The sequence below is a fragment of the Morone saxatilis genome, unplaced genomic scaffold (assembly GCF_004916995.1).
Source record: "Morone saxatilis isolate NCDOM2014 unplaced genomic scaffold, NCSU_SB_2.0 Contig15, whole genome shotgun sequence".
Classification (NCBI taxonomy): Eukaryota; Metazoa; Chordata; class Actinopteri; family Moronidae; genus Morone; species Morone saxatilis.
The window spans coordinates 10,523,874-10,595,962 of record NW_023339707.1 but is presented as its reverse complement, the minus strand read 5'-3'; the positions used below and the strand labels follow the sequence as shown (position 1 = coordinate 10,595,962).

The 72,089-nt window shown below is 39.7% G+C and overlaps 5 protein-coding genes across 5 annotated transcripts in view; all 5 read right to left on the bottom strand.

Moving 5' to 3' along the window:
* masp2 (mannan-binding lectin serine peptidase 2) overlaps positions 1-2,673 on the bottom strand; it is a 10,078-nt gene extending 7,405 nt beyond the window's left edge. The window contains exon 1 of the mRNA XM_035655830.1: positions 2,576-2,673. Coding sequence (XP_035511723.1) covers positions 2,576-2,673 — 98 coding nt within the window. The remainder of the gene's footprint in view (positions 1-2,575) is intronic.
* Positions 2,674-13,511: 10,838 nt separating this feature from the next.
* cort (cortistatin) lies at positions 13,512-14,637 on the bottom strand. Its single transcript, XM_035657211.1, has 2 exons — positions 14,334-14,637; positions 13,512-13,959 (listed from the first exon to the last, which is right to left on the bottom strand). The coding sequence occupies exons 1-2, from the start codon at positions 14,436-14,438 to the stop codon at positions 13,732-13,734; spliced, it is 333 nt and encodes a 110-aa protein (XP_035513104.1). The 5' UTR covers positions 14,439-14,637; the 3' UTR covers positions 13,512-13,731.
* Positions 14,638-17,582: 2,945 nt separating this feature from the next.
* srm (spermidine synthase) lies at positions 17,583-20,885 on the bottom strand. The gene is made up of 8 exons (XM_035657398.1): positions 20,684-20,885; positions 20,104-20,224; positions 19,915-20,007; positions 19,660-19,813; positions 19,477-19,560; positions 19,095-19,240; positions 18,788-18,910; positions 17,583-18,677 (listed from the first exon to the last, which is right to left on the bottom strand). The coding sequence occupies exons 1-8, from the start codon at positions 20,812-20,814 to the stop codon at positions 18,660-18,662; spliced, it is 870 nt and encodes a 289-aa protein (XP_035513291.1). The 5' UTR covers positions 20,815-20,885; the 3' UTR covers positions 17,583-18,659.
* A 4,708-nt stretch (positions 20,886-25,593) lies between these two features.
* On the bottom strand, positions 25,594-35,428 carry exosc10 (exosome component 10). The gene is made up of 25 exons (XM_035657317.1): positions 35,239-35,428; positions 34,317-34,453; positions 33,715-33,838; positions 33,526-33,630; positions 33,159-33,318; positions 32,938-33,046; positions 32,775-32,850; positions 32,582-32,692; positions 32,245-32,388; positions 30,925-31,115; positions 30,594-30,750; positions 30,254-30,402; positions 30,031-30,081; positions 29,794-29,905; positions 29,629-29,676; positions 29,448-29,523; positions 29,180-29,289; positions 28,995-29,087; positions 28,838-28,906; positions 28,628-28,733; positions 28,475-28,548; positions 26,264-26,444; positions 26,072-26,136; positions 25,852-25,931; positions 25,594-25,761 (listed from the first exon to the last, which is right to left on the bottom strand). Exons 1-25 carry the CDS (start codon positions 35,362-35,364, stop codon positions 25,731-25,733), a joined length of 2,685 nt encoding a protein of 894 aa, XP_035513210.1. The 5' UTR covers positions 35,365-35,428; the 3' UTR covers positions 25,594-25,730.
* Positions 35,429-41,246: 5,818 nt separating this feature from the next.
* cntn3a.2 (contactin 3a, tandem duplicate 2) lies at positions 41,247-69,492 on the bottom strand. The gene is made up of 22 exons (XM_035656874.1): positions 69,438-69,492; positions 68,659-68,794; positions 65,266-65,441; positions 63,925-64,020; positions 63,562-63,765; positions 62,595-62,697; positions 62,089-62,273; positions 60,436-60,572; positions 59,107-59,236; positions 58,501-58,651; positions 58,018-58,145; positions 56,572-56,741; positions 55,080-55,197; positions 50,019-50,177; positions 47,768-47,917; positions 47,562-47,632; positions 46,686-46,920; positions 46,087-46,196; positions 43,676-43,862; positions 43,326-43,438; positions 42,989-43,157; positions 41,247-41,376 (listed from the first exon to the last, which is right to left on the bottom strand). The coding sequence occupies exons 1-22, from the start codon at positions 69,490-69,492 to the stop codon at positions 41,279-41,281; spliced, it is 3,081 nt and encodes a 1,026-aa protein (XP_035512767.1). The 3' UTR covers positions 41,247-41,278.
* Positions 69,493-72,089: the final 2,597 nt, after the last annotated feature.

Below are 72,089 nucleotides of genomic sequence, written 5' to 3'. Positions count from 1 at the left end.
CATAAGTGGGCCATAAATCCTATTTTCTAATCACAACATTATTTATTTTAGACAATTTGGTGATCACTATTACCCAAAAAATAGTTTGTCACAGAAAAACTGTTAATGAAAAATGCATTGAAAGAACTCACAGTAAATGTTTTAAAGTAGAATTTCTGAAAACAGTGTTATAGGTTTGCCTTTACCGACGGTAACTCTGCTTTCTAAATGTCACTGCAGTGATTGGCACTGAAACGCCATAGCTAGTAATTAGAAATTGTAAGACAGCCGATCCTTCATAATGTACTGCTTCTTTGCTTTATTGACTGGATACAAAACATTTGTTTGGTTGCTAAAGGACTGTTACTGCACTCCCTGCTCTAAAATAGAAAAACCATATCCTCCTAAAATGCCTACAGCTACTCACAACAGCACCTTTTTTATTGCATGCTCTTTGTCGCCGCTCAGTTTTCTAACCTTTTCACACCCTAAGGTCATATCTTTCACACCATTAGGTCATTACCTTAAGGCGCAAAAAACCTTTCCTTTGATTGCTGCTTGCTGTTGACTGGAGGCAGTATTCATATAGTATCAGATTTGTGTCAATATGATCAAACAAAGCTTCTTAAATGTCAAACAAAAATAAGAATTTGACAGAGAATAAAACTCACTGTAGCAAAAAAAAGATGCCATCTCAACAGTAAAACCTATAACTTGCGGACAAATTATTTGTGTAATCGTGAAACTATTGGTCTTTTACTTTTATAATATGTCTTTTTGTTTGCAGCTCCTGCAGCTTCTTTCTCACGGATCAGACTTTTGCCCTTATTGTCGGCTCTGTGGTACTACACAACAGCTCTCTCAATAATTTACACAATTACACAAATAATTTGTTTGCGAGCTATGTTTTACTTTTGAAATGACTTTGCTTCAGTAAGTTTTATTCTCTCTCAAATTCTTATTTTCCTTTGATATTCAATAGGTTTTGTTTGATTATACTGACACATACTTCGATATACTTCCATTATACAGATGAAACAACAGGGACAAAAGCATAATTAACACAAAAAGCACAATTAGGTCTAAATGCTGAGTAGCAGTGAAATGTTTGAGGTGCTTGAAGCAAAACTACAAGCAAGGAATAAAACTACACACTATATCTAAGTAAAATAAAAGGAATCAAATATAAGAATAGAATAATAATATTCCTGTAATATTGTGCAGTTCAGTTCTACCTTCTGAATTTGAACAAGCCTCTCTTTAGGCCGAACAGCAGAGAGAAGTGATGATGTCATCTGTAGACAAAACCTAGAGCTGCTCTTTAGACTGTGAATAATGGAACATTGACAGCATGGTGATTTAAATGGGATGTGAAGACGTTTTCTGATTTGCAGCTGAAAGGCCTTCATTCAAATAAAACTAACAGACCTGTTCACTGTGAAAAAACGGACTACAAAAATCATCACCTGATAATCAAGTAAGAGGGTGTTTTGTAGATATCTGCTTTTCTATCCGAAATCAATGGATTAATGGAAAGTGATTTTTTGCAGAACTGGAATGCATTAAGAGAGCCTTTGTTTGTTAGTTTTAACCTCATCAGATAAAACTGATGCAACATCGAGGAGTTTGCATTTGCACCTGCAATAGAAAGAATCTGAATATGAAAAGCTTCATGTAGATGTAGATTATGGGATTTAAAGGACCAGCGGGTAGGATTTAGTGATATCAAGTATTGAAATTACAGATTGCGACCAAGTAAATACTGCTCGCCTTGTATGAGAAGCTACACTGGCAGCCAAACATAAAACAGGCCCTATCTGGGCTACTGCAGAAACATGGCAGGTTTAACATGGTGGAGAAGAGGACCCTTCTAAGGTAACAACAGTTCTTATTTTTAGATGATAATACACTAATGAAAACATACTTTAGAATATTATATTCAATTCCTGCAAGTAGATCCTCTTAAATGTTACACACTGGCCCTTTCAATTAATTAACTCTGAATCATCAAAGCACAAACACAATATAAATTCATTATTCATTATACATATGAATTTAAGTATTGAACATGTGCGTCACCAATAAAGCATATTTGCAAGACGTTAACTAAACTCAGTGGTATGTTTGTGCATGTACCATAGATAATGTGGACACACACGCGGAGCTAAGCATGCACACAAAACGTGCAGCAAAAAAAAAAGCACAGGCCGCATGATCAAATCCTGAATGTCCATGTGCGCAAGACAGGCGCTGTGCTCGCAGAAGTGTTTCACCCGCTTGCTGTACCATGCGGTAATGAAGTGCTTCCTTATAGGAAGTCAGCCAGTCATTAAATAAAGAATAGGCCACCTGAGATCAATCGAAAAGTCGAAAGGAGAGTGGCTGTTTGTATCCGTAGAGTCAACAAAAGGCAGTGATGGAGATGCAGGGAGGGAGAGCATCAAATCAGTGTCATATCAGATTTCTGGAAGGAGGCAAAAAGGAGAATTTAATTTTTTCCCCCTCATTTTGCACATCTCTGCTGTATCTCTCCAAACAGCTTGTACTAACAAATTATACTCCCAGACATGCTCGCACACATTGTGAGTGCATTTACCCTAACTGTGACATCCCTCTGCCATCTTCATCCTCACTCTCATCCTCTTTCTCCTTTCCATTTTCCGCTGCAATCACAGTAGTCTCAACCACCCACATGCTGTAAACTGCAATTAAGGACTTGAATAGGTGGGGATGTGTCACTTGAGCTGAACACAGACGAACAATGTAGAGTTAATCCACTGTAATTTGCTCGTCCACTGTAGTTTTGCAGAAACGTTAGAGTTTAGGCTTCCACAGCACGCTACCTGCTGCACGGTTTAAAAGCACCACTCATTCACTCATTTGTCAGTGTCTGGTATCATGCCAGTTAGATCCACAACTGCAAGTGCAGAAATGTAAAATGTTATAGCAGGAACATCAACATTTAATTCACAAAACAGTTTCGAATATTGTTGCCTCTGGCCCTTCTGAGGACTCACTCTGTTGTTGCATCGACTTGAGGCTGGAGGCCAGATGTTCATGAGCCAAAAGGAACAGAATTGATTGAATGCCGTCAATATATATTAACATTTTTCTTTGTTCTGTGGGGAGCAGCAGGTTTCATTCCATTAACATCGCCATTGTTCTTGCTCATTGTGCGTGGGCGCAGAGAATACATTACATTGCATAAAACAAAAATACACCTGGAAATGTCTCGGTGATTTCTTGCTAAAGACTCACTTCAATTTACTGCATGTTTATTTCTTTCTTGGCAATAAAGAGCTTTCTTTAGGTATGGTTTAAGAGATTTTTATAAAAAAGCTTTTTATTCTCTTAAAGCAGCAGCTTGGTGCGTTTGTATCTGTATGTAATCTTTGTACAATTACAGTTCTTCTCTGCATCGTGCTTGTTTAAAATTGCGACTTTAAGAATGTGAACATGCAAATGAATGCAAAGAATAAATGCTATCGGTGCTGTGCTGTCATTGAGGTGGACAGACATAATCAATGTTTAAAGGAATACAGAGGAAGAGGAAGAGGAAAATCTAACAAAATAATATTCAATTTGAGGGTTTTAAATAAATGAAAATGTTCAACTCTTACAAATATATTTTCATAAAGCAAGTTAGAGGTTGTATCGCATGTTTCAGAAGAGTGAAAACCACAACGAATCATTTTCCTGCTGATTTAAATTTATGTTTTTAATCTGACTGCCATATTAAACAGTTACATTAAATTTAAATTTGGGGTAGCTCACCTGCACGAGTCCTTACCGTAGTGGCCCTCTGCTGCATGTCATCCCCTCTCTCTCTCCTCTTTCCTGACTCTCTTCAGCTGCTCTAATGAGGGAAAAAAAAAAAAAACAAGTTAAATTTATTGTTCTAAAAATAGTTCCCCTTGGCTTTCAAAAGGTATCCTGACAAAATTAATAGATTGATGTGTTTACTAATGGTGGTGCATGCTGTTCATTTTTTGCCAAAAAAAATACATTTTTAGTAAATGCCGTTGATTTTGTTTATGTCATTGTATGGAATGAAATATCTTTGCTCTAAAAAACAAGTTGATCAGTGTCCCCATTTCACAAGCATTACACAAAATAAATATTGAGGAGGGAAATATGTTTGAGGTTGAAAAGGTTGCTTTAAAAATAATCAATTATCTTAAAAATGTTATCAAAGGGTTACATTGTTTCAGCATTGCAATGACTGCATATCGTTGTAACCGAGTCTTGGAGCATTTACAACAAAGTGTCCCAACACCAAACCCATGTTCCAATGTTCAGTGTATAATTTATTGCTCATCCTGGTTCCCAGCATCCCCTGATGCTAATAATCAAGAATGACTGCTGATGAATTGATGTTGAGCCTTTTTGTGCTGGATTTCATTCTTGACGTCAGGCCCATTACTCTTCCAATTTGGCCTGGCATGGCTCTTTTTCACAGATAACAAATATGGTCATTTCCTTGCTAATTCAACCAGGCCCCAGATTTAGCAATTCAGTGGACTGCCATAAGGCAGTAAAGCATTCAGTGACGTTGGTGCGAACAAGCAATGATGAGAAATGGCACACAGGTGCTGCTCTCACCCCTGAATCTTTTCCTTCATTATAGTGCCTCACCACGACCACGCTTTCTCCTTCATTATGTTTCAAACAGCTCTCTTTTACAAAACTAATGAATTACAAAAAACTTGCTTGCTCACTTAACATGACTTTGATGAGAAAGAAAATGCCTCAAAGAAAGAATTACTCACCTGTATTAAGTTCTTGGTAAACCTGCAAGTGATCAGCAGTGAATATTTCTCTCAACAAAATAACCCATCGACTCATTGTGAACATACCCATATCACTGATATGAAATTATATAATAGTGCTGACAGGCCATGACTCAATAACTCCAGAAGGGATATTAATGAGGGGGGTTATTTCTTGTATAATTGATTAAACATTTTCAGGTCTGTTAGGCTTGAGAAAAATGATGGTCACCCTGAACATTAACCATGGATTTCCAATATGAGTAATGGCACGACTCTCTCGTCTGCAGCAGCGAGGACTTCACATGCCATTAATAAACGAAAACCATCACTGTCACACGTAATGCTGTGGTAACATTTAGATCTCAGTGGCTCACATCATGTTTTCTTTTTTTTTGTCTCTGCATCACAGCAAGACCATTTGACATAAGGGGATTTGGTGTCATTAGAGCAACTGCAATCAGGTGTATTGCCATCCCACAAGGGCCCAATTGTCCTGAAAATAGTCATAAGCAGCACTACATACTGGGAGAAAATAACATTACTTGAGATCCTCATCTGCTGCTGTAGCAACAAATCTATTACAGGTGTAGTACTGAGCCAAACAAGGCCAGTTGTGGTAGATAATGACAGGAAGGGTCGCCCTTGTGATTAGAGCCCTATATTGTACACATCATACAGGACACTGCAGTGCTTAAACAAGACAGTCAGTATCATCTTAGGTGTTTTTTTCCCTCCCTGCAGTCCTTCTCTTTTAATGACATCATCATCATGAGTAGCTCCTGGTCATGAGTCTGACTCTCAGTGTAAAATCCAAACTAATAAACTGTGACGGTAACTCTCACCACTTTATCATGATGGATGATATTACTCTGATAGAAGTGACTATAATACAGCAGAATTCAGCGATACAATATAGATAAAGGCTATATGACTGACTAATTAGTAGTATTTTTCTAACTTTAACAGATTTTTTCAGCCATTATAACCACAGGGTAAATCGTTCTTTGAGGATTTGAAATTTGGTTATCTTGAGGCACATAGACACCAGTAATTTGCTTGGACAACATATTCTCACAAAAGGAGTCAGAAGAGATAAAGTGACAAGATTAGTTGTCAGTGTAGAGAGTCATTCAGTTGGTCACCAAAGCACAAAACAATTAATCTTATGTCATCTTATCTCATGTTTTGCGTTGTCATCAAAAGTGCAACCACCTCCACAAAGTAATGCCTCCGCTCCACCACTTATACAATACTTTGCATGATTCACAGTGCAATCCTTATGTATCTTATACTGGCCCTTTACAGAGTGCTGCAGGGATGATGTATTTTTGTTGGCCAGCTTGAAGTAAAGTTAGCATGGCCATGGTTTCTTTGGATTATTGCAGAAAAAAATAAGGTTGATGACACTTAGACTTTTTGTTTAGCAAGATATTCTTCACAAATGAACACCACTTTTATGATTTTTGAAGCTGAAATGTGATTGCCAGAAGCAAAAAGCTAACGTTAGGCTATAAACGAACTACACCACAGTTGCACAACTTCATTATCACCACCACTAAAATTCCAACTACTTTGAGATATAGGCTACTGAACAACCTCCACAAACAAAGCAGTCAAATGACTAGACATACTTAGCAGGTGGATGGACACTTCATTGTACCTTGTGGCCGTGCTGTGCCGATGACCATATAAATAATAATCTGCGACGAGCCAATGTCTGCTTGTCGCAAAAATAGAAAAAAACTATTGGAAGACTATTATTCAGAGCAGTCTGAAGCCTGAGCTTTTTGCTCACTGGGATTCATTTTATATGCTTACCTCATTATTTGCAACTTTGGCCACGTTTAATATGAACATACATTGTAAAGTATATGACAGAGAATAAGGGAAAGCATAATAGGTCTCCCCTTTAACTAAAATTCAATGGTTTGTGGGCAAAATATTTAGAGGAATATACTGTACAAATAAGTTTGTGTTGCCTTTGTGTCTGACACTTTAGAAACTGGTTGTTATCTAATCAAGCCAAGGATATAAACTGATCCAATTGTTCTTGTAGCTTTTGCAAATGTAAAATTGCCCATACCAGCAAAATTTGAATATTACAATTTCACGTTGATTTGCCATCAAAATGGTAATAGCCCTTTAGGCTAAATTTAAACTGGAAAGGTTTAAAAGTGAAGGAGGTCATAAACTGCAGATTTGTCTTATGAAATTTTCTTTACTTGCTTTTTTGACACTGTTTTAAATTGGTATATTGTACTTTATGGGTTGTTTGGGGAAAAAAACAGATTTTTCAAATTTGAGGCACACTGAACAGATATACAGTATAGTATGTGTTTTTACAAATTAGTTTTTTAATATTTTAAATCAGGGTGGTGACATGTAACTGCTATATTCCGGCTTCAAATCCAGCCAGGGGACCTCTGTTGCATTTAATTTCCCTCTGTCTATTCCGACATTTCCTGCTGCCACTCAAATGTCCGAAGTCCGTTTTAATAGAGTTGTCATAATGCTCTAACCTATTCAACTACATTTACTGTTTTTAGCCACGTTAGCGACTATGGATTGTCATTAAATGTTATACAGACATTCATGGTCCCCAGATGATGTCTCCTGCTAACTCTCCCCTGGCTTTTTATCTAATGAGAAAAAATATCACTGGTTGGGCAGCCATGTACTTTGGTACACACATTAGTTAGGATAAATTGTAATAGCTTTGTTTACCTTTTCATTTAGCATCATCAGGTCAGATATTTAATTTATTCAGTATTTTATGGTTTATGACCTCATACATGCAAAACTAATTTCATTCCCATCAGCCCCAGCTGTATTTGGTGTTTAGTGCTAATTAACAAATGTTAGCATGCTGAAATGATGAAACTAATATGCTGACAATGATAAACATTGTACCTGCTTAACATTGGCTTGTTAGCATTACCAGAGTGAGTATGTTAGCATGCTGATGTAGCATTTAGCTCGAAGCATCACTGTGCCTGCATATGTACAGCCTCAGAAAGCATAGACTTTTTTCAACATAGTCATTGGGGATAATTTACTGTTGTCAAAACTTTTTCAGTCCTTATTTTTCTTTATTTTTCTAGTAGTCCTAATTACACTGTGAAAGCACATAAATCTCAAGAGGTAGTTATCATCGTCAGAGCACATTAATGAGCCCTAGTTTAAGACGTCTCATATTCAACTGATAAGATTGCTACTTTTTGTTGCAGTAAATGTAACCTGCGGTTTCCATCCTGCAGCACTTAAAGGTCATTGTTCACTGAATCCTTAAAACCCCGTGGTTTGCTTTCACACCACAGACCTGCCCAGCCTCCCAAAGTAGTGGCATCCAGAATGAACAGGGTCACTATAGTGACCGGTGTGCAGCATCCCTTTCTCATGCTGGTGACAGCTCATTTTCTGAGCCACGGCTTTAGCACTGAAAGAGCAGAGGGCCCTATAATGATCAGCTTTTAGTGCTGGCACTGGGCGGCTGAATAAGCCATCAGGCATCATTAGACCCTGCTGGGGAAAACAATCCCCCATTCCCATCGGTGCTCCCAAATAGGAGAACTCTTTGAGAGAAATACATCAGAGACACTTTAGCCTTGTGTTGTGTGTACAAGAATGCTTTGCTCATTTGCAATTGGCATCATTCCGCGGTCAAAGACTCTCTATGCCTGGTGATGTAGCTCTTTATGATGCCTTTGAAAACCCCCGAAACGCATAATTCATTTCACTTGAAGCATCTAGTTATCAGTTTACCTTTTAATACCTACAAATCTTTACTTATGCTAAAATCTTGAATCAAAGAAACAGGAGGCAGTGACTGGTCAACAACAGGAGGACATGGTATCATTATATTTTTAACTGAAGAGAGGAGAGTCAATTCTGAAAAGGCACTAATGATCTCCCAACCGAGTGATACAAACCTACTGCATACTCAGAGAGACAGGTCCATTATTCCTACAGGGTATGTACTTTCCCTAGAACATTTTTAAAAATGGTTATTTTTATATTTATTTTACTTCAAAATGCCTCAGCTAGTCAAGCATACTGCATTTGTTCAGTGCTCTGGATACAACCTCTAAAATGTCACCACTAAACAAATTGAGCCCGACTGACAGAGATGAATAAGGCTGCTGCAGGCGCCGTGTCCAGAGTCGCTGGGTTAATAAAGTACAAGTACACGTTGACGGACTGCAAAGAACTTCCATCTCAGCTTTTCAAACAAAACATGCACCCCACTGTATAATATATCAAGTAAAAATTCAGGAAGGGTATGATGAGTATTTTTCCTTTCTTAGCTAATTTGTAAAAAGAATGTGGTTATGTTGTTTCATATTTCCAATTTACTCTGCTACACATTAAATCGGTACATGCTTTGAGAACACAACACATTCTAATAACAATATGTCAGCTGCAGTAACCCGAATCTGTGTAACATTTAATTTAAAAAGATAATTCCCGTCCCTTTTATGTAAATCAATTTTGTTCAGCATAATATAACTCTTTGTTGATAGTGTTTGTTGTATACGGAAGAGGACACAGCCTTTTCTTTCAGCGGGGAATTGCCACACAACCTGCCTGTTCACACCTTTCCTCAGAAGCATTATCCGAGTGCTGGGTGTTAATTTGGCCTGTCTTGACCGATCGAGGCCAGGTTAGGGAACCGTTTGATGTTAACCGATTTAAATCTTCGCTAGCGTGGGATGAAAATTACTTATGACACATCTGTGAAACACAGAGACAAACACAATGATCATGTAGTGCTCAGTGAGGCTGACACAGCTTACAGTGAAGGTAAAATTATCAAGTATAATATGTATTTGTAAGTAACAGTAAGTAACTTTCTATAAATTAGGACATCGAGTAAATGTACAGGGTAATACAGTAAATCATTTTTAGATACAGTATGTGTAGTGTCAATCAAGATTCAATATTGCTCTCAAAAATAATCAACTTGGTGTTTGCCAAGACACTGAAAACATCACAGACAGAGGAAATCTCTTCACTCCTTTCTAGTCTGGTGGGTTTCTGCCAACTCCTTAAATATCATTCTAGGTGACGAGCCTCCAGACAAATCACAGAAACTGTTCCCAAACACGCCTGTAACATCTGAAATGCATTCATTGTTTTTTTACCACTAGGGGTCATAAAAACAAAAACAAACTACACATGGTCCAGACCTGTCTTATAAAATTGTTATGGCGAACATGTAAGCAAATGCTTGCCTATTAAACATCAAGTACAAACAGCAACTTCATTTGGATTTTCTGGCCACCTGACAAATATACTCCTACTACTAGCTCTGTTTTGGTCTCCATTAACTCCAGAGGAAAATGTATGGATATTTAGCTTCCTAGATATTTCCCTTTCTTCATTAGCTAGTTGCTAAATCTGATTGCTGTTTGGTGCTGAGCAGGTAGTTCACAGTGTGTTAAGAGCTTGTTTTCTAAAAACAGTTGCCTGCTGCTTCTGCTGCCGGAGAGTGGGTCAATGAAATGGTGAGAAAAAATCATACAGAAAAATTGTGGGCCACTAAAACAATGACCTTAAAAAGGCTAAAAAAGTTATGTATAAATGATTTGTGAGTTTGTCTCTACAAACACCTCCACACCAAATATGTAAATAAAGATAAGAGAACAGAAATGCCAATAGGAAGTATAGATGCAAGTGTATTTTATGAGACAACAGAACAATGTAACCTTTGAAAAGAACTGGTGTATTTTAAAATTGCAATCCTACTAAATAATCCCCATTTTTACTGAATGCAACTGTAATCTGATTACATCATTCTTTTCTGTAATTGTTATGGATCACAGTTCCCTTGTTTTGTATTCTGATTACGTAACTCAGTTACATGTAATCCATTACTCCCTAGCCTGTCTACAAATGACCCATGTCATATATTGTGATTTGACTAAATATGAATGTAAATTTTCACCATTCCTTTTCATACAGTGTGTTAATATAATAGTTATATTATATTTGTGGTTGATTATATTTACAAATATAATTTCAATCATAAGGAGTCATTCCCCAAATGACTTGTGGTCACCATATTTGATCTGATAAAATCAGCCGACGTTAAATAGCCATAAATCCTGATGCACCAGCAGCCAAAATGTATAATGACATCCGACTAAACTTTACAACTATTCTCTGCATTTATGGAACCGTGGTGGGTTCACTTTGAAGTTGTTTTTTTATTCGTATGAGGAGCCCCAACAAAACCTAAGTCTTTGTTATTTTTATACACTGGCACATATGAAGTCACATTTAAATTTGAATTACACAGTTCGGCCCGAGCACTCCTTTCCCTCCTCCTTCAGATCAAAAGGAAAGCCAATAAAATGCTTTGCTTGCAGGCATCAGCTTTGATGTTGCTGCTCTCTGCATGCTCATTTGAGCCCAGGGGCATAAAGTCAGGAGTGGACAGCACCTCTGCAGACATGAAATTGTTTTGTGTTTATAATCTTAAACCAAGATACTGACTGGCATCAGATGGTGCTTTTTTTATGAGTAGAAATCTTTCTGAAAAAAAAAAAAAAATTCTTCATTTTTCAAAAGGATTGTTTCTTTTTTTTTTCTAGCATAACACAGTCTAGTTATTCTCCCACAGGTTGTAAACCTGCAAATGTGTCATTTTGATACGGTGCTTTTTACTGCACGGAAGAAAATGAAAGATGCTGCATGATGAACTGTAATCAAGTAAGCCCACAGGAGCCTTTGTCTATTCAGCATCGTTAAAGGGAGCGACAGAGCAGAGTTCCCAGCGGTTGCTAGAACCATGTAATTACATTGCTTTGAAATTTGTGGAACTGTAACTCACCATCAAGTGGTATTTTCAGGGGGATCTTGTTGTCAGGATGGATCATTTAGGAGCTTTTCTCTCCAACTGTCTTGAACAAGTATACAATGACCATCAAGGGAAAAAAAGGATATCACTATTCCGTCTAATGTTCCACCTGTAATTGAATCAGCGCTGTGAACTCATGTTAACTCTTGTCTTTGCACCTGTGAAACAAGCACATTTATGAGCCATTATCTCCTATTCATCCTGTTCAGGAAGATAATGAGACAGTGGAGAAGAGTGTATGGAAACTACTCTGAGCTTTGCCTTTCCTCTGCCTGTGTAGGATTTTCTGTGGACTCTGGTGGTACATTAATGTAGGTTATTTAACAATTCACACATGTTGCTGTCTTTCATTAGGTTAGTGCCAAACCTCTGCCAAGCAATGGGGTTTAATTACTGCCGGCAGGAAACTTTAAACAAAACATTCCCCTGGGGATAGTTGTATTTTGTTTTTACGGATCTACAGTGAGATATTTTCTAACAAGAACACCCGTTTTAATATAGAGCTCCATAAAATAAAATAAAATCTTTGTGCTGTTTATCTAAGCAGTCTTTGCTGTGCAATTGTGATCTATAAGCTAACTCCTCAGCCCAATATTAGCACAAGATTTAATCATGGATTCAATTCGGCATTGCCAGTTTCCCCATTTACACCACACATAGCTTGACCTTATCAAAGTTACAGGGCTGGCTGTATATTTTTTTAATTTTTGTTATATGTATTATATTCATTAATGTACTGAAAGTGCTCTTATGATTGTGAGCCATAATCCTCTATTCAATGCAAACTGTTTGTTTGCATGTTTGTTCAGTGGTTTGATTGGCTATTTATTCACAACTATGAAAAACACTACTTATTTGAACTGGCTCAAACAGCATGATGTTTCACCTGCATATAATTTAATACATGAAATCCATCAGTTCACTAATGAGGACTGTGGGCCCGGCTTGAAAGTCGATATTTGATTGTGGCCAGCACCTTCTCCACGCTCCACCTCAGTAAGTGGTTAAAAAACACACATATCACCCTGGTCGAACATGTCAGGAGGGCTATGAGAGTGTGTGGTAATTGTAGTGTGACTGATTGAGAACCGGGTAGCCAATGCAGGGTCTCGAGAATGATAGGGTCACATGGTCTCAACATGCAGCAACAATCTCGTCTGTCCTTTCACTATTAAACACTGAGGTCAAATTGATATCAGCACTACGCACCTTTTATCTTTAGACCTGTCATTGTTTTCACTGTTTAATTGTACAACAGGGTTTCCACCTTTCAGGCTACATGTACTGCCGACAGCACTGGGTGAATATGTGGAAAGCATCTGATTTATTTACTTTTTATATCTTACTATATATATATATATATATATATATATATTTATATATATATTTGTAAGCCATTAAGGCACAACATTATTTTGAATTTATAGTTTTCATAAATAAATTAGTAGCAGGCTGTTTATTTTAAGGATCCAATTACAGCACTTCTAATTTTCGTTTCTTCATTAGAATATTAAATATTATCTTGTGAAAGGGGCTATATTTCTTATTCAATCCCTTGAGTATTTCCTTTACCCATAAACTAGAAAGACAGTTATACAGCAACAAATGCAAAGCAGAATAAGTGAGATTATGAACTGCGCTCTGTGTGTCTTTTAGGGCTGCAACTTGGTTTTTAGTAGATATAGAAAAATATTTAAGCTAATATACTGTATTTCCATAATTTAAGTTTAGTAAATGTTCCAATCCACAATGAAAATACAGGCATTATTTTTGGATGAAATGTAACTCTTTTTTTTGCATTTATATTGTGGTATTGTGCGTCTTTGAAAAAATCTCACCTTTTCTCTCTTGAACAAAAACAATTAACTGTGATTACCATCTCAAATATTATATCCATGCTTTATTATTGACCCTGAAAGAAACGGTTACATACATAAATACATACAATAGATACATAAATAATTAATATTCAAACAGACACACTGTCTCAGTGAAGTCCATCGATGCTGCATGTCTGACAGGTGTAGATGATATGTACAGCTGAGGTCTACTACAGTTCATGTGGAGCTGGGAGGGAAGGAGTACAGTAGGCAGGCAGAGCCGGGTGGTTTTGGGGCACTGTTAGCAGGAGGTGAAAGTTTTCCAGAAGAAGTTTTTACAGGGGGCTTTGCGGTCACGCTGAGGCAGCGATAGCCTGTTGTAGACAGCCCTCTCCTCCAGACGAGACTCCAGTGGCTCCTCAAGATCCACAGGTGCCGCTTCCCCCGGCAGCATATTGGTGTCAAGAGCTCCATCCAACAAGCCGGACACCAGCTTCAGGATCAACTCCTTGCGTTCTTTGCTCAACTCCTGACCAAAAATCAGAAGAGAGGAGAACATATTATTACAGTGACTAGATTGTCGAAAATGTGTAAATTTACCATCTTTCAGAAACCTTACTCTGAAGTATTTTTATTTGTACTTTTTTCATTTTAGACGCTATGAATTAACAGGAGGATTTAAAAACTGAATACATTTTCTCTTGAAAATTCTTGTAAATGTAAATTAGAAAAATACCTATTATTTTAGTTGATTTAACATGCAATTGTGATGTGAAGTTGAGTCATTCTTTTCAAATTCAAATTATTCAAGCAATTTTTGCCACAAAAAAATGGACAAATCCTTCAATAACAGTTGAAATCAAGTGCAATGAACTACATATGAACAATAAAAATCACCCTCACCCTGTTCACATGGATGGGGCTCCTATCTTCCACAGGAAGCACGGCTGCTGCTCTAACGCTGAACAGAACCCCCATGAGAGCTGCTAACACCACCAGAAGCTGCATGCTGTGACAGGAGTGCAGGTGACAGACCAGAGCTACAGTCACAGGAGAAGAAGGCTCACAGAGGTAAGAGTGTGTGAGTGAGTGTGTGTTTGAGAGAGAGAGAGTGAGTCTGAGCAGCTCAGACTATAGCCAGAGATCCAGAGGAGAGTGGTGGAAAAGTGCAGCGCAGTTGGTGGCAGCTGGTCACAAGATTTGGAAACCACTGATGATTCTTCTGCTCTACCTCCAAAGTCCCTCACTCTTTTATACGCCTCTCCCCCTGTCTGCCACTGACGTGGAGGGTGGTGGGTGTATGACGGAGGGTGTATGTGTGCGTGTGTTTGGCGGGGGGTGTGTGTACGTGAGTGTAGAAAAGGTGGGGAGATGAAGGGTTCAGGACAGAACAAATGGAACCGTTCAACAGTTAACCTTTTTGACAAATTGTGAGGTGGTTGTATTCATGTGATTCACCAGAGGAAACATCTGCAGCACACAACGACGTCACTGGGTTAAAACCAGATTCTGAAATCAACATCTAACTAATGGATTGCAAGTTATGATAACTCAAACAAGACCTCTTCAGGCAGGTGGACAGACAATTCCACAACTCATCGACTGCATGATATCAAACAAATCTAAAAGAGATATAAACGGACCTCGAGCCGACTTATCGCTGATTATTGTGTTTCACACTGCACTTCTGTCAACATCTGATTCCTGTCACAGTGCTTCTATGTGCCTTTCTGACACCTGCAGATTACAATTGAACTGTCTGACACTCACCATGACTCGAGGAAGTGTCTTCAGGAAATACACACTGCCAATCTAGTGGAGTAAACATAGTTGTTAAAAAAAAAGAAAAGCACTTTTTGCACTGATGGTTAAGTGTTACGTTAACCATCAGCTAGGCACTTAGATTCAATTGAATTGATTTTTATTTGCTAGTCTGAATTAATTAAGAACAAAACAGTGGGCTTTGGTTCAAGATTGAAACAATTTGTAAGTTTAGGGAAAAGACCCAAAATAATGCTGCTATAATGCTGCTTGTCAAATAAAAATGTATGTTGTAAAAGCTTTTTAAAACCAACTGGATTTACAAAATAAAATCAAAAATCAAATTAATGTCTGCAGAGTGAAAGTACAATATATTCCATTTATTCCAGTTAGATACAATAAAGGCCATAGCTGCAGTTCAATTAAATTCATACTATAGGCTAAGCTGTTTGAATTCAAGTATTCAAATTGTTTCCGGCTCCCAGTGTACATTCAACGTGAGTAAATTACTGTTTACAATTCCTACACAGTTTTCTTTGGAGCTTTGCCCTGGACAGTGTTTATATAACTCATATAACATTAACTGAAAATATTAAATAAGCAGAATACATATATTCTTTACACATGTTTTAGCGTAACAACAAATGATTACATTTAAGGATGCATTTGTCTGATTAAATATGAAGGTTATAAAAGAACATATGTTTCAGCTTACTGACTCATTTATATGTCATATTTCTAAGTAGTGTGGCCTTATCATGCAGCTTTAGTATCAGCAAATGTAGTTAAAGCTTAAAAAAGAAAATGTTCAACCTACTGCAACCGGTTACTGCAAAACCCAATTATACTGGTCTACAGTAAACTCCTCACTAAAATGGATTACGGAGAGCTGATTACAGCATACAACATACATTCTTGTTTCAAGTGTTTGAGGAGCTGCCCTAAAACGCCAGGATATATCGCTGAAATAGCACATATTAACAGAGTTTACTGTTGTGACGTCTTTAGACGGTGCTACTGGCAGTCAACATACAGTACTAAAGTTCCAGTAGGCCTTGGTTGATATGTTCGAATGGATTCGTTGTGCATTCTGAACAGTGTTTGAGGTATTTTCTTCATACACTGCTCTGAAGAAGGCCCGGAGCCTATCCAAAGATTAGCTGACTGCTGAAACGGCTACATTGGCAATTCAGTGCATTTGAAGAATCTACAACTGGCCTCCTTAAAAGTATCTGAAGTCCAGCCTACAAGATACTTCAAACAGTGAAAAATCGTCAGCATGACGACTGGTATAGGTGCACCCAGATCTTATTAATGTGCATGGAAGTCTCCATTTTCACCACATCTACTTCATGCATGGCCTTCAGCACCGCCTCAACAACTCTCTAAAGGGATCACAAAGGAACATTGACTCGTCTGAGGATTTTCTGTGGAGTGTTACCTATTGAGCATGTGGGTGTGTCTGTCTATTTAACTGCACTCGAAACATTTATTGACTTGCATAAGAATTTAAAAAGTCAAGTCATACATTGACTTAAAAGTTCTGTAATTGCCTGGAGTGCAGATATTATTAATAAAGGCATACACATTAAAATTAATATTTATGGCTACTTCTTCACTTAATGTAAGACAGTTGATGTATGTTTAATTTCCTGTTATACAACCTTGTAGTGCAGCCCAGAGTACAGCCACTGTAACACACAATAATGTACTGCATTGTTGCAGGTTGGTCACATTTTAACAGAAAACCAGTGAGGACTGAAATCTTACACAACAAGAACTAGAGTTGATGCAACTGAGGGCAACAGTCACACTTCACATCACAAAACACTGACTGATGTGAACAGTTTACTGGAGCCAAGGGGCTTTTCATTAAAATTCAAAGAAAACCTAAAATATATAGTTATATGCTCTGAATATGCATTTGCTGAATTTGAACAGCATAATTAAAATGCATTCCTGTATACTTGTGTGAATGTGTGAAACTGGCTTATACATAACAGGTTAAAGGATGCCATCTTGTGTGTGAATACTAACACTGCACTTGGACCTTGGTACTACAGTACTGTTCATACCAGCACCTAGACCATGTTTAAGGTTTAACTATTTGCAGTGAAAAAGCAGCTAAAACAGCTCTGGAAACAAGTCACACATAAAGCTGTATATGGTTGGAAAGTGATACTACAGTTGGTAAATATTAGCTTTATTAACTATGAGACAGGTTTTGGACTAGTATGGTGATATTTTTCCTGCAACCAAATATTGTTTTTTTTAAGTACCACATGTTTAAACCAGAACAAAAGTTCTGCGTCTAGGTGTCCTTTTGTGCAAATACAGAAGCATAGATGTTAGTAAACCCGTCAGTGGCTGAACGCACACAGATCTCATATAACCATTTTACCAATTTATTACATTCCTTATAAAAACACAAGTCCATTGCTCATGTATGACACCATTTCTCAACAAAGATTCAATGTGGATTTACAACTAAAAAGGTAGCAACTTAAGATGTCAGCATACAGGTTTATTACAGTACAAGTCTACTACTGGTAGTCGAGAGAAAATACTGCAAGTTATAATTGCATAATGAATTCACATTTTAAAAACATTTCTTGCATTGCAAAGCTCCAATGCCATACTTAATTTTATTTTATTTAACACCATAACATTAAACTCTTCCATATCAAATGGATGGTCAAAGCTGGGCATCAATTAAATTATCAACTAAACTTATTAAATCTTCAGTTGGTGATATTTTTTGAAGTGCCAATTTTATTTTAACACTTGAGCTTTCATCTAGGACACTATCTGCCTGGTACGCTATGATAGATACATAACAAGTTTTCTTTTTAAACGACAAACAACCAATTTCAGGCACTATAGGGTTCATGTGTGGAGGACACATTAGTATTCTGAATATAAAGTCATGACAAATGGCAACCGTGTATTTTCCTATGAGCACAAACTGATATTAAACATTACAAATAAAAGTACAGCAATACCTACATATACATACTCTATATGGTATGTAATATATTGCATAATGTGTAGATGCAAAGAATCCAATAAACAGTACACAGTTTCAGAGTGAGGTCAGGTTTGATGGCAATGTTCTTCCCACTCAGCCAAGCCCATTAAACTGCTCTTCCAAAAAAAAAAAAAAAAAAGCTGATAAGACAATTACAGAGTAAAAATGAAAAACCAAATACATCAGAAAAATAAATAAACACTGAGAGCATGTAAGACTGGAAGGAAAGAAAACACCAGAGTGAATACGAACACTTTATCTGTATAAAGTACCCACCCACTGATTATTAGTTGCCCACACCCACAAAATCTTTAGGAGGCCACTTTCTTCTTCAGTGGTGCTGAACTGTGTTGAGGAGGTGAAGAAGCCGCAGAACAAGGTTGTTTATCTGTGGTCTAAGGGCCAGGTAGAGGATGAACATGGTGGTCTCTTGTTGCTGGTCATGCGTCACTGAGTACCTGTCAATGGTCAAACAGACAGTGAGTGAAAAAGTAGCAAATATGTGCGCTAACAGTTTTGAATTGCACACAAATCATACATGAAAATGTATTTTAACAACAACATTCACCTTTCTTGCAAACTCAGGGAGGACGAATGATGCTTTGTGAATTTCAGGATTGTAATATTTAAGGTTCATAGTTTCCATTTCTTCTTTTGCCAGTGATTTCACTGGGTCCTTGAAATTTGTTTCCTAATTCGAAAAAAGAGAAGAGGGAACGTCAGTCATTTGATGGACGTTACCAATCACCAAAAAGAAAGCAGATAAGTCATTGTGCTACGGGATCGTTTTACAATAAGACGGTGGCATTCATAGGCAATCTGACAACAATCAGCGATGTGGTAGACGGCAAATGGAGAACGACTAGAACACGTACAGGATTTTTACTGCAGAGCATGAATCCAATTTGGCCACTGGGATAAGTTGGTATGGTGCTGTAGGCATATTCCACCACAGGGAATAGGGTCTTGCAGAAGGTTCGCATCTCCTTTATCAGCTCCAAATGGAGCCATTGACACTCTCCTGTGAAAATGACACACAAGCAGATGAAAGGGCACGTTCATTTTCTGTCTGCGTTTTTGGTATCGTTACATCCTGAAGTAGTTGGAAGACAGACAATATAAATGGGGGACAGAGGAGTTAATAAAAGTCATGAATAATAACCAGACTTTTTGACAGACTTGACATCATTTAGTAGCGCAGGTATGACTTCTACTCAAGCATCTCCTTACTAAATTGTGGTGAAATATAACATTTACCCTGGGAACAAAGAATTCCACCGTTTCTCAATGCTGCCTTCATCAGTTGATAGTAAGACTCCTTGAACAAACTCTCAGCAGGGCCTGCAACAAAAAAACAGAAGTAAAAATAGCAGTGCCTCCAACGAACCTATGACAGTTGGCACAGAAAGGAAAATGGCGCAACATAAAAGTGGCACTTACCGACAGGGTCCGAGGAATCGGTTATAATGACGTCGAAGGCATCCTGGTTCTGCTTCATGAATTCAAAGCCGTCTCCAACATGGAGGGTGAGCTTGGGGCTGAAAAACCCTTTGGCCATCCCTGGGAGGAACTTCTTCGCTACATTAATGACATCCTACACAGCAGACGACAGCAACATTGATATGAGCAGGCGTGACTCAGGCGCAGTATTAGGAACCAACAGTAATCAGTACAGCTCTCTGTTGTTGCCCCCACCTCGTCTATCTCACACAGGACCACAGACTCCACCAGTGTATTCTTCACCACTTCCCTCAGCACACCGCCATCACCACCGCCAATAATGAGCACCTGTAACAAAACAAAAGGAAACGTGCTGAGTGTTGAGACAAGAAACATAAGTCACACTGTGAGTGTAGCCATACTGCAGATACATCTCAGAAGTACCTTCTTGGGGCAGGGGTGGCTGCACAGGGGAAGGTTGGCAATCATCTCTTGATAGGCAAACTCATCTCTCTCTGTGCACTGGATCACTCCATCCAGCACCAAGACATTCCCGTAGGTTTTACTGAAAAGTGACAGCGAAGTATGAGGCACATTGGAAAGCTCTATACGCCCTCACGCTTTCCAATGACAGTTCACATAGCTCGGGTGGGATCTACACAAACTGAACAGCATGCAGCAGCAGCAGCAGAGGCCGTGCACATTCGTTTGCTACCATTCTTAAAACCAAACAAGAAAAGAGAGCTTGTGTGATTTATGTGAACCTGTCAGTGTGGGTGACGGCTCCCATCCACTGACCCACAGATATCCTCCTCCCCCCCCCACCGGTCTCTGCTCAATTCGCCCCCCAGCTACTTTTGTTTGTGAGCTAACTAAAACTTGAGGGCAAACGGAGGAACTCCCAGGCAGCCAGCCGCGGGAGAAACTTGTCGAGAAGCCACGGAGCTTCAGTTCGCTCATTCATTTCTCAGTAGTCGCTAACAGCTAGCAACATTAGCCAAGTTATGTGGCTGAAAGTACTCACCTCTTAAAAACCATAACATCTTGAAATTTGGATTTCTTGTCGTAGAGGACCTCTTCCACTTGGAGGCTCATCGCTTGCCCGGGCCATAACGTGCACATTTCTGTAAACCATCCATCTTTAATGTGGTCCATGTCAGCTGCCGACGGCCACAAGTAAAAATAACGTGTTTGTAAGTGTGGCGACAAAGATGTGACACATGACCGTTAACTGACAGCTAAACGTGATGGGTCAAGTGTTAGCCAATCGGGTGCCGCCGACGTCAATATTTGCCGTTACGCGAGCCAATGGGGTCGCAGGACGGACCGGTCCGTGTATAGTTTGTTTGACTGCACAGCCGCAGCGCCGCCCTGGAGCCGGAGCAGAGCGGGGTAGCACCACTGCGCCTGCGCGGGCCAGGGGGTCAGGGAGTGAGTGGTGGGGGGCGAGCATATGTTTGTTTGTTTTTAAGTGAGGCTTTTTTCAGAGTGATCAGTATTTTCATTGGGCCCTCCCCTTGAATTAGAAATAATAAATGAAAAATAATACTGCAGCATCCTCCTACAGCTTTTAAACTCGAAACTTTAAACTTAGACGTGGTTTTCTGGGCATGGCTTGCTATTTTTGAGTGTAGTCTGAATTAGTTGCTGAACACTAACTGTGTGCAAACATACACAAAAAAACTAGTTAAGACAGAAGACACATTTAAATAACACACCCCAAAAATAAGATCTCAGAAAAATGAAAAAAACAAACAAATCCCCAACAAATTCTGTTAAGAAACCTATTTTGTCAACATTAATATATGATTTTGATTATGCTGAATCTGCTTGGTATTGTGGTTTGACAGCTACAAGCGTGGAAAAATATAAATAAAGATAAAATGTGATGTTCATGTACATCGAAGGTTGTATGAAGTATGTTTTTTTTTTTGGGAGGAGGACTTCACATCTTCGCACACATGCATACATATTATCTACTCCACATTCATTCACTAGAGGCACCATTAACCACTACAATACTTGCCCCTCAACCTTAACCCTAAAAACCAACCTTAGAATAAATATGTTTCCTTGCAGGGGCCAAGTTGTGCCCTTATATGGGAAGTGAGTACCTTCAGTGTATTCAGTATTCAGTCTTTTGTCCTCATAATGTGATGAATAGATAGCTCAGGTCTGAATGGGAGGCGTGTGGCAGTGGCGGTTTAATAGCAGGATATAACTACACACTGACATGCTGATGCTTACTTCCTGAGCAGATTGAAGAGTGTCAAGCACAATTACTAAGTAAGTGAGACTCTGGGAAGTGTCAAGTTTATCTCTGCAACACTGTCACTAGAATTGATTGAGCTGGAAAATGCTTCAGTGTTAAAAAGAAACGTTAACAGTCAGCCAAATGATGTATTAATGAATTAATGTATATTATATTGCAGCAGACCATTTACTCATATACAGAGTAAATATCACCACACATAAATTGGAAATTTAATTTTGTAGTCACATTCCAAGTAAAACGATCTGTGAAGGGTTCATGGGTCCATGGGCTAATCAATGGAAAACTGTGTGGCATGAAAATAATTGTCCAAAAAGTGGTGCTACTGAAGCACCTTTACTACAGCGTAAAGTGGGAATGCAACAAAATGAAAGAACTAAATTAAACATGTAATATTGGGGCTCTGCATGATTATCTTCAACTACCTATATATACATATATATGTTTAAAAAAAATCTGATTCGCAACAAAAATGATCATTACAAACAAATAGGTTGACACCAACACACCAAGCTGCAAGTAATGAATGAATAAACTGAACAGGATAATACTGTGTATTTCAAGAAACAAAACAGGACTAACTATCGTGCACAGGCCATTCACACCCAGGCTGAAGTTTTGAATGGGAAGCCTGGTCTGGACAAAGACAGAGAACTGGTTTGTTTTGTTTCCTCAACCTACTCTTTTCAGTACTGAACTTGCTGCCAATATTGGCCTGGATGAAACAGTAGAGTCTGCCTCTAAAACCAACCTAGAATCAGACTCTGCTGTGGTTCCAGCTTTGTCATCTTCTGTTCCCCCCCCTACATATCCTCCTAGATATGAGTGCAAAGACCACCATAGAAGCAGACTCTGGTTGCTTCTCTGACTCCAAGTCCTGAATCTCATGCCAAGATCGTCATGAATGAAACAGAGTATTCCTCTATACCCAGCCTTAAAGCAGACTCTCTTATGGCAACAGCTCCACAACCTCCTCTGACTCCTCCTGCTGAATCCCCAGTCTCTGTATCAGTCCTGGATGGTGAGGCTATGAGCAAGGAGACCACCAGAGAACCAGACTGTTGTGGCTCCAGCACCATTACCTCCAGTGACCCCCGCTGATGTACCTCCTGACATTACTGGCGCCCAGAATGGTTCAGCCGGTCTGATGCAGCAAAGCAGGCTCCACCTACCCCAGAACCAGACTCTGCTTCCGGAGACATCGCCACCACTTCCCATGACTCCCCCTGCTGAACCCCCAGTCATTACTTCAGTTCTGAATGTTAAGGATGTTAGCAAGGATCCCAGAGAAGCAGACACTGCTGTGACTGTGGCTCCACAAGCATCACGATGAACGTCTTGTCGTAACTGCAGCACAGGATGACGTAACAACCAGATGGGGTGAGGTTGAAATGAAGATTGTCTAAAAGCTTCTTCAGTTGGTTCAGAAAAAACACTTTTGTGATGTTGCCTTGGCACAGACTATTCCTCAATTTGATTTTTCTATTTGCAGCAAAGTAATTATTGCATTTAAAAAAATCTGCATCACTCTGTAACAGTAAGTGGAAGTTGCATTAAATGTATTCATACTACAGTATAAACTCAGTACTTACAAATGTGTAACTTGTCTTATCTTATGTAATAATGAACAATTTTGAGCCAACAATATTTTGTTAGGCATCCATTCTTAGGGAAAGGTTTGCTGTGGGTCCAACAGTCCAACTGCTGAAACTTTTACATTACACTTTAACCAAGATACCAAGTTAACCCTCCACTGCAAAGATTATTATACCATCGTGGGAAAATGTGTCTTTTTTGTCACCTAAAATGAACTTAAATTAATATATTTAAATTTATTTTTTCAAATTATATTTTTATGAGCACCACTGCCCTATTAGTGAAACACAACTCTGACCTTCCTCCAGCAAATATGATATTTAACATGCTGAGATACATAAATATAAAAGTTGAGAACCCATTACCCAGGTTAAGGCAGTATTTTTTTTTTTTGTTATACACTGACACATAGTTACTGTATGCACTTTTTGTCTGAGACTGTGTTTTGTAGTTTGAACTAAACTCTTTATTTAAAGGTCCAGTGTGTAACATTTAGGACGATCTATTGGCAGAAATTAAATCTTATATTCATACCTGTTTTAATTAGTGTATAATCACCTGGAAATAAGAGTTTTTGTTACCTTAGAAGCAGGGAAGCAGGGACTCAACCATGTTTACAGTAGTCCAGATCGGACTAACAAAACAAACACTGATTCTAGATAGGGCCTTTCTTGTTTTTTGCCGCCACCATAGTTTCTCCCACACACTCGGAAGGCTGAGTTGGATTCAAATAGTTGCAATCTGCAACTTCACCACTAGATGCCACCAAATCCTACACACGGGTCCTTTAAGGCTGACCTTAATGCTACAGTATTTTAGACAAAAGTGTTCTTCCAACTTTTAGTCATTGGTTTGGAGATGACCGTTCTGGTTCAACAGGACAATGCTCCCATGCATAAGACAAGGTCTATACAGATAACATTTTTACAGTTTGGTGTTAAAGAACTTGACTGACCTGCAGAGCCCTGACCTCAAACTCATCCAACTCCTTTGGGATAAACTGAAACACCAAATGCAAACCAGGCCTCATCATCCAGCATCAGTGTCTGACTTATCTAATGCTCTTGTGGCTGAAGAGGAGAAAATCTCTGCAGACTGCTTCCAATTTCTTATGGAAAGCGTGCCTAGAAGTTGGGTGGTGGCTGTTATAGCAGCAGTGCTGGAAAAAGTACTGCAAAATGTATTATAAGTATTAAAGTAAAAATACTTGTTGGGCAAAATGGTGCCTTTCACAGAGTTGTATGATTATATAAAGCATTTTATTACTGACGCTGGAACATATACACATATACATAATTCTAATGTCATAACTGGTGGAAGTGGAGTACACTATACTTTTTGCTGTCAGATAAATGTAGTTTAGTAAAAACGACAAAATGTCCCTTCTGAAATGTAGCATAAAACTGTAAGTAAAGTAAAAGTACCTGAAAATTGTATAGTATACTACTTGAATAAATGTACTACGTTACTTTCCACCACTGTATAGCAGCATATTAATCAGCATGCTTTTGGAACATGATCTTCAGCAGTCACATATGGGTCACATATGTCCATATATGTTTGGCAATATAATGCAAGTTTTGGTGGTGGGGTGACCTTTAAGATTATATTAGTATCACAGAACAGGAGGTTGAACTGCTTTTTAAATAGACAGTAACACTTTTAGTTATTTGTGTGACTTGCTAAACATTTTCACTTCACAGCACATCACAGTTCACACATCTTCAAAAGAATCATTGCCAGTTACTTCTTAAAAGTATTCTCATGACACATTCACAGACAAAAAAAAACAAACCTTATAGTCAATTTTCCATCTTGTGAGTCGGTACACCAAGTTTAAGTTTCCTTGCTATCATTCCACATCTATTACTTTTATTAACTAAAATGTTACCCATCATCTTAATATCAGTGTTGATAGCCGGAAGACAGGTCTGATTATGATACTGAATGATAGTGCTCCACATAAATGATATAAAAAGAACAAGAACCTTTTTTCCTCTAAAATCATTTTAATAAAGAGGTCTGTGTGCCCACATATTTACAAAGTAAACTGCTCCACAGATGGGAAAAAAATACACTTTGAAATTCATCAAATATTGAAATACTGAACTTCATTGGCATTGAAAAAAAAAAAAAAAAAAATCCTTTCTGTAAGATGAAAAGCTTTCTTAAAAATAACACAGAAAATAGCATCGAAGAGAGTTTATCTTTTGGGCCAGTTATGCCGGAATCCTCTGCAGAGAATAAAAAGACAGAACGGTTAATACACTGAGATGTTTGAGATTGCACATACACACTCTTGTATTGTATATTGTTATGTTTACCTATCAGATTTCCCAGCCAGGTATGACATACTTCTGCCTGCAGCTCCAAAATTGGATTTTTGTCCCTTGGCACCACCCCTCTGTTGCACAAAGGATTTAAATTCATCAAGTACAAAAAAACACATTTTTAATGTAATAAAACAGCCTTTTATTCTGGTGTTTTTGTTTTTCACCCCAAAAAATAGATTGTTCAATAAACAAATAATGACCAAACAAATACCTTTTTCTTAAAACCATGGGCTTGCCGGCTTGGATCAAACTGTGTGTTGTCCTTGGCTTTGTTACCTGTAAAAACATAACAGGTGCACTGATTTGAATAAATTCTTATTAGTACAACAACTGTAACTGAATGTGAAGTAAGTGGTGAACTATCCGATGTGATGAAATAAAAAACAGAATCAAATATCCTTACCAGCGAAGACTTTGAGGTCTGACTGACTGTAGTCGAAGGGCTTGAAGCTGTCTTGGGGAGGGGGTTCTGTCTTCTGGGGCTTCTCTACAGATTTCATCAGCTTCTTACTCGGTTTGGGAGTCGACTCTCCAACCTCACTGGCAACCCTCTCTCTTTTCTTTCCACCGCCCTTCTCAGATTCCTAATGAAATTGGTCAGCAACGTTATAGTCTGTACAACATTTAGAGCAAACATTTTAATGAATGTATTCTGTGTGTATTTTTGTTTAACTAACAAGATAATGAACATTGGAGGACTGCCAGCATGTGTGTGCAGTTTTATTGTACAAGTCATCAAACAGTTATCTTTTCTTTTTGATAACCATTAAATTGTATAAAAGAACATAAATCAAAGTAATCTTTAAAGAATTAAAAGGGAATTTGCTGCATACTTATCCAACATTTTTGTAGCCCATTCAGCAATTATATTTATTCATTAGTGATGAAAAAAATCCAAATTTTGCTGCCAACTACAGGTTGAAAAAAAATTTCAAGTCTGTGCTTAGATAAGTTGAAAAATTGAGTTCTACAGTCGATATTCAGCCAGTAGGTTAGTGGATGAAGCTGCAGCTTCATGCCGATATCCCAGAACCTACCATTAATCTTTCCTCATGTTTAAACAAAAACCCTTTAAAAAGGGTCTTGACTCAGCTTGGAGCTATTCTGCTTCCCCCCGTTTGCATAAGCCTGTATAGTCTGTTATTTTATCCACAAAGAAAGGTTTTCCTCAAGGTTGGATATGTCAAAATAGCTTTACATTATTAAACCACAATCACAGCACAAGGTGTGAATGACAGCATCAGTGTCACCTCACAGAGGTATCACTTTCAGGATTGCTTTGGAGTTACAATGCTGCCAACTGAGGCTTCAAACTGAAAACATTTCATCCAAATAGAAAAGTTTATCATCCTTATTTATGATTTTGAATAGAAGATGTTAATGATTTTTATTTATGTCACTTGTTCTAATTAATCATATTAATTTGCTAAAGAATGGTTATGGCTACACCTCCAAAGTCTTGACAAATCATGTTTTCTTGCAATCTTATTTCCCTGTGATCATTTCTGATTTACTTACCGGCCATGATTAATTTGACCTGATAACAATTAATCACTTTTTGATTAACTGTCACTAACAAGCCCAATCACAGCATACACCCATGATGATGTCAATTATAATATCAGTTCAGTATGAGCTTTGGAAAACCACAAAGCGCTCTTTCAAACTGAAATGAGACGAGAGAACTTCACTGCCAAAGTACTGGCTGAAACTGACAGCTAGCCAGCAGAGCCAATACTTGTCTGCAGTTGGCAGGTTGACGAGTGTTGGTTTCAAGTGTCGCTGCCAACACTTTCGACTTTAACGCATACCACCAGACGGTGCCAACGTGGTTATTAGCCCGTTTCAGCAGGGTGCGCCTTAAAAAAAACAACTTTTCACTTCATCATCACACAACGGATCATTGTGTTACACACCAGCGATTGATGGCTGAAGCCTCACACAATGAAAGGCAGAGAGAGGGAAGCAGGGATAAAAGTCAGAGTCAGATGGCGGTGACCTTTATCTCTATTCTCTTGGACTGCTTGGACAGAAGATGAAGTACAGAGACTACTGTCTAACTGAGCATTAAAAACAGAGCGGAAACACCATATGGTGGCAAGAGCACGTAATAGTAACCAAGCCAGAGGGTGCCAAGCAATACCCCAGAGAGACGGAGCTAACAAAGTGGGCTTTTCGGCAGACAGTAGCTATTGTTGTTCCCCAGGAGGAAAGAGAAGCGTTTGATGAGTGGAGGACGTGTCTCTAATGCTCCAATCCCACGCTGTGTGTTCTTCTTCCCCTGGCACATCATGTGATGGATATAAATATTAAAAGGCCACTAACATGCCGGTGCTGCAGACTGACAGCCGTGGTTCACTCGCTTGTGAGTCACCACATTTATGTGCAGAAATCTCAGCCATGTCTCTAGAAAATGGGGGCACTGCAGAGGGTTAAACTGGCTATTAAAGCACTATCTTTAATATGCTGTGTCAGGCTCTTGGGTGAATATAACTCATGTTTTTCATGGATATGTACTCTCCCAACAGGGACATCAAAAGTGAAGTTGACAGAGTGCAAAGCCTATCTGAAGTGGGACAGAGAAAAAGGAAGGACAAGAGTGCAAATGACTCACCGCTGCTTGCTGGCGAACAGTGGCAACGTTCTGAAGAGACTCCTGGTAGCTCTGTTTAGCTTTGGTTCTTTCCTCTGTGGAAATCAACATTAAAGTATGATGAGGATCATTGCTTTTGAATGTGTCAGTTTAGAGCAGATTCAAATCCGTTACCTGCCACTTTCTTTATGTGTTCCTTTGCTTCTTCTTTGGCTTTCCTCTTGGCCTCCAACTCCTTTTGTTGCTGCTCGATACTCTGCAGTTTCCATCTTTTGCTAATCTGTGAACGTGAGACGGTACAGCTATTAACGTTCAAGACACGTAGCAGAGAGGACAACACAAATAAGTCTGGATATGCATGACTGTACGTAGCTCTTTGAATACCTCAAATATTTTTGAGGATGGGTCAAACTTGGCATTCTTGTTGACGCGCACATCGCTGGAGGGTAAATACTGAAATGACAAAGAAGATGGAATACTGCGTGTCAGGTGGAATTAAAAAGCAAACAATACTAAGGGTTGATCACTGGTCGTAGCTCACCATTCTGAAAGGGTTTTCAAAAGACTCAATGATACGTCTGGCTTTCATTTGAGGCACAGGGAGGGGCTCTTGGTCATTCTGTGTTTCCAGCTCCTTCAAAAAGGAATCAGAGTTCTCACATTAGTTCGCACTGTTGCATATAAAATCGACTGGCTTAATAAAGTCAACTAAAAGACGATCTCTACCTCAAACAGTGTGATTTTAGCTGCTGCCACAAGGCCACTTGTTCTCTGTACATCAACATCCATTTTGTGCTCATCATCTGAGAAAAGCATCCCTTGTTTCACAGGCAGTTCTGAAAATAAATACATTTGTTTAAGGCAGTGATTCTCAAACTGTTTATGGTGTGCCCCCCGTCACAGACAAACAAGGTGGAACTTGGTTGAACTTAAATATTATTGTGACTGAAATATTAAACCACCAGGATAATGCATGCACGAGGATCAAGCTTACCATCAGGAGAAAAGGGGTGGAGGTCACTCTCAGAGACCCTGGATGTATCATGAGGACCAAATAACAGGACTTCTGGCTGGAAAGTTCAAATACAACATCACATTTATTTTACTCCAGTCATGGTTTGTTAGTGAATGCAAAAACTAAACAAAAAATATAGTTTAATAAGTTTTTGACAAACCTTTTTTATGGGTGTGAGTCCCTTCTTCTTTTGAGCTGCAATCTCAGCCTGTGTGAAATGTAGAAAATATTGCGATGATTGATTTGGGGGCCTTCACTGATAACTGAAAACAAACACTGATATTACATAACTAAAAAAAAAAAACATCATATCCCCTCAGCTCACCTTAAGGAGAGGCATTTCCCTAGCTTGCTGCACTAGCAAATGGAGCTCATTGACCTGCTGCCTCACCAGCGGGGGTACCGGGTTACAGCAGGCAATAATGCCCTGAGGCTCTCTGGGAAGATAAAGACGCAATACTGTGCTGCAGGTTATGAATAAAAACACTAAATTCACCTGCACTGAGGTGAGAACCACCAACACTAAAAAACAAATCAAAAGAGGGAAATCTGATCATCTTACTTGGGCAGCTCCTCAGATATCTTGATCATCATATGGGTAGGCAGGACGTATCTAAAACACACAAATAACACAATATTTAAACATATTAACACAGTTATCGAAAGGCTATGAATTATTCTAAAAGCAGGGGGTTGCAAAATCTGGCTGGGTACAAACTATAAATAAGAAAACAGCTCAAGCAGTTTTCCAGAACAGCAAGTCCATCCATTTCCAAACAGCCTACCCGGTGCTTTCATCTTCCTGCCTGGCCAGCTTGTCCCTCCAGGCAAACAGCAGTCTGAAGGCAGTGAGCTGCTGGGTGTTAAAAGACCTTTTCTGCTTCCTCTGCAGCTCCAGATATGACTCCTCTGTGTATATAGGCTTCATATATTTCTGTATGGAGGGGGTGAGCACACGGTGAATTGCGACAAATGTTGGAAAATGCACAAGATTATGGCGTGGAAATGTAGAAATATGAAAGCAATAAAGACACCATGAAACTACTGGATGGAGAAGGAGTATAAAGGTTGATTTTTAAGTGCCAATTTAATCTTCATGATGTATGAAGCGAGATTTGTGGTCACCTTCAGAGAAATGTCTTTGCTTTTGTTCCAGACACTCTGCAGAAGGCCAGGCTGACCGTGGTTGAAGTCCAACAGCTGTGCCCTCACAGAATCGAAGATGTAAAGGAGGTAGTGGGTGTCTGTCCGGGCATACTGCACCATCTCATCTGGCAAAGGGCTAAAGGGCCAAGTTACAGGAAAGTTTTTACTTCAACTGGCCAAAAAGTCAATAATAGTATTCTAAATTACAAACAATTTGAAATGCATGGTGGGGTTTACTGATAAGAGATTAAAAAGAACTCCATCCCACAGTTAATCCTATACAATAATAAGCACCAAACGGAACACATACCGGATCCTCCAGTCAGCCAGCTGGTAGCGTTTGTCTGAGTCCACATTGCAGAAGTGTTTGAGCAGGTGGTCGAGGGAATGTCTAGCCAGGTTCAGAGCTCGGCTGGCCTGATGCGTGTCAAACAGGTTGACAACATACAAGCCGAAGTCCCTCTGGAGCCACTCAATGTCAGAGTCGGAGCCGTGAAATACCTGAAACCAGGAAAGAAAGGACATTCAGCCGAAACCTCTAAGGTGAGGTATCCACATATATATATATATATTTTAAAAAAGAAATTTGACTTGCTTTGCTAGAGAAGATACTTGAACCAAAAAGATTAAAAACTGGGGACACAGCATGTGATATTTTTCCATTTGGATTATTTTCACACGTCTCTCAGTAGTTCAAGCCCACGCACCGCACTTTTTCACAGGAATCCTACGGTGCTTGAGTCATGGTGGCTCCCACACACCACAGGACACCCGCCAACTTTATTAAACATGTTTGAAAACTGTGAAGTGCTGAGACACCTCCAAGTTTTCAAGATTATGACTTTACAAACGTATTACTACACAGGTGGAGATTTTCTTCTCCAGGTTACGTTGGGCAGTTCAGATGCAACCAGTTCATAAAGTAGTCTGAGCCATCCTAATTTCATATGCTTAAAATAAATTAATTATCTAGAGGCTATTCTAAGGCCATTTTAATTGCTGAGATTTGGGAGTATGATGACACAGCTTTGCAAAGCAGACCAAGTGGTCAGACAACCACGCAGGTTTTCCTTAAATATCTTCAGTTTAATTATCCTTATCCTATCCTTATACCTTTTATTTAGAAGTAAAACCCAAAGGGATTGCATGAGAAGTTCCTGTCATAACTGTCCACTGCATTGTAAAACTCGTTGTTTTATACATACAGTAGGTATGTCCACTGGGTCAGAGTTGAATGAGGAGGTAGCGCTGCAAGATCTAATGGATTTCTACAACTGGCAGTTGTAATTTTACATACAGTACATCTTATTTTCAGACAAGCGGTTTAGTTAATGTAATATGGGCCATATCAAATCTGTGATGTGATTGCTCTGTGCCTTCCGTTGTAAAGTGTTGCCATATCCTGATGAGGCTGCTGAATAAATTGTTTAATTATAACAGAAAGCACATAACAAAGGAAAATAACGATAAAACGGAAAGAAAATTTCCGTTATAAACAGCCACACACACGGTACAGTTCACCATTTTTGGAAAACAAATCTGATCAGATACATAATCTCATCTTCTCTTTAGACAGTAAAAGCTGTAGAACAAGATACACAATGCAGGATCTGTGGAGCGGTTCCATTACCTTGACAATAGCCGGGTCAGTGAACGCCTCGTTTAGGATGTACATCTCGCTGCGGAGCTCCAAGGTGTCGATGATGAAGTCTTCCTCTCTGGTGGAGATCTGCATCAGCGAGGTGAGGCCGAGGAAACTCCTGTAGGAGTGGTGCTGCGATGGCAAACAAACAAAACCTCTGCTTAAAACACAAGGACCTACAGGTTTTTAATAACAGACTCAAAATTGACCACAGAATTGAATCAATGCCTTCCTTACAAAGGCACTATGTGTTGCTTGGCTGTTGTACTGATACTGATGCCCAACCCCCGTACATTACATCCAAGAACTGTTCCTAATCCCGTACCTCAAGGTCCACAGCAAACTCAGGCAATTTGCAGAGCTTCTCATTCAGAGCCACCAGATCCTCCAGTGTGTCAATGAAGGAGCACCTGGTCTCATCCATTGGTTTGTACATCTAAAAATAATCCACAAGACACAAATTTAGGAGAGGCAAACCAACAATCAGAAGATCATATTGTAGGATCACTAGAATTTACCTGTGCCACTGGCTTAGACAGAAAGCTTTCTGGTATTGTAAGATGGTCCAATTCATATTGGTATGGGTGTGCAAACCTACAAGGATCAAAATCAGACACTTAGATGGACAACTAGAAATAGGAAAAGACAAAATGTTAATATTACACGAAGGAAAAGTCTTACATGTCTTCAACATGTTCCTGAGTTCTCTGTTGGTGAATGAAGTCAGCGAGGGCAGCTGGGACGTCAAGGTCCTCGGGTCTCTCTTTACGGATTTGTTTGTTGGTGAAATCTATGATTGGAGAGCACGAGAGCTAATATGTTAGAGATGTTAAAGAGTTAAATTTATAGGTGCAGTGAATGTTATGAAAACAGCAAATGGGGAAAAAACATGAGCGTCTTACAAGAAGGAAGAGGCTTCATTGCGTTGGGCTTGATGAAGATCTTGGGAATAAATGGTGTGTTGCTGTTGTCAACTTTTTCCTTGAATTTCAGCTGAGGCCTCGTAACATTCTTGGCGTGGAGCAGTCGGAACATCTCAGAACGACTGCCAGAACCTGTACCCTGATCAATGAAAGCATTGTTTACCACAACGTGTGAAGTGCTGGTATGAATATTTAGCAAGTGTTCCAAAAAAAATGTTTTTAAAAACGGGGCTAGGGCTTTAGGTGCTTGAATGCCAGGACTGGCACATGATGTTTCAGCTTGAATGCAGCACAAAAAAAAAACTGGCATCTGCAGTATGAGAGCTGAGAGGTTAATTAGCCAAACCTTGCGATTCCAGCTGGAAACCACAATCTTGGGAGGCTGAAATCCTGCAGGCATGACAGGCTGCTGGCTCCTGTTCACCCCATCAGCTTCATCAAGAAGAATCCCCTGGAAATCACATACAAGAGCTTGGTTGGTTTCTCAACCTTTTTCATGGAGAAAGTTGTATAACACCAAAGCCATAGGTCATACCACTCTTTCGAGGATGACGTCGTTTGAGTCCACAACCAAGTCGAACCTCTCCTCCTGCCCTGTCAGCTTGTTCCGGTCCCTCATGTGGGATCTGCAGCCGTGGTGCTGCATTATCTGACTCATGCTAACACAGGGACAAGTGACAAGAATATTATTCTATTATTGAGAAACAGCAAGTAGCAGGTTACTCAGCCAAACCACTCTTGTGTTGGCTGAGTAACCAACCGTATCTCCTTGGTTCTGAGCAAAGGCTCAGTCAGACTTAAATTGCCTCGATCTCAGCATCAAACAGGATGTGATGTCAGGTCTGACAAAGGTAAGCAGAAAATCAAGACTGTAAATCAGAGTGATGTTGCATTGTGTAGTCTGGTAGCGTACTATTGACCAAGCAGTGCACTATTGACCAAGCAGTGCCAACTCATATCTACATTCAACAAATGTGAACTTTGACCTGCAAATGCACTGGAGATCCACAGCTCCTTGCGAAAGAGCAAAAACATTCTTGAATTTGTCAGCTTCATGGGCTTTAAGGAGGCGGGGACACTGGTGCACGTCTGACTGAGCCCAAACTCAAAAGAAGCAACAACATAACATACACTCACCAGTGCAAGAGCTTATCCCCCTGACTTTCACAGAACTCCTGGAAGCCTGGGAAGCTGCGGTAGAAATCATACTCATCTCCAGCTTGAGGCAAGGCGGCGGACGCTTTGGTGGCGGACAATACAGCACCCAATCCATACTGCGGAGGAGAGACAGGCTGAGCTGTAAGTCAACACTTCCTTAAGTGTCTTTTAATATAATCAAACATAGTGCATGTAAAGCAGAGAACAATGAAATGTAATGCATATTTTGCCTTTCAGTTTAATGTCACAGTGGGGGTTTAAACACAAGGTGGTTACTCCTACACAGTGAAACATGGAGAATTACATAGTTTAACTTGTTTAGCTAACTGGTATGAATGTAGTGTTTATTAGTGAATCTAACCCTAGCCGATAATAACTTGTTTTAACTATTTAACAAACTAAAAAGAACAACTACCTAACTAGCTAGCTGGTGACAGCCTCTCAATTTTTGACATTGGTTTTAACTTCTCCAAACGTATTAGCCCTCACTTTAGCTAGCTATAGCTCTTAACTTCGGGTTCGTTGGTCTTAAGTAAGTGATATAAGATGAATATGTCAATAGTTTTGACGAAACCATTATTTTACACAATCGATAGACTAGTCGAAAGCGCAAATCTACTTGCAGCCACATGAAAACATTAGTTATCGCGCACATATGTTTAAGCTAATTAAGCAGCACAGCAAAGAGGCTGAGCTCTGGAAATATCCACCATTACCTCGACAACTGCAGGGAGGTAAACACCAAATCTGATGTCATGTCACCGGATAGCTGTGCATGTTTTAATCCTATACCTGACTGAAAGTGTGTTTACAGCTCGTAGCCAACAGGCACATCCACGTTGTCCATCTGACTGCTAGCCTGAAGTCAACAACTCCAGTGAGCTAACGTTAGTTTACTTACTTTAACAAAGGCATCCACGTCTTTAAAACCGGGACACAACTCGCCATTTTCGTCGTCGTTAGTGTCTGAATTCATGTCTTGAAGGCCACTGTTTGTGGACTGATTACTCTTTGAAGAAGCCATCATCTAGTTTGATACTGTGTACATGTGTGAGCCGCAGGAAGCAGCCCTCTTTTCCCCACTGTTTTCTTCTGAGCGGCTCTGGGGGAAGCTGGGGGACACAGCGCCACCTACCGGCCTGGAGTGGAGCTACATTTTCTACAATTTATTGAGGTCTTATTGGAAATATTGCTGCATGATCATACATAATGTACAGAAAAATTATGACTGAATTTATTCCTGAAATGTCAAACTTTTATGTTATATGACTGCGACATTTTAGGGTTTTCTTTGTTTTAATGCTGTATTCATTTATTACCCCCCAGAATCTTGTCATTGTTCCACTGCATAGCTTGGCTCAGGTCGTCAATGTAGGCTACCCACTCAATGCAGTGACATTGCGGACACAGCCTTATCTCCCCCTGTATTGACTCACCCGTGGGGTGCTGCACCAGGATGCCAGTACCATGAGGGGGCAGTATTGACATATTGCAATCTGCAGTGACAAAGCTACAGCGTCTGGACTGTTGCAGAGATGTGGGGAGAAATAATACACACCAATCATGTCTTATCCAATATCTGTGTAAGAGCTATCTAAACCATATCTGGAATCCAAAGCATTTTGCAGTTTTCAGCAATACTAAAAAGTGATAATGTGGGTATAAAAATCATACATCCCTTCCTACAGTGTCTGGTGTAAAAAGGAAGTTACCTAGTGCTGATTCAGTGGTCAATAGCATGTGAAGAGCCATTGCTTAAGTATTGACACACCAGCTCATTACGGATGATCTGTGGTGTGTTGGGAGAAACCTCTCTTTTCTTCACATCCCCTTCCTATTGATCTCTTCACAGGGTCCTCTCCCTCTTATTATCTTAAAAGCATCTCTGCAACACTGGCTCAATCAATATTTCACAGTAGCTTTCCATGTCATTCCTTTGTTTTTAGTGGAAGGTATCTAAACCTCGGCAGATGCATGCTCTAATAATCAAAAGAAATGAATCAGTATTCTTTGAGAAAGCCACAGAACACTGCCAACTGCTTGATACATGTTAGTTTTAAATCTTCTTGTAGATATTGTATGTGATGTTAGTATTCAAAACATTAGACTTTCTGTGATGGTAGTCCTTATTATATGAAACAATTAGTATATGCAGCAAAAAATCTCTTCTGTTATATCTATTCTTTATCCACTGAATAGGGGATTACTGCTGCCATTTACTCTCATTTATATGCTTTTTCCATAATATTATGCATTTTATAGCTTTGATGGTGCCCCAAAGCACCACTCAAATTCCTCCTGCAGTAAAAGACACTAAAACTGCTGATGCTGAAAATGACACCGTGCCACACACATAACTCAAATAAAGAAATCCAAGAGAAGATCCTCAGTGAATTGTTTTTATTAACTCCCTCATTTAGAAAACACAAATGCACCAAACGATATCATACATGCACAGCTTCAGCATATCAAGATCAGCTGATGACTTTTCAATGTGAAAACGTTACTGCCACGATCTCACAGAGATCACCTGGACATCAAAATACTGAGGAGTCACAACAGAAAGGCCAAGCGTTGTCACCCAGAGCTCTAATTGTATTTCTCCAATCAATCTTCATGAAATTGCAAATTTTGGGTAACTTGTTTATTCATTTTCTGATCAATTCTGCCCTTTTCTGATCTTGAAAGTAGCAAGAAAATTGTAAAGTTGTATTGGTATAAAAAGACAAAAAGTACTAGTAGATAGTACTACTTGTATTATCTACTGTGCACTGGCTGACTACCTTGTAACAGGTAGTGTTTGTGTCATTGCACCAAAAGGCTGTTGTGTGATAGCAGCTGCTAAGAAAGGTTACCCTTGGCTCTTGTATTTTTCAGATTCTGGGTTTGACTGAGAATTACAATTGGAAGTAGGACACCGCAGTTTGGTCTCGCAGTTGGGGGGCATTGCTTCAAATCACAACAAAATACATACAGTATGTACAGTATACCGTATGAAGGCAAGAGAGATCTCATTGCACTGGCTTTTAAATTAGCCAACACTGGCTCTTAAATGTTATTTTAAAGCAACACTTGACCTTTGTGCAGAATTTTTGGAAGAAAAAAAAATAAAGTAAACAATTAGTAACCATATCAAACATTAAAAAAAGAACAAAAAGTCAGAATCAAAACATCTCCACAGTACTGATACGTTACAAAACAAAGAGGTTGGCAATGCTTCTATGTACCCAAGACACAAGTTCATAAAGTGTAATGCTGTCTTTTTTCAGTTCAGTATAATTAATAAATTAGCCAGAAAAGATGCGTTTCCTGTGTAAACATTTGTTAGCTTAACAATGACATTCTGTGATGAATAAATGTATACAGGTTAACCACACGTAAAGCCACATAAACAACATAACAGGATTCAAAGACCGCTTTCAGAAAGTTATTAACACTGATTTGGGGAAGAAAACCTTTTTGTCTCCACATTTAATACGAACTGTATCCTGCGAGGTGCAACTGACCTGGCCTTGGACTCTGGAGCTTTTTACCGCTTGTTCCATTGCTCTGGCAATCCAGGGTAATGTGATAGAAAAACAGCCATTTCAACTCAAACTTGTTTTTTTTTTCCTTCCTCACATATTGACCTTATATTACTGTGTTTGTGTCCGAAATGTTCCAGTTGCCCAAAGCCCTGAACCGTGGTAAAGTACAAGAAATACATTTAAATAATTTTTTTCCAAATAGCAGAATGGCCCCTTTTGAAAACTATTGTCCATGACACCATAGGGTAAAATAACCACACCCACACACACGCGCACACACACACACACACCCTTGAATCTTCCTGGTGTCATTTTGATGGGATTGTCCTGATTTAGTCCTCCCTAAATCCTGATATATTAGTCTTGTGTGGGTGTCATTAGTACCATTACTCCTATGCCCTTTCCCATAGAATCCCCTCAGGCTTGCTCTAATTTACTAAGATATTTTAATGTCGGCTAAATCACGGCACATATCAGGCTTTCCATCCGTCAAGTCAGACTGTTAAATAGACCCTTGTGTCGGGTGCTGACAGATTTGTGATCTATCTGCTCCCACACTATAGGGCTATTGAAAGGTAGGATGGAGCAGGTCTGAATACCTGAGCAGTGGGGTTTTGCTGAAATACATAAATAAACAGTGACAACACTTACCACATAAAAAGGCCAATACAACTGACAAGAAAGGACAGATTCACAAAGTATTAAAACACAGCTGACCATAGATTTTGCCAAATAATATCTAAGCTGGTGGCTAGATTTCAATTATCAGACTGGCACAATTGGCAGCACTTTAAGCCTCTCTTCTCGACTGCAATGGCTGACGATGCACATTGACTGGCACAACTACTCTGTGTTCCCCAGATGGATGAAGACTAGCACTGCAAATAATGATCAATTAGTCAATCAGTCTATAAAATGTTTCCACCAAGCACAAGGTGCTGTTTGTCTTTAATGTCTCTATACCATAGCCACTGAGGATTCTGATTGGCTGGCCCGGTGATCCTTTTTGTCTGGTAACCGGACAGTATAACCAGGCACCTCTGACACACGTTTGTTTGCTATTGTAAATGAATGCACCAGTGTCAAATTGATTTGAAGAAATAATATTAACTCAAGGTAAATGTGATATTTTCATATTTTTCAACCACATCTCAATAGTTTTAATCAGCAAATGGAGTTTGCTAAGTCGCATTGGAGTTGGTTCAGCTGACATAATCAAAGTCACGTGACTGAAGTGAGGAACTTATGAGCAAACTCCATTTGCTGATATAGAAGAAGCTGAAAGCTTAAGATAAAGCTAGACCTTAAGCTGAGATTGTTTTGTTAAACTATTGTTCCATATTTTCATGCTCAAAAAGTATTGAACTACTATTCTCTATTCTCATTCAAAGAACAGTTCGACATTTTGAGACATATGCTTATTTGTTTTCTTGCTGCGAGTTGGATGAGAGCATCAGTGAGACACGTGCTATGGGGTTGAAAAGAACCAGCCTGTACGCGAACACATCAACAAGGATGAAGCGAGTAAGGAGAGGCAATAACTGTTTAAAGGTCCAATGTGTAGGATTTAGTGGCATCTAGCAGTGTAGATGCAGATTGAAACTCACTTGCTTCATCAGAGTTACTGCACACTGAAAATACTGGGGATAATGGTGCATACCACCCACCCCCCATCCCCCATTCCCAACACCAGAAAGGTGTGGGGGTAGGGGGTTTCCGAAGCTGGTCCACTATCCAACGTGCACTTCTGATGAAGTATACCTTATAGATTCAACAAACAAGATGCAACTTGTTAGAAATTGAACTTCACAGGTGCTGCCAGGCATATTTATGGATTTATTTAACTTCGGAGCCAAGCTAGCTACTCCCCCTGCTTTCAGTCTTCACACTAAGCTAAGATAAGCTTAGGCATAGGAGGATCACTTTAACATTCTACTACAAGAAAGCTTGCTTGGCTAGAGAGATGAGATCCCTACTCTAGTTACATAATGAAAAAAGAATGGTATCAATCTTCTCATCTAACTTAGCAAAAGGACTTCTTAAAATGTAGAACTATTCCTTTAAACATGATTTTACAGTAAACACAGATTTTGATTCTCCTGCCGCTGGATAATCAGACCTCATTCTCAGGATCTGTAACTTGGGCTATAAACTCCTTTATGCCAGCCCTGTTGTAAACGTATCCTTTCTCTACTCCCAGCTGTTTGGTCCTTAGCTATAGTGTTTGCCTAAGGCAATCGCAGCATGCAGTAAATTCTATTAGATAGGCATGGATACTTAGCTGTGTATTTTATGTTATTTGCCTGTTAACCAACATGTACGAGTGAGAATAAAAAAAAAAATGTGATAGAAGTAATTGAATGACAATTGTATTTTTTGTCATGTGGCCATGGTATAAAGCGGAATAGTACACTCCCGAGTTGGATTCTGTGGAGGCAAATGGATTGCAATCTAACATACACCTTGTTGGACATGTTTGGCATTTTCTCTTTGACAATTGACTTAAATGATTGTTGCTGAATATTTTCTGTCCATTGACTGATTGTTTCAGCGTTGAAAGAAATACACTGGCAGTTGCATACCTGTCCCACTACTGCTGTATACAGGCAGATGTAAGCTTTGTGAATGCAGAAAAAAGTCCAATCCAATCAATCAGCAGGCTATTACAATAACTGGTCTGAGGCATTAAAACCTGTAGCAGCCCTCATGTTACATTCAGCTCTCCACAATCAAATGATAAAAAGTAAATGGCTAACACTGGCACTGTGAGCTGTTTTATGGGTTTCATCTGGGACACAACCAACTTTTAATGGAGCACGTAAAAATGAGGATGGCTGCAGTATGTTCTTAAACACTGGAGTATCACTGACTAGTGTCTATAAGTGATGGCGTTACAAGAATCTCCAAAGGCACGGGCACGGGTGAATGAACATGTTCCGACTCGCCCACTCAGACGTGGAGAGGAAAACGGAAAATATTCAAAAATACAAAATACACCTTCTCATCACGGCCCTCCCCAAGGTACACCGAGTCCTTCAATAATAAGAAACTGTGAGGAATAAAATGTTGAGGAAAGCATGTAGCTATCTTAGCAATAACAACTAGAAGGCTGAAACTACTTTGGCACATGAATGGAAGTAAGGCATCTGTATCATTCTAATAAAGAGTTGAAATGGAGCATTGTTCCCAACCGGCAGAAAAAAAAAAGCTCAAGCATTTACCGTTAATTAAGTGTCAGACAGCAGACTCCATTCTTGTGCTGCCTCATACCCACAAACTAATACTGCAACATATGTGGTCACCTCCAAAAATGAGAGAGAAAAAAACCCAAAAACCTCAGCAACTTTCACAAATTAAAGAAAATTTTTTTTACCCATAAGAAGGTTGAAAAACAAAGCAGAGTTTGTTCTTGTGTCACGACGTTGACCTGAATGTTGATATTGTGATGGCGAGGAGCAGGGAGAGGGGAGAGATGTCCACACTCCAGGCTCTTGAGCCGCGGGCACTCATACCTGCAACACACACACAAAAAGATAAACTGAAACTGCTGGAGAAAGTGGAAACACCATCACCAAGTTCTTATCTTACGTTTCTTTTCTTTTTTGAGATCATCTTGACCTTCCTTGTACAAGGTGAGACGTTTGAAGAGGGCACACTCTGTCCCGGCTGATCCTACCCTCCCGTCTAAGCTGCTTCTGTCTGCTTGCAGATATATTCTGCAGAGATGCAGAACCAATAGACTTAAACACTCCTGCTGCCATTGGCCTTTTAAATAACTTTATGTGATCTTTGGATTGTATTTATTGTTTATTTTTCATTTGTTCTTGTCTGATGGTTATGTGGTTATGTAGTTACAGCAGCCTGTACAACAAATTGCCCTTCATAATAAAGATATCCTTGATCTTATTTAATTTAAAATGTACAACACAACATACTACAATATTGGTCACACTACTTTCAGTATAAGTATGACAACAGTAAAAGATTTACACACATTTACATTTACATAAAAGAATAAGGTTTGATGGAAATACTAACAATTAAACAAAGATTTAACAAAAAAGGTTAAGCTTAAGGGCCTAAAAATGCTTGATTTAACCCAGAAATTCAGACCATGCTGCAGTAGTTGAGGTTATCTTAAGGTTTTTTAACCGAAAACATATTTGCCAACTGAAAGTTAGATCGATTTTCAAAACAGACAAGTTTCAGAGGGGTTTGTGAAATGTGGTAAAAACTAAGTTATATCCTGGTTTCCGACTGCTGTGATTTAAGTGAGTCAATTAACTCTTATGAATCACTGACTATGTTTTCCTGTAATGACATAATATCCATATAAAACCCTTTCCTGTATAAAATATGTATTGTTGATGCACAAGAAACCCCCTCAACCACATCTGATGTTTCAGATCCACTACTTTCTGTAGACACAGCACTGTGTTTGGCCTGCCTGCTAATGTGTTTTGCCCCCATCTTTTTCTTCCAGTATCCAAAGAATCACTGGGAGGAAAAAAAAAGTCTATTTTTCAAATGAAATTAAAAAAAAAAGCCAGCATGGATTTCTATCTCTCTCAACTGCTGTTTTCAGGGATTTAACACAGAATATCAACAATGCAAATTAGCATTTAGAGCAGAAGAAGAGCCGCCCTGGAGTCCCACAGGACAGTAATAGCACCTAGTAAAAGAGGAAGTCAACCTCTGCGACAGAGATGGATTGTGCTGCATATTTCAGCAAAATACCAGCCAGGGAGAGCCGACGGGAGTGGCTGGGGACACGAGTAATGGTGAGTCAACGGAGGACAAAATGTCCCTGTCAGGTTTAAGGAGCGCTAAGTGACTTAATTTACAAGAGGGGGTAAGTAATAACGAATGGAAGTAAGAGACTGAGGTCCCGGTGAACTTTTATGTAGTTTAAATGTTGCCATGCCGTTGTGTTTCTCAACAACACGCTGGCATCAGCATATTACAGTGTTACGGCTGAAAGCTGAAAACGTTGACATTTTATTCTTTGCTTTTTCTTGCAGTCATTGTGATTTTTTTGCGCAAGAGGAAGCTAAACTAAAATTACTCCTTGAACTTTCTATTTGTAACCACATAACCACTACAACCCATCAACAGCGAGCTTACTTAGCTGGTGGACTCGTATGGGATCCGAGGCCGGGCCCAGCCCTCCTTCGCTCAGCGTCTGAATGTGGATGATGTAGTCGTCCTCTTCCTCAGTGAGGGTCAGCTCTACCGTTGAATTGGCTGTTGTGAGTGTGTTTACCTCTTTGTGTCTCTGTCTCCTGTATGACAGCTGAAATGGCGGAGAGAAACAAGGTTGGTGACACATAGTAAACATGCATTCTTATAGCCTGACAGAAATAGAGTGAGCCACCGCACATGTAGGGTCCACGCTTTCACTCAGTCTGATACATAATGGGAATAAACATGCTACTATGAATACTGACAATGTAAAACTCACTTGGTAGCCTGTAACTTCTGACTCTGATTCCATTGCCACCACAGGTTCCCAGTAAAGAGACAGCTGAGAGCCAATTAGGGTCCATTCCACATTCAGCGGTGGTTGTGCTGGTGCTGCATGATATCAAATTAATTCATTTCTATATGTAAGCACAGAAATATATTACCGTCACATCATTATACAAGAATGATCATATTTCTCATAACACAACTTCCAAGAGTGAGATTAGAAGTAGTTAGTGTTTCTCCTCAACATTTCCTGCTAAGAATAGACCTTTTACCTTTGAATTATAATCAGTGTGGATGCAAAATCAAACACTTGAGCCGCAGGGCGTCTCGGGTGCAACTTACGTGGCTTTTTTGTGGTGACGTTTATTGCAGGGAGGAAGGGGCCGGTGCCTGCCGTGTTGAAAGCACTGACCGTTAGGAAATACTGTGTGTTTCCTGCCAAGCCGCTCACTGTGACAGACGTCTGGTTCCAAGGCACCCTAACCTTTCCCATGGTCTCCGGCTTAGTGTCATCTTCCCAGTAAACCACCTGTTTGAGACGGAGAGCATGTGATCTGGGTTTTAACCGTGATATATGGCTTTGGATTGGAGCAAGATGTGTAGATTGGTAGAATGCATTTTCTGTCACATACAGCACGACAAAGCATTTATAGATATATTTTATATAAATGATTGTCACTGGGTGTATCCTCTTACAAAAGATCACAGTTTTCTTTTACAGGATATTTGATCAGACATTACATAGCCTTTGTTAAATGTCCAGCGTGTAGATTTTAGTGGCATCTAGCAGTGGAGTAGCAGATTGCAACTCACTCGCTTCACCCTCCTTTTACAAACGCGAAGGACAAACTAAGGTGACCGCAAAACGTGCAAAAAACGGCAACGGCCCCATCTACAGCCTGTTTTTTTTTTCTCCGTGCTGGGCTACTGTAGAAACATGGCGGTTTAACATGGCGAACTCCATGGAAGGTGACCCTGTACGATATCTGTAGATAAAAACGTCTCATTCTAAGGTAACAATACCACAACGATTCTTATATTCAGATCATTATACAAAATTGAAATAGACTGCCAAAAGATTCTCATAAATGTTACACACTGGACCTTTAATGCACTTTTACAACTCCAAGGAATGTTTCACTATTGTTCAGATACTACTGAAGGAGTGACACAATAGCGAAGGCATTCATGATCCTTTTCATTATCTATCAATCTAGTTATTTTTTAAAAAGAATAATGAATGATTTAATCATTATAATGCCAAAAATAATAACAAATAAATGATAAGAAATTCCCATTATAATTCCCCAAAGCCATCAAAACTCTTATTTTGTAAAATCAGCACTCAAAAACAAGGTATTTCATTTACAATGATATAAAGCAGAAAAGCAGAAAATGTTCACATGTCAGAATCTAGGACCACTTCACGCATTAAAAAAATTAATCAATCAAAATATATATCAATCAACTACAATATATCAATCTAAGTTGCATCATACGACTTGAAATATAGATTTTTCCACTAATGAAAATCCAGCAGGATATGTTTAAACTCCAACCTACGACGCACAAACTTGCACGACCTATTTATATTTAATTTCTACATGTACAGTTTAGTTTTTAGTCAAGATGCTCAATTATTTGCACACCATTCTTACTTGCATATTGCATATTGTATATACTTTCATTATAGTCATATAATATAATATTTTGTAATATTTTATTTTGTGATATCTTGTTGTACCTCCACTTCTGTATTCTTTTTTTGCACTACATTCCCCTATGCTGCTATGTCAATTTTGAATTTCTCCTAAGAATGAATTCCTCAATAAAGGTACATCTTAATCTTCTCTTGTGCGTTGAAATTCAAACATTACAGACGTAGTTCATCTGTAATGTTTTCATTTAAACATATCATAAAATTCTACATTTAAATCATCATCAAATAAGTGACTTTGTTATCACTACTTCCAACCCTTTACAGTGTACACTGAAAATAAAGGATCCTTAGACAACATCCATCCCCCACCCATCTCTACTTTTCTGTCATCATTATTCAATGTTAGCTGACTGACTTGATTATGCTGGGGTAGCTAAGATATGAAATGGCATGAAAGCTTACTTTCCCGGATGGAAATACTGAAACAACTTTGATTTTATTTAGCAAAATAATGACAACAACATCTGACATTAAAGCCTTTTGATCCCCCTGATTATTCAGTCTGAAGTATGCAGGCGAAGCAATCAGGGTGTCCCAGTTTTTGAAGGTAAAATAGAATACAATCTACTTTTTTGGGGGGGGGTTTAAAATGTGAATGTTTAATATTGATATTTTACTTAGTGAACAATAACTGAAGATCAATACCCATGCTGCTGCTCAGTATCATCTTACAGTCTGTGGTGCGGTTACGATGGTACTTCTTGGTATTCTGACATGAGGTCTGGTATAGCATTGCAGCGCAGACTATCATGAAGCTCTGTATCATGATACCCCATAACTGACAGCAACATGAAAAGGCATATGGACAGGCAATTTTCTTTTGTTCTCTTGAAAACGCTCTGACATGTTTTCCTGTCGTGTTGGTACAAAGAACTGTTTAATTTTGGCTCCAACAGTCACCCAACTGAAGCAGCCATTTCCATGGTGACGCAGAGTTTGGAAGTGATGGCTTTGAGGTACAACAGGGGTGATGACAAGCATTTGAATTGTGTTGTGTGTGATTTCTATTTCCATTTAAAAGGGTAAAATGTACCTCATAGCCCAGAACCCTTTCAGGGGTGAAGGAGAGAGCCTGCCAATTCACCTCAATCTCAGAGGCTGAGACACTTCTGGCCCAAACTCCCGCTGGCATCCCACTTGGCTCTGAAAACAGATAACAGGGGACTGAGCATTGCTGCCTCCTTCCAACAGCACAGAGACAAGCAGAACAAATCTCTTCAATTTTTACATTTATAACTGTGCGGCATTCTTGCTGATCTCTACTTGGATGAATCATCACACACAGGTGCTGCTGGTAAATAGACCAACACCTCACTACAGACTGACCCCCTCTCTGCATGCTGAGAGGTAGCATAGATCTAAATGCCAACTGGTTTTTACATTGGTATAGCCATTCAAAAGAGTGGTGATATTTGGAGGCAATCTGCCTATCCTTAGATAAATGTGTTGCAATTTTTTTTCTTTTTTTTACTTGTAAAAAGATTTCTGCGGATTTATTTTCCTGGATGTCTCTCCATTTCACAGAGGAAAATACATGTCTCTTTATTGCAAAACCACTTTCATGATCTTTGTCCTTTTTTCAAAAACAGAAAAAGCTTTTAAAAAAATCCCACTCGCGCTCTATTGCCTTACCTATCTCTGCAGAGTAGATGGTGACCACAGGGCTGAAGGGACCCTGTCCTTTGCTGTTGTAAGTGCCCACCTTGACATGAAACGGAGAGAAGGGCGCGATGCTGTCGTTGCGGTATACGTAGCGTGATGCACCGGGGGCAGAGGTGGCCACGTGAGTCCAGCTAACTTCTCCAAAGGCGCGGAAAGCAATGATGTAACCAAAGCTCTCACCATTCTGTAGTTCTTCAGGGACAGGCTGAGAGTGAAACACAAAACTATAGTGATATTAAAACATATACAAACCACTCACGTTCACCCCGTGGCTGGGCTGACACATCTCCACCCACTCTCATGGTGCCAAAAGGAGCGGATGACCCACAAATTACATTTGTGACCCACCTGACGAAATGAAATGAGCAGTAAAATGCCATTTAAAAAAAAATCTAAGCTCATTACAGAACGTCTGTGCAGCTTTATAAATGAAAAGGTATTTATGATATTAATGAAATGAGAAAAATCAAATAACCAGAGAGATTTAGCCGTCTAATGACTTCAATATCTGCATTATTTTTCAACTACCCATTTACTTCTTCGCTCAATTTGAGCATTGCAGATTTGACTGAACAGCGATTCACCACAGATCAAAGCCTCATAAATGACAATAACTGTCAGATTCAGTGCTCTGCTTATGTATACATCGCCGCTGCCTTACACACAGACTCTTTAACTAAGAAATTACAGCAACTTCAGCGCCAGAATTCAATTGACCTAAAATTTATGACACCCACAAGCCGAACAGAGCAGGGGCTTTGAGAAATACTAAGCACCTCACTCAAGGATAAAAAAGAACTGCAGCCACTTTGAATAACAGACTAGAACATAAGACTGATGACTTACCTCCCATGTGATGACCAGTTCAGATCTGCTTCCTCCTCCTCCACCCACATCACCTGGCGCTGCATCAGGAACTAACACAACACAGACCTTGTTCACACCTCCATATGAGAAAAACTTTAGGCTTTAGAAAATTGTACAAAAAGATATTTATTATCTGAGCAGGATGAATGATTTGAGGGGGGAAAAGTGAATCACATTGGCTGTACCTGCGTCCTCTGTCCTGGTCTTGACTGACACAGGGCTGGGTTCTCCGACGCCAACACTGTTTTTGGCCAAAACCCGAAACTCATACTCCACCCAGGCATTGAGGTCTACCACAGTGGCTGTCAGCGTGTTCCCGTCGATTATCTCAGGGACTGGAAAAAAAACAGAAAACATACAGTGGATACAGAAGGAAAAACTGGTTTTATAAAACTAAAACAAGAATGAAATGTGTGTCATTATGATGGATGTAAGGTGAGCACTGGTTTGAGTCTAGACTGTTAAAGGTCTGAGCTACACAAATCTAGAAAACTGCCTTCCTTACCTTGTGTTACCTTGCATCTTAGAATAAACTCTTAAACTGACATGCAAGTGTGAAGATCCTACAAGATACCCTATGACATCATAAGAAGGAACTGCAATTTGGCTAGTAAAAGGATAGGTGAAATGCAGGGGACAAAGATAAGGTAAGGTAACATAAAGGGTTTAGCTGTGAGCATTGCTGTCTGCAACAGTGACTCCTTTGATACTAACACTGTGGGTGCCAAAGCAGTTTCTTTGGTTACTTCGGGGCTCAGTTTGTTTGGTGAACTTGTCTATTTACACATCCAGCAGATGTGGAGCAACATTAGAAATCCTTTGGATGTGTGTTGCAGACCCTTTGATGAATCTAAATCTATATTTTATCTCCTTTTAGCTTTGTTGGTTTGGTCTCTGCTACCTCTGGAAATATCTGTCTGTTTTGGCCCACCAGCTTGTTGTGGTCAAGGGCAAATAACATATCCACTGTATGCTATTTGTCTTTTTTTGTTGTTGAAAGCAGCAGCTTGAATCGATACTAATGAGAGTGGTCAGAGTGAACCAAAACAGTAAAGTCGCAAGCCGAAAAACCAAAACAATGAGCTGGAATACATGAAAAAGCTTTGTTGAGCTGAGGGGAACTCCAGAGTCAGGTGATAATTATCTTTGGGTTCATCATTATGAGCGACTCTGATCCTTGGTTAACATAAAAATATTGATTCTAACAGCTTTAACATGACCTTTTTCTTCTTGTTTTCTAGGAACTGTAGCTAATTGCTGTGTGTTATTTTGTGGCATTCATTATTGGTGGATGTGCACTGTACTATTTTGTGTATTCTTTTATGTTGTGTATATGAATCTTATGAGATATATATGTATTTTTATACTTTTTAGCAACAGAAATCAATAAATCAAATGCTCAGAAAAATTCTGGTCGACTGGCTGGCATGCCATACCGTGCACTCTGCACCCACCCACCCCCCAACTCCACAGCTTCCACAACTGCCTGCCTGCCAGCCAGTCAGATATCGCTAAAGCTACTGAACTAGTCGTACAAGAACAGCAGAGGAAGACCAGCCAAAATTTCCAGTTCCATCTGTGCCCTCAACAGTTTGAAACCAAGCCAGAAAAGAAACACAGGAGTAGAAAAGGCTATGAACAAGAAGTTTGGATAAAGAAACGTGTCAAACCAGGGTCAGTGTGGCTTTTCTACAATGGTGAGAACTGAGGGACAGGTAAATTATTTGGTTTATTTTTTTTTCCTGAACTATGTAGTATGTATAACCGTGTATGAATGAGACATGAGGAAGTTGGATACGGTTATGATGCACTGTGTGTTCATGTGTGTTGGAGGAGTGGCTTTGGAGGGAGACCTGAAAGGAGGGGTTGAGATATTTCTGATTGGATCATTTCAAAATCTAGCCGTCTCTTGCTAGTTTCTCCAACTTAACCTACCCTAGCTTTAATGCAAAGCAAAGGACAATATAAAAATGAACCTTTTGGGCAAACTGTGGCTCATTTACAGTTTTTTTTTTACTTTGATCAATGACCACTGTCCCTTTTAAATAAACTAATAAAATGAAATACAAATTTCACTATATTACATTCATTTGGCAGATGCAACCTGCAATATGTACATTCAACCTCCATACGAACAAGATCAAGATGTCTATACTACTAACAGACTTGACTTATCTTAAGCAAATGAAAAGGATTTTGCTTTGCTTTTGTAAAAGTGATTAAAGTGGTTTAAATGAGATCATGTAAGAGCAGCAACGGTGACCTCTAGTTCTCTTGAGTAAGGACCTGAATCCCTCACATCTCCAGAGCCTTCGGTAGCTGACCCTACAATCTGACCTCCCAGCTGTAAGACAATTTCCCTGCGGGGATCCGCGAATCGTCTGAATAACATCACATGTGGTATGAGATGAAAATTCATCTTCCAGCGCTGCCTACCTGTGTTTACCCTCTGCCAGCCCACAGTGAAGGGAGTCCTGGTCTGGATGAGGTAATTGGTGATGGGGCTGCCGTTGTCTCTGCCGGGTCTCCAGGCCAGCTGGGCTGTACTGTCTGTCACCTCCTCCACCGTCACAGAGTCTGGAGGGCTGGGGGGGCCTGGCTCAATCACAGGAACAGACGCTGTGTGAGGTACTCGCACATGCAGAGGCACAGACGAGACTACAGAATGTGGATGTAACTGTGTGTACTCACACATACTGCAAGAAAAAACATGAACCGAGCATATATTTGCACAAAAAACACATCCAGCTAAACTGTATTGCTACAAGAGATTATCACGCTTAGTTCAAAGCCTCCGTATCTTGAAATTAACGTTAGCGAGAGAAAAACATTTTTAGAAAGCTTTGGGTTTGAGAAGACGTTATGCCCTTCACAAGGAATTAAAAGTGAATTCAAGATTTATCCTCCAATATTCACCCAACTTGTAATCCTTCCCTTTCATGGTCCTCCTGGTAATTGATCGATGAAACAGCATACATGAGTAGATGCAGGAAGCCAAATTAAAAGGTAAAAGATGAAAAAGGACCTCATAGTGCCGAAGAACCAGATTTTTATCATTTATTTTCATTATCCCACCAATTAAGCGGTATGATGTTTTACTTTAGCCTCATCTACTGTTTCCTGCCCTAATGAACGTGTCGGCTCATCAAAAATAATCGACCACTAGAGAGCTGTGAGACAGACCGCAGAATAATAACGCCCCTAGCTTGGCTCACACTCAACGGCTCTGTAGTGGTTTCTAATCTGAAGCAAAATATTCTAATTATTAAAGCGTTAAATGATTATTTTAATAAACAGTCAGTGTTTTGGAAACACAAACAACTGATTTTGTGTTCGTGCATGTGTGTACGTGCTACATGTGTAAATGCATGTATCCATAAATATTTATCAGACTATACTCGACATCCATGTTAACAAATAACTGCTGATCTACATTTTCTTGTTTACAGAAGCCTTGAACGTGCTGCCCACATACATTTGGCCTTAAAGCCCTGGCTTTAGAGATATTGATCTTTGTAAAACTCATTAGCAGCTCTTGATCAAAAAAAACCTTTAATACACTGGCCTCATTAATACATATTAATGGAGCACACAATCAAGGATCAATTCCTTATCCACTTAATTATATTTCATTGGCTGAGGCAAGAGGGTGCTGTCAGTGTCTTGAGGGTGATTAAATAATCTGTTATTAATATGGACAGACGGTCTGGGCTTTTATTGTGAACTTGGCACGGAGCAAATTATTATCTGTCTGTATTATGAATACTTAGACACGGTAATATTATTTTGGTCGGAACCTAATATTAAACAAAATAGTAATATACGTCAACATGTCAGAAGAGAAAAAAAATTAACAGTATGTGGTAAAAGTGACTGAACAATAATGATAAAACACATTTGTACAGTGTTGTGCTGACCAGGATGATGATGATGATGATGATGATGATGATGATGATGCAATTGTCAAACAAGCACGAGTGCCCGCCAAGTGGTTTGAATGCTAATGACCGTGATGTTATCCATATAACATGACCTTCCCCATAACCACCACCACCCAGTGAAGTGCTTGTGAGGCATCATGGAGTGGCATCTAAAACATTTTCCATTGTCATTGTAAAAAACAAGAACCCAGATGATCACTCAAGAGTCTTTGTGTCAGGAGCTATTATCGCTGACCTTCAGTGCTGCCAGATGAGTGGAGCAAGACAAGATCAGAAATAATACCCTGCAAAATGATATACAATACACAATTGCACTAATGTGTCTATGGCCAATAATCAGTGTCTTGCGAGTGTGATCATGGATGTTGTATGTTGCTGCGATCACACAGTGACACTGACACAGTCATTATCACAGTTAAATGGGTCCTACATTATTCACATTGTTGTCTTAACATTAAAATTGCATTATTTTAGCACATGTAAATGCAGCCACTGAGGGAAGCTAGTGTTTTCTCACTGTTATTTTGCAGTACACTGCCATGCAGATAGTTTGGATTTTATATGTCAAGGTTTAGAACTATCCGTGTCTGAGTTTTCTGCCCCCACCCTAAAATAAATGGCTGTGAAAGGATTTTTTTGTGGCGCTCACAGCTTTGAAAAATGACATTTTCAAAAAAATCCAACAGCAACATCTCTTTCCAGATTCAGTGTCCCCATTGCTTTGGATAATACACACAACACAGGACAATTTGTCTGATAGAAAGTAGTTCCAATGAAAACATCATCGTTCTGTCGTTTATCTAGACAGGGACATGGGCACTTTTTCTAAAAAGATATGTTTCTGTCAGTGGTGAAAAATTAAAAGTTAATTTACTCAAGTACTGTATGAGATACACTTTACTTCTACTCCACTACTTTTAAAACTTGAAAATTGAAGCAGCGGTTCCCAATCTTTTTTGCTTGTGACTCCTTACAAAATGGCTTCTGGGCTCCTCTCATAATTCAGATGTCTGTGAGTTGTTCCCTTCCCCTTTGAAATTCTCACATAGTTTTATCTAAATAACTGTTTGAGATCCAACTATCCAATATTTCACCTCAAAGCAAGGAACAAATAAATAAAAAATGAATACAACTAATGTAGACTAACAGTTTTTTTCTTCTTTTCTACCCTGTTAATCATCACAAAACTGTAAATAAAGTGGTACATCTTGATGAGCTACAGCAGTAAAATGCTGCTTACACAGACATTCATGCATCAGTATTAACAATCTAATATATATATAAAACACGTCACTCACAGGGGACTTTACTGCAGAAAGATTTTTTTTACTTTTGATACAAACTACAGTTTGCTGAGGATTTTAATTTAAATAAATGTCTGTTAAGTCACTACCAATCGCCAAATGATGTAACACAGTGGTGATTGAGTATGACTGGTATTGCAATATTTATATATTTGCAGTTAACTTTTATTGTTAAGATGATGTCACTGAGATTGACACTGGCCGTTATCGTCTGTCGTCTGCAAAACGAGAAAAGATTTTTGCTGTTCTTTGACAGCGGACCAGTTTGAAATATTTCAGGGAATAATGGAACAAGAATGAGCAGCCACAGTGAACTGTTAGATTAAGAGCTGCAGGCAATAGGCTGAATACCTCCAACTTCTCAGTGAGGTAACTCTTTTCACTGTGCCCTGCTGTTTGCAGACTCATGCCGTGTACAGCATAAAATCACATAATAATGGAAAAAGCCAGATTACTGCCTGACTTCTATATTAACACAACAAGTTTGTTTTTGGATTAGAATCACTGACTACTTTGGGAGAAGGATCTGAGGACTCAGTCCACCACTGATTATTGACCATTATACTGAGATGGATATGTCACAACTGGGGCAAATAAATGCAAAACCACTTACATGGCTAGATACCTCTGGAGGTAAGTGATGTTTCTTTGTAATTTGCGTGTGGACAGCTTGTATCTTGGGTGGTTCATATACTGTACGTGCTTAGTGTGGCGTTATTGACACAGTGATTGAAAGTTACTTGTTTCCTTAATGGGTTTTATAAACAGGTGAAAGGATAATGACTGGCCAGCGGCTAGATTGGAAAATAATATTGAAGTCAACGTGTTTGTTAGAGGTCTGCAGCTGTGCGAGTACAGTTATTCTTCGCACTCCGTGACTGGTTTTCTATTCAGCTTCATGCTTTGTGGCCCAACATTTGAAGCCATTCGATCCAAGCAATGAGGCATCTATGACAGCTGCCGTGAGCAGGAAGTGTAAATAATGCACTGCATCTGAGTCAGAGACATGTTTCTCTCCAGTCAATACAGGGGCCAATCCATTTCCATAGCCTTGATATTGCTTCTACTTGAGAAACAGCCTTATTTACACTTAGTCTGCAGTCATTTGGAAAGGAGCGCTTATTAATGTGATTTGCCTAAAAGATTTTCAACATGCCAAGCTGAATCACTGGTGGGTATCCTTACAGAATAAACATATGGATCCAAACCATTTCAAATCTTGACACTAAAATCATGCCTCACTTCATCTGACATTTAACGTATACGCGTAGAGTCAATTTGCTGGCCTATTTGGTGTATTGATCAAAGCCAGGAACATCCCTCCTCTCACTCTGCATGCAATACAAACTCCCTGAAACACATCAAAAAAGTTTCTCTATTTTGTGCTGCGCGATGTAGCTCTTGACAGTAGTGCCTCTCTGGAGCTATACATACTGCATGAGTGAGCACTGACAGGCGTCTAAACATTACACTGTCAAGTACATTGCAACAGTATTGGAAATTGGTTATTACAAAAGAGAGATAAAAGCATGATATTCCTATAGTTCAACACAGTTTTGTCAAGTTCTCTACTTTCACAATCATCCCTAAGCGCAATATGAAAGGAAAGCAAGCCTCCTCTATTTGATGTAATCAAGCAACTGCTACTAGAAATAAGCAGGGCATAAAAACTGTGTGCTCTCTGATGACATCCAGAATGATTTTCATGAGAATATGGGCATTTTGGTGGCACTGCAATCACTGGCTGAAACAAAACCCATTTGAGTTTAAAAGCCTAAATGAACATTATACACCCTGACAGTCTGCATTCTTTATATGCTCAGTAAAGCACATCCATATATTGTCTCCAAATTTTTTCTTTTACCTTTATTTTTTTTGCAACACAGCTTTATTTGGTAATCGGTACAGAATACAGTCATCTTTTTATTGTGGCCACATCTATCACCTACTTTACAGCTATTGTAGCGAGTGTCCTTGAGTAAGACATTGAAATCAAAATTGCTTCCGACAGGCCAGCACCTTGTGTGGCAGCTCTGCTGCCATAGGTGTGTGAATGGGTGAATGAGGGGCAAATTAGAAAGCACTTTGTCCTTTTAGGTAGAAAAGCGTTATAAAAGTGTAGTCCATTTGCTATTATATTTAAGTCTAGATTTTTAATTTCGCTTTTTTTTTAAAGAGCAACCCAGAAACAGTCCTGGCTGTAAGCCCTGTTTTAATTAGTGACTGAGCAGAGCGAGAGAAGGTTTTCTTACCTTTCACAATCAATACAGCCACGGCTGACAGGCTCTCAACGTCCGTGTCCACCACACAGATATATTTGCCAGCATGGTAAAGCTGAATGTTCCTGATCATCAGATCTCCTGCTGTTCTCTAAAAAGGAGGAAAGAAAGCTTTATGTAGCATGAAAGATAACAGACCTTGTGACAGCTTATTAAAGAATGTAGTGAAGCATATATAAGGTGCAGTAAATGCTTGCAGATCCTGCAGTTATTTAGCCAGAGCTCTGCGGAGGAAAATAAGGCCCGTTTTTAAAAAGATGTTTTACACCAAAGATAGTTTTCACAGATCTCTTGACAGTTCTTGCAGTCAAAACCATAAAGGCAAACATAATAAATTTTTTTTTGAATATGACAGAACGTCTTAGTCACACTCTCCTGTCCAATATGAGCTCAGGTGAACAGGATCAAGGCCAGAATTCACAAAAATTGTATGCAGCAAATAGAGTTTTTGTGTTTGACAAGGTCTCGGCTATTTCACTTTCTTTTTGCAGAGGTCATTGCCATGACCTTCAAGACCTGTTGCGAGGAAATACACAAATAATAATCTGTTACTACTGAGTTCAGTCAGTTTTTGCTTGATTGGAGAGGAGGAAAAGGCCCTCTAGATTCTCATCTGAGAGAACACCCGTAAGCAGCAAATGGTAAATTAGTGGTGAAATCGTTCTCTTGGCATTGGCAGGGAAATGTGGCAGTAGAGCCAACGCGGTTTAATTATGGAAATTAAATTCCTTGAAGCGGCAAAGTTAAGTTGATAATCTCTTTGGTCTGGGGACATTCTTGCATTTCTGGGGAAGGAGTCTCTTTTCAGATAAGAACATTGTCAGTCAAACACACACAGGAAGAATGGTTAATCTGGAAGGGTGCAAGGGTGTTCTGAAAGTGTTTTGTCATTTGGGGCTCTGCCATGCTTTCATTCCTTTAAAAGACACCTCTAATGATGTGTATCCCCTTTCTGTTATAAGGAGCTGTGCAGCAGGCTATGTCAGAGTAGGATTTGAAAAGAATTCAAGACCAGCCAAAAGTCTTAAAAAATAGATTACTATAGAAGGCTGAGCTCCAGTAGTGTACTCAAAAATATGACAACCTGTCACAATGGCTGAGCAACTAACGCATTACCTACATGATGAATTTTATGTAGGAAGTGTACTTTGACATAGCAACCGCCATGTTTCCATTCACAACAGTACAATTGGAAGCTTAGAGGGGGTTGAAGGATCTAATGGCGCTTCTTTCCAAAGAGTTTCACATTCCTGCAGCTTATCGTGCCTCCGAGGAGACTTTTAGAATTGCGAAATGGATGGTTTCACACCCATTGCAGCAAAACTAGCCACAGTGAATCTGTCCATGATGTCAAACCACAAGCTGTCTCTTTTAACTAATGGCAGGGATGAAGCGAAGCAAGATGGGAAGAGGTGCCAACTGCCCATTCGCACGTTCTGAAGAAGTATGACTGCGGGTCACTCACCCCACCCACTAGCTCAAAGTGACCGTCTCCCTTGGCGATGAGCTGTCCGTTGAAGGCCCAGGAGAAAGAAACGTCAAGGACGGGGTCACTGGCGACCTGACAGGGTAACACGATGCTCTCGCCCACAATGATCTCCATGTCCGCTGGCCCCTGGGTGATTCTGGTTGGATCTGCCCCAGAAAAAAATAAATATATATTGCAAGCAGGAGTCATGTCTGACCTGGGCGGCTGCCAATCTCGCACAGACTTTTCTTTGCAACGAGATGAGCAGTGCTTTGTTGATTTTCTAAAATAGAGACACACTAGAGCATGCTCTGTAATACACTAAGTCACAGACAGAGCAGTATTATCTATATAAAGGAAGGTCTCATGAAAGTCTCAGTCGAATAATGTGATAACATGAAGCCTGCCACTACTAAAATGGCCTAATACTCCAGGCTGACACTGCTAGAATAATCTTCTGAAATCCTGATAGCAATTACAATACACTATGGATCAGATAAAACTTTATGTAATGGGCTTCTCTGTGCATCCAGAACAAAAATGAGGGGTACTGCTTCAAAGTCTACAATAGCAAATCATTTGGCTAAGTCGGCTGTGCTTCAAAAGTCAAGATAATGAATCTGCCAGAATCAAATAAAGAAGGTACAACACAAAGGGAGAGGATTTGCACTCTTACCTTATGCAGACTGTCAAGGGATACATTTTTTTTAAAAGTGTCCCCTGTGTTCTTAAGCCAGTTATAATCAATGTCTGGGTCATGGCTCTGTGTCACTGACTGCATTATGGCCTTGAAAAACAGTCATTTGAAAACACAACTGGCCTTGGCACTTAGTGCGTCAGACAATAGCATTCAGCAGATTAATAAAACCAATAAGAGAGCACGCAACTATCATTCTACTGGAAACGCACTCAACAAAAACAGCATCTGTAACACCTCCTCACTAACACTTTCATTGCTTCCACTCAGGGCACTTTCATTTGTTGCAGTAAATTGGTTGTTTCAACTGCTTTGAGGAAAACAATGATCAAGTATTTTCTCAAACACCTTCCAAGTGCATTATTGCAGCCGCTGCAAAATGCAGCCTAACAAAACAACTCAATAAAATGAAGCTGAAAGACTGATTGAGTATTGGTAACAATTACACCCTTGCTCAGATGAATGGATATACACAAATAACTTTTAAAAATTAATCTAAAGACATTTAAGGATGTTACTTAATTATGCAAAGATATTTAGCCCGTCAAGGAGAGAGCCAACCCAAAGTTTTGAGGCACTCCTCGGAGCAAAAAACCTAAAGTTTGTTTCTGTTTTCTGCCCACCAGTTATTGACTCAAGTCCTCGCGGTACAGCAGCTCTCTTCTGTGTTAATCTATACTGAGCAATAAATTCTGCTTACTAAGTGGGAACGCCCAAACATTCTGCTATTTAACAGCGGAGCTTACCCGTAACGAGGAGCCTTCCCGTTGTACTCGACATGCCAAATCTATTCCGAGCGAAGCATGTATAGCTGCCTGCGTCAGATTTGCTCACATTGGCGAGCCTCAGTGTTCCATCTGGAGAGAGTGTGATCCTATAGGACAGTACAAACAGAGACGGCAGTTTACAATCTAACTTGCCAAAGCAACCAATAATTTGTTAAAGCCTGATTCTGGATCTGTCTACATGTCAATGTTCTGCATGATCATGGACATCGAGGAGTTAAGCAGTCCGTATATGTGCAGTGAATATTGATCAATTAGACCAAACAAGGCCTGAAAAGGGGCGCAGGTGGGATGAATAATGCACCTGCTCTCTACACAGAGAAAATACTGAATTGGATATGTGCGTGCATTACTATCACTACTTTGAACAGCCATCAGTCTCTTGCTATGCCATCATAAAAGCATTTTCAGAACACGTGCAGCCACTTTCAGTTCAGTCATTACCTGTCATTGGTGTGGATAGGCAGGTTTCCTTTCTTCCATAAAATGCTGGCGATGGGATAGGCCTGGGGTTTACACTCTAAAGTCACTGTAGTTCCTGCCTTGGCTTTGAGCAAAGCTCTGAGGACATTCCCTGTGAAGTCTGGGGGAGAGGCTGATGGGAAACAGTAAACTGACTTTAGTAGAAGACTGCAGCAATCTGAAGCATGCTTTAGTTTGATCTGTGGAAATCATCACATGGTAAAGTAATGGAGACAGACATTTTAAACATTTGTAACAGGAATCAAATAAATATAAAATCAAATCACTTTCTTAATAAAATTTTCTACGTATACAATGGATTTAAAAAAGTCCTTTTAATTGCTTTTTCCACAAAAGATCTTTACTGTTCAACTGGGAATTCTGTAACCATCACCCCATCCTCACCATAATATCAAAGTAAATTAGGATATCACCATGGGAAAAATTATTTTTTAAATGTGTTTGGCCCCACAAAACCACCCTCACTGACCCCATTATTCGCTAATCCAGACAACCTTTAAGAATGACAGTAAGTTGACCTTTAAGATTCTTTGGCAACAATGATTTAATCGAGAGATAAATGCCTACCTAAAACCATTAGTTCAGCAGCAAAATATATGACGCCGTGTTTATTCTCAGCCACACACTGGTACATGCCGGCGTCAGATAGTGTCAGCGCTGACACTGACAGGACTCCATCCTCCACATGGATTCTGTCCTGTGAAGAAAGGGATGAAAGAAAGCAATTATGGCCGAAGACTTAAAGGTAGCTTTTGCTTTGCTCAGCGTGCTCTGGCAAAGCTCAATAAGCATTGGATTGGGTTAGAGGCATTGTCAATGGGCACAGATCAAATCAGGATTATGTTGCAGAGAATGAATCAGAGCCAGAGAACAAACTACATTTTTGTTTTCTAACTATGCTTGTTCACACCACCATGTAAACCAGTTGGTCCTGAAACGGTTTCTAAATGGATGGTTTCAGGACCAATATCCTGCATTTAAAGGTAAGCTTGCAAAATCTGTGTCTGTGCGGCTCAACTCATTATTAGCCTGTCATAAAAGTTCAATTTGTTCCCATATAAACGCATCATCAAACATTTTTTAGGAATGATTCAGATTTTTGTCTGAGGTTATTGTATTACATAATCCATAGAACTAAACGCATCAGTCCAATCTTCAATTGTTTCTGTTTCTGCCTGTGAGGATGAAGCTCTCACATTGATTCTCAATATCATTTTAATAAAGGTATGTACACACAACAGTCACATGCTGTACATCTGAAATCATGAAAACTAGATAATAGTGCACCTTTAGTGGTCCAAATGCCAATCATATTCTAAATTCTTGAAATCAAATTAATGAATGACCTTTACAAAATGTCTTTTTAATAATAACAACAGACAAGTTATATTTGCAGTATAACTTAAAAAGAAGAAGCTTTGCCCTGAGCATTATTAAATGAAAGAAAATCAAGTTTAAAGTTCTAGCTCTCAAAATACATACAATTTCTCTGGTGGTCTGGAGTAAGGTGTGCTGGTATATACCGTATATTTCACAGAAGATTAGGCCCATTGTCCCTAAATCTGGAGAAGCTTAAACATGCACCATGAATAATGAAAAACAACTAGTGACTCCATTGAAATGGAGCAATTTCCCAGGGACTACACTGATCCACTCTCTAAGACTGTGTAATCTGCCAAGGTAGAACAGAATAAGAGACAGTTACATCCATGTCTCATCACTGGCACACCTCAGCAAGATGTTTACACTCTCCTCTCATCTCACTCTAAATTACACTTGGAAAAACAGCAGTGTGTTAGACGCCAGGCTCTCTAAAATGAAAAGATGAGCTGAAGCTGAAGATTAAGTCTTTAAAATGAAATATTGGTAGGTAGCAGGAGACAGGCAGTAATTCACCTCTGAGAGTAGCTGCTGGCCATTTTTCAGCCACGTGTAAGAGGGTTTCGGCTTTCCATTGGCCCGGCACTCCCAGTACAGTCTCTCCTCTATGGCCAGGGCCGTGTCCTTCATGGCCTGAATCCACTGAGGCTTGGCTGCGGGGAACAGAAATACACCCGAGTGAAATATCTGCCAGGGAGCAGGAGGACAGATTTTGAAGGAGCAGAATGATCTCATTAAATATGGCGCAACAAAAATAAGTTCAAAGGAAAGCAAGGCGCTGATTGACAGCTCAAATAAGTAGACATCTTAGAAGAAAAAAAAACGTTTGGAGAATGGGTTCGTGTTAAAAGATGATAGAAGAGAGAAGAGTGAATGTAGAGTATCACTCAGTTTCATCACTTAAATATGTTAGCAGCCAGTGGCAACTCAAGATTAGCACCAAAGACTGCGCCACAAAGCAGGAAGCTCTCATGACGGCTGAAGTGCACCCGACATCACCGCTCACCTCAACCTGTCACCTAAATTCTGTGTATAATAAACATCATCCCTGTGCGTTTCCCATGCAGCACACAGCTCACCCTGCATCTTACCTCTTACATATTTACAGCTTTTCAGGAATTTTTCATGGGTAGAGTATTGTGCCCATAATAAGCATAGCTCACTTCGCAGGCACTGTACATACCGTCAACTCCAATTTCACAAGTGTCATTTTCCCTCTCTCACAAAAATTCACGGCTGAAGTGAGCCAAGAACCCAAACATGTAAAAGAAATTGCAGTAAAATTAAAACCAAGAGTGCTTTTTATTTGGAGAAAAAGAAGGCTGTGTATGGGACAATATAGCTCTTGAAATTAGTATTATTATATTACCAAATAAAGATTCTTAACCACTTAAACCAATGCTTGATGTTACACACAAACAGAATTAGAGTTACTACAAGGAACATTTATTTTGTGTTGCGGCCCCTGTGGAAAAAAGTGGTAGCGTTCTGTCGTAAAGATCCTAATCCGGTTTTGGAAGAGAGCGAAAGAAAGATGCAACTTATTTTTAATACCATTTTTCTTTTTCAAACACAGCTGTTTGCAGGATGCATAGCAATGAGATAATGTATCTACTTGTGGCTATGTACGATTAATAACAAAATTAACTTCATTCATGCACCTAGGTTCCATATAAGCCTACAACTAACAGGTTTGGTTGCTGTTAAGGGTTATTTTGTTGAAAAAGCTAAAGTTATCAATATCCCCTAGTCATGTTATGTCTTCATAATAATAAGCCAACAGCAAGATATAGCTTGGATAACATAGAATAGAACAGAATCATGTACACAGCTATTTGCATTATATGCTAAAGTGCAGACTAACAGCTGTAGGCATACACATGTTACATACCATCATGTTTTCGCTGGTGCTCTATCACTAATGCCCTTTCTCTTTGCTGATCCTTCCCCAGTATCAGCCGTAGCCACAAAATAAATAAGAAAAGATCTCTAATTGGCTACGTACTACTCACTGCAAAACTTTGCAAGGGAAAATATAAAAATCAGCTCTTTGTGCCATAAATTGGACCTTGTGGCAGTGATTAAGAATAAATATATAGAAATAGCCTATATATCTTCTCGCTGATGGTCTCGTTTGCTTATATAGGTCATATAGAGGCATAAAAGTACCATAGAAGGCCAGACGACCAGTGGCTGTGTTCTTGCCCATCTTGTTCTCAGCCACGCATTCGTATCCGCCTGTATCATCCTGCTGGAAGCTGGGGATCTCCAGCACGGCATTCGAGTACTTCATTTTGACTTTGCTGGGGAAGGGGACGCCGTTAGCCCTCTTCCAGGTGATCTCTGGGACTGGGCTGGATGAGACAGATGAAGTAAACCCTCAGCAGAAAGTCATGACTCAAGTTCCTTTGACATTTTTTAGATTGTTGCAGGTGTCTATAATAATCCTGCAATAAAGTGTTTGATGGAGCTTAAAGCCTATTCACTGTATTATTTATTTTTTTTACGGATGAATGGCTTATAGTTAACTCAAACCAACAACAATCATGGCTTGATGCCACACTCTAAGAAATGTAATTGCAACAGTAACTTTACTATATAGAAATCCGAAGGTTCCTCATCTGGAATGAAAGACAGCACAAGATTGAAAACATGCTTCAAGGAATCCAGCTTACTTCCCAAGGGCGAAACACTCCAGCGTAACTGTTGATCCTTTTGCAGCGGGTACATTGTCTGGGAAATTAACTTCTATTTTCGGCTCGTATTCTCCCATCACTCCTATGAGGAGCAAGCACAGGAACTTGCTCAGTCTTCCATTATTCATGACTTACAAGCAATATGGCATGCATTATGGACCAAACAATAGCACTGTAAAACTAACAGAGGAGAAATAAAAGACACATGAGCAAACATTCTCTCATGGGTAAACTCAAAGTAGTACATCACTTAAGTGTGCAGTCGCCGGAGTACAGTGGAATACCAGCAAGGAATAATTTAAATCTCTTCTTCTGGAATAGACAGAGTATATAGGAAATCTTCTTTTTTTAGCTAGTCTGGCTGTTTATCTATTATTCCAAAGCTTGAGTGGGCAGTCCCCAACCTTTGGTATTTTAGTATTAATATCAGTATTCAGGGAAGAGACCAGGATCAGAAAGTGATACGATAGGATTTAAATTTATGCAGTTACATGTACAGTACACTGAGTGGAAACTAACTGGTTGAGCCACCAGAACACTCAATGTAATGGTCCAGTGACGTATGGCTTATGTTTAATTCATTCCCGAAGGCAATCTTTATTCAATCTTTCCATGAAAGCGTAACAGAGAAAAGAACAACAGGCCACTGTGAACTGTCCGAGAATTCATGTGAAAGCACAGGGAAAGCTTTTAAAGGGAATGCGAATTATAAGAAAGCCAAGTCAGCAAAGAAGAGATTTGGGTGCTTTGTTTGCTGGCCTACATTGAGGAGCAACTATTTACTCACAGGCATTAGCACTCAGTGATTCAACTACGGTGAGGCACGACAAGAGGACAAAGAACACTCATTCTAGTATGTTGATTAAAGCAACCTTAAAAGAAAAGGTCCTGAATACATGGCTGAAAGGCATACTTGTCACATCATGGCCATGAGCTGCGGTCTTACCATCTGTCCTGAGGATCAGAGACGTGGGTGAGCTATGAACTTTGCCCTTCGTGATGCTGTTCATCACTACGCAAGTGTAGTTACCCACGTCAGAGGGCTCCACCTTGGCAATGTAAAGGTTTCCTGTCTGCTGGGAGACGAAACGCCGATTGTCTTGTTGAACAAAGTACGGGTACTCATTGAAGACCCATGCATACGTAAGGTCTGGAAATGTAAAAAAGACGCAGATCATGGGTACCATATACGTGATATTAAATGTGATTATAAAAAAGGCTAATCAATAATGGCAAGATTTTACTTTTATCTTGTTCAAGCACCTCACTAGAACTTTAAATAACTGCGAGAGAAGGCCAGAGAGTTTACCTCCTGAGGAAGTGGGCGTCCCACAAAGCAGCACCACTCCTTGTCCCTCTCGGACTGACACTGCGCTTCTGGTGTGGACTTTGAAATGATCTAAGTCTGAGGGGGGAAAAGAAATGAAAAGAAAGATCACCTCAGGATCTCACATATCAGAGAGGAACAGGGCTGAGTAAAAGCTTTCAGCAAGACACTGACATGAGCCCATAAGGAAATCGTCATGAGAATTGCACTTCTGCAATGCCTGAGAGAGAGATAGAGGCAGGGCGAGACAGAGAAGAGCTCATATGTAGAATTCCAGTGCAGAAGTTTGTACCCACGGCCTAAATTAGATGTTAGATATAAATTTTATGACTTGGGAACTAGACAAAAAACAGGCTATGACTCCAGTCGTGTACACATCTATGAAAGCTCTGTAACCACATGAGCATTGCATGATGGGATGGACTGCATCCCAAAACAGGAGAATAACATAACAAGAATAAGTTAAAAACAGTATTTTTAATACAAAGTATTTCAAATAAATACTTAATAACACCATGTGATGTGGTTGGTTGTTCTAACTGAAGCTATAGCAGGTTAAACAAGTATTATTATACTTACAGCTTCACATCCAAATAATGCTGAGAGATAGAATTCAGGTGCGTAATAGTGAAAGGGATTATTGAGTGTAACCAGGACACTACTTCTGGAAAGAGTCATTGTTGGTGTGTTCATTAAATGTCATTATTCAATTTTCTTATCTTAAAAGCTTTTCAGACACAACCAAAAATATCTACGTGGCCAGATACCACCAAGAGAAGAGAGGAGGTGTGAAAAGATGCCGTTGTTGTGATGTGCATGAATAGAAGCCTTAACTACCAGTACAAACATAGTCGTTATTTGTTTCTTTATCTGTTGCTTCAAGGTTTCAATAAGAATTCAAGAGTTTTGTATACAGTCTAACTAAAACATGTTGTGGCAATGCAGTTTAGTACAGGTATATTATGCTCTAGTCAAAATACATTTGTGTTTCTTCAGGCTTTAGTCCTTTCACATCCGCACACTACTTAAGCAATTTAGTTGACTACTTTGCCCCAGAGTACATCCGAAAAAACACCAATGACTTTTGACCGAGCTAAGCAACAAAAAGTCTAAGTTTGCATGTATGAGCATAAGTAAACAGTCGTCACACTCAGCCTCGCTCCCATTTAATGTACTTTCACACCAACATCGCAGCACTCTGATAAATATTGCAAATATAGCCCACCCAGTTTGCTGTGCGTCTGCATTATTTGCTAAGTGCAGTTACACTTCCATGCCATTTCTTAGTAAAACAAAAGTGACAAAGAACTGACTACAACTTACAGGCAAACTGCAGACTTGCCCTCCTGCTGAGGATAGCTCCTACAGTGTTGTACGCCATACACTGGTACATCCCCACATCCTGGTAGCGGTCCAGACTGCTTATAATGAGGTTGCCCCCAGACAGACGCCGCCGGCGATCCAGGCCCAGATTTATGAGAGTCCCATTCAATGACCATCTGTGGGGGCAAAGACACCATCAGTCCCTGGCAAAACGCACCGTCCATTTCTTTCTACCAACCAAGGTGGTCTGACAGGAGGTGAGCTGAGAACACAACTCACTGTAGTAAGTCACTCGAAGTAAGAATAATTTACTGTATATTTGTGCTGGTGCCGAGGAATTCACAGGCTCGAAGCATGAACAGAATTAACTTTACAGTTGTGGTTTTAGTCATTAATTCTTCTCCTGCAGTTCCCAAACTTTCCTGACAAAAGTCATAAAGAAAAACTTTAAAAAAGGCCTTTGTAGTCTTAGTCACATTTTTGTTTTCTTTACCCTCCTAACTTCTTGTCAACTGACATTTTCACAAATTGCAAGTTTAGTATGTTTCATAAATGCTTCCTAGTATCATATTATGCATATGTCTCATGTTTGCTGCATATTTCCTGGGCCTGTAATCTAATAGCGAATAATGCTGCAATGTCCATATGACTAAGGCATTTGTTTACATTACATGTTATAGTGTTATTGGTTATGTGTTTTATGCAAATGTCTTATTTATATTGTATTTTTCTGTTTTCATTCTATTTTTCTTTATTTGGCTCTATGACTATTTGCTGCCGCAGCTATCCCATTTTCCCCACAGGGATCATTAAAGTTTAATCTTAGAGTATCATACACAAAGCTGTCCTCTGCTATTTAAAGGAAGCAGAAGATAAAGGTTTTAGAAGCCATCCTAGATATTATCATCAGTCTTAACCATAATCACCTCTTCTCTGTCACATTATATTTACATAATGTGACATTATTCCACCTTTGACTTCTCATTAGGAACAAAACATTATCACTTGGCAAGAGGTAACAGTGGGCTGATGTAACAAAAGATGCCTTTTATGCTCCTTTTCACCTTCCATTACATCTATCCCACACTTAGCAGGCACAGGAATTAAAAAAGAAAAAACTTTGCATAGCAGGTTCAGATTCCACTATCAAATAAATGAAACCCCTAAAAGAACTCTTGAAAACATGAGGTTAATTCATTGATTCAAACAAGTCCTATTATTCAGCAAGAAAAGACTGTCTTTGTCTGCCACCACAACACTTTTTAACTGCTATTCAAAAGCGGAGCGTGGACGGGTTCAAGGACGGAGCACTTTTCAAGAATGTTCCATCATTTTTCTGAAAGCACAGAAAATATTTCTTTTTCCTTCAGCCACATTTTTCTGTTCTGCTTTCCTTAAGAGGAAATCCAAGACATGGAGGCCATAATGGGCAACTTTCCAAACGCTTTAGAGTCAAGCTTTCAGAATTATTTCTTAAAGAATACATCCAAAGCATTGAATGTTGATGAGGGCTTGCTGCCATATTCTAGACACTTATAACTGATAGCTGCGTTTATGCATGTATTGAAATTAACAATACTGCTTCGGGCAAAACAGCACGCGAGGCCGCAATAAATACCTTAAGGATTGCACCGGCTAGAGATACGTGCCTGTGTGTGTTTAGGTGTTTGTGTTCACTGATATGCATTCAGCTTTTTATCCCTGAGTCACCATCTTCACCTCTCTTTGACCTGCTCTGAAGTGCCTCTGCTGTTCAGTGGTGCCCTGAACATTCGGCAGGTGATTGAATAGCAACTCCAAAACTGAATTACTCAGCTTGAAACTCATTTTGTAAACACATGTCGCCTGACCATCTAACCACGGAGAAGCTTGAGTATTTCAGATGATCCTGCGGTCCAGAGCCACAGGCCTCAGACCTGAGGTCGGGAAAAGGTTAGACAAGTCACCTTCTGTTTAGATCTTTAACACTGCATCGCTTTTATGACCCGCCATGGAGAAGATGCTTTTCTACACAAGATGTGCCTTTCTCCCGTGAGTTTTTAATGCCGCTACAGTGTGCATACGATGAATGTCTCATCTCTTTGTGAGTGACAGGACTGGCAGAGGAAAGGGGAAGGAAGAAAAGAGAGGAAAGGGGGAGGGAGCAGTATGATCCCATTTACACTTCAAGAGAGGAGCCAGAGAAGTGCTGAGGGCATGTAGAGCCTAGCACAGCCAGCTTGACAAGACACCACGTTAAACATGCTCATCTCACCTTTAATCAGTACATAGAAATACCGGGTCTTAGGCAAGGAATGTGAAAAGCCTGAAATAATGAGCATACATACTCCACACCACTATCATTCAGTTTGTCTGTGCTGCAGTAATCCACTGCTGAACACCAAAGACACTTGTAATCAATGCCTGTTGGTGCCAACTGGTGTCTAGTAACCTGCAACTGTCTCATGGTATTTTTTTTTTTTATAAAGGGAGATTTAAGATGCATTGAGATGCTACATGTGTCACTAAGATAATATCTGGCAAAACAAGAGCCAGATTGGAGGTGTGTTAGTCAATAGGAATCAGTAAAACCATAATGTGTATATATGTGTATATTTATATCTCTACAGTACTGTAAATTACTGAAATGTGCTTTACATAAAGTGGCCAGGTTGACAGTTGCATAAAGAATATATCTATATCTATATATACTTTGGGGGTTTTAAAGATTTGTTATGCTTTGCACCAAAGACTATTTCAAATTCTCCTCTAAACTGGTAGTTTTCAACAGATTTTTACACCCCACAGACCCCAAATTATGTTTCCTGCACAGATCACAGTACTTAACATTAAGCAAGGTCCTCTTTTGACATTGACAACTCAGAAAATGCTTTCAGTGATGAAAGTGAAGAGAAGAATAAGGGGAAAGTGCACGTTAGCTGCTGATTAAGAGTCTCTCTAAATTCTCACAAAAGAAGCAATAAATGGTGATCATTACTTCTTACTAAACTAGTTTTTGTACTGCAAATGGTATTTTTAAAATCCAGTTTTCAGATTATTGATTTGTTAATTTATACTTTAAAGCCCAGTGTGTATTTAGTGGCATCCAGCATTGTAGTTGTGGATTACACCCTATCATTCCAAGCGTGTGCATGAGAAACTATGGTGGACATGAAACTTGCTACCTAGTAGAAACATGGCGGTTCTGTATATAATAACGGCTCATTCTAAGGTAACAAAAACATAGCAGTTCTTATTGTCAAATGATTGTTCACTAATGATACCTCTGAATATTATATTCCATTTCTGCCATTAGAGCCTCCTCAATGCTCCACACTGGGCCTGTAATAATCACAGTAAACACAAACTGACAGATTTGTTTTTGAAAACTTCAAATAATGAGCCGCATCTTACCTGTACTGAGGAGGTGGTATTCCTTTAGCATCACAGGTCAGAGTAGCTTCTTCTTCTATGGAGTCGACAGGAATGAACAAGTCACCTGGCTCCATCCGCCATCTTGGACCATGGTATGATCCACTGTCCAGACAATCTGTCCAAGAAACAGTAACAGTCTGAGTATAATGACAAAAAGTGAAAAAATAAGTGTCATTGTGATAGAAGGGTATTCAGGTCTAATAGGGAGCGCCTTTCAAAATGGGAAATGACTGACATTATAGAACAAATAAACAGAACAAAATGAACAGAATGTACCCCTGCACCATTCCTGACACTTCACAATACAATTGTACTTTCATATGATACAAGAAGGGAAAAAAATATTTCATCATTCATTGGCAAATAAGTTTATATTTAAAAAAACAACCAATTTGTTGTGAATCTAGAGGAGCTATTATTAACACATACATTTCTTCAAGTAACAGAAGTGGTAGCCTTTGCTCTGTGTGTTGTGTTACTTAACTGTTCTACTAAATGCCAAGGGTAAAGTATAAAAGACAAGGAAAACACTGCAAATGACTCTCCAGTAGGTTACAATCACAGGGTGGAGTGGAGGAAGATTGAGAGTATTGTGTCCGTGTTGTGAATGGAAGTCAATACTAAGGAGTATTCCTTTAAACCGGGGTCCATCCTATCATCTCTGACACTGACATGATTTTCGGCTCTTCAGCTATCATCTCGCAACTGTAAATGTCCAAACGTGAAAGAATCATTACTCATATAAAAAGGTGGTTTACCTGCCAGACAGTCAATGATTGATAACAGTAGAAGCTGTTTCCATGGCAACGTCATCTTTGGCAGCCAAGGGCAAATGAGACTTTCATCCAATAAGCTTTGAAATGGCACTCGTGTTTTCCGAGAGAGGGGAGCTTGACCTGTTGGAACAAGAATTTTGTTGTAAAAAGGCCAAACTCAGCAAACCCCAACATTTTTTTTATCCCACTTTCAACATTATGCCTTTTAATAATCCATCCGGAGAAGACAGGGGAGGGGTAAACTTTAGTAGTGAAAATGTAATCACGATAAAATTGGATGTGGAGTTTGGTGCAGGATGTGTCTCATTTCTTCAGCCTGTTCTCACATTTCTAATCAGTGAAGATGCAGGCGGTGTCACTTTGTGCCCCGTGGCTTGGCCAACTTGCACCCGGAGATGTCTGTGGGTGATACCAGAGGCATATGGGAGGAAGCCCATGCCAATCTATTAGGGGAGCGACCAACGCCTAAGCTCATCCTTCACTTGGACGGATTCACTCTGGCTGCCTGAGGAGACTTGGACCTGGGAATTGGGTGCCATCCAATCAATTAGATTCACCCACAGCAGCATGTGTCTCCCCACATGCTGGGGTGAATCAAGACAGCCTGATGAGGAAGCCATTCCACCCAGGTCCATAATCAAGGGCAAGTGTCTGTCTGCTCGTAGCATGTGTTGCAAATTGCAATGCACCCACTTCTTGCAGGAGGAGACTGAGCGAGTAATGATGCAATTATGAAATGTCAAACATACACACAACGGAAGAACCGGCAATAACACAGCAGTTAAGAGCAGTCACACGCACATGCACGTGTTCAGAGTAATATGCAGATCTGTGTAACATCAGTGCGCACCTGCATCAAAACATGCACATGAATGAGCGGGCCTGCACACGGAAACACAAATTTCTTCCGAGAGGTGTTGAAGATATAGTAAGGGCAGACACAGATAATAACACCAATCTGCTAAATGTCACACAACCCACACACACCTACACACCAAACTCACTTTCTCACTGTGTACAACACATGTAACACCCTGCCTCCACGCACACTCCTTCCATTTAGAAGACATAAGCCGTGATGTGTGGCTCATTTGTGGCCTAATCCCGGGGCGAGCCTGGTTCTGAACGCTAGTTATGGAGGGTCTAATTGTTTGTCAGCTGCCTGGACGTCAAATCAGACACGTGGGGTCTCAGCCAGGATTTTCTTCCCTACCTTTCATGTTTGCTCAGTCCTTTTTCTTCCCCCCAAAGTCTGCAAAATTGGATTGGTACGCTTCCTCTCAAGAAGAGCCCTGCATGCCATACCTCAGTGATAGGCCCACAGTGTGCAAACTGCTGGCACCTCAGGACTGAGGATTGGTGTGTGGAAGGTACAGTGGGTATTACACTACTGTCGACTTTGCATGTTCTGGTTTGCATTTGTAATGGGGTTTTGTCAGGGATGGCACCGTCTAACAGCTGATGCAATGTGTTCCTTTATTTTTCATGCAGATCTAATAAATCATTTACAAATGCAAAACACTCAGTTACAGAATTCTGTCAGTGATATCACATGTGTGTGTACTGTACAAGACACACATGAACACACAGACACAGGCATGTAGGCACCCACCCACCCACACACACACACACACACACACACTCAGTCACACGCACCTTCTCAGCTTGCACTCATGGATAATGGTGCTAACGATGACGGTGATAAAAGGTGGAGAGAAAGCTTTGCAGGGTGAATCACTCTCAATCGAGGAGGGTACCTTTCTGTAACAACACACCACTGGGTTAACTGACACGAAAAAATAAATGTATAATCACGAAATCTACCACCTCCATCACACTCCGCCTGCATCCAAGTAACACGCTGGTTGAACAAATAGCCCAGCTGGCAGAGTGGGAGGGTACTTACTTTGAAGGCCTGAGCTGCATTCATCACAGATATTCCATCTGACATTGTGACATACAGTATGCAATTACCTGGTGAATGTTGCAGGGTGGAAATTTGGGTGTGTGTGTGTGTGTCTTACTGTATCTCAGGAGGCATAAAGCCAATCATTGCTATGACACTTCTCAAGGTTTGCAGTGAATATTTTTTTTCCCCCTAGCTTTTAATACCTTTGGAGGAGGTTCCTTAAGTGCACCTACACATATCCATTTTTTCTCTTTTATCAGTCAGCGCACACAAACAACAACAATGCCAAGTCCACTCAAGGCTGATTTAGCCCTTCAAATGTGTTGGTGTTGGCCTCTAGCTACACATCTTTCAGAGGGTGAGGTGGAGTGAAACCGGGCTGCAGTGTGGCATCACACCAGGTAGGAACCACAGGAGCAGTTAGATAGAGCCTTAAAAGCACCACCATGCACTGTAAATGTTACAGCACCTCTGCATCAAAGAGACGGACAAAGAAAGGCATGGCTGAAAACTACTTCTTGTTAGAAAATAAATACAAAGTGCCTGTGTGTCTGAATGCCATGCGCCCCCCCTACACACACACATACACACACACACACAACCAGACAACTCAGTGTGGAGGAATGGGGCTGCAGTTGGGAGGGCACGTCACGTTACTCCAGCCTGAAATAAACAATTATTATCAAATATATGGCAGCGGGAATTGATGGGGGCCAATTGGGGAT

Coding starts and splice junctions, on each gene's coding strand:
- cort (XM_035657211.1), bottom strand. CDS start 14,438: ATGCAGCTTCTGGTGGTGTTAGCAGCTCTCATGGGGGTTCTGTTCAGC. Junction 13,960..14,333: donor GCCCCATCCATGTGAACAGG/GTGAGGGTGATT, acceptor ATTTTTGGTCAG/GAGTTGAGCAAAGAACGCAA.
- srm (XM_035657398.1), bottom strand. CDS start 20,814: ATGGACCACATTAAAGATGGATGGTTTACAGAAATGTGCACGTTATGG. Junction 19,561..19,659: donor CGATTCCTCGGACCCTGTCG/GTAAGTGCCACT, acceptor TTTTTGTTGCAG/GCCCTGCTGAGAGTTTGTTC. Junction 18,911..19,094: donor TGCTCTGCAGTAAAAATCCT/GTACGTGTTCTA, acceptor TTTTCGAATTAG/GAAACAAATTTCAAGGACCC.
- exosc10 (XM_035657317.1), bottom strand. CDS start 35,364: ATGATGGCTTCTTCAAAGAGTAATCAGTCCACAAACAGTGGCCTTCAA. Junction 33,631..33,714: donor ACGTCATCCTCGAAAGAGTG/GTATGACCTATG, acceptor TGTGATTTCCAG/GGGATTCTTCTTGATGAAGC. Junction 26,137..26,263: donor AGACCTCAAAGTCTTCGCTG/GTAAGGATATTT, acceptor ATGTTTTTACAG/GTAACAAAGCCAAGGACAAC.
- cntn3a.2 (XM_035656874.1), bottom strand. CDS start 69,492: ATGACGTTGCCATGGAAACAGCTTCTACTGTTATCAATCATTGACTGT. Junction 47,633..47,767: donor GACCAGGACAGAGGACGCAG/GTACAGCCAATG, acceptor GTGTTGTGTTAG/TTCCTGATGCAGCGCCAGGT. Junction 43,439..43,675: donor CGTCACCACAAAAAAGCCAC/GTAAGTTGCACC, acceptor GATATCATGCAG/CACCAGCACAACCACCGCTG.